At 38.5% G+C, this 72,089-nt stretch overlaps 3 protein-coding genes and 1 pseudogene across 3 annotated transcripts; 3 read left to right on the forward strand and 1 right to left on the reverse strand.

Annotated features, from left to right (window-relative positions):
- The first annotated feature begins 32,856 nt into the window (after positions 1–32,856).
- On the forward strand, positions 32,857–33,306 carry LOC107766507 (uncharacterized). The gene has a single exon (XM_016585304.1). It carries the CDS (start codon positions 32,857–32,859, stop codon positions 33,304–33,306), a length of 450 nt encoding a protein of 149 aa, XP_016440790.1.
- Positions 33,307–34,603: 1,297 nt separating this feature from the next.
- Positions 34,604–41,244, forward strand: LOC107766504 (guanine nucleotide-binding protein subunit gamma 1). The gene is made up of 4 exons (XM_016585303.2): positions 34,604–35,154; positions 40,626–40,678; positions 40,753–40,797; positions 40,879–41,244. The coding sequence occupies exons 1-4, from the start codon at positions 35,038–35,040 to the stop codon at positions 40,961–40,963; spliced, it is 300 nt and encodes a 99-aa protein (XP_016440789.1). The 5' UTR covers positions 34,604–35,037; the 3' UTR covers positions 40,964–41,244.
- Positions 41,245–41,437: 193 nt separating this feature from the next.
- LOC107766505 (uncharacterized) lies at positions 41,438–44,498 on the reverse strand (annotated as a pseudogene).
- Positions 44,499–44,962: 464 nt separating this feature from the next.
- Positions 44,963–45,970, forward strand: LOC142161987 (uncharacterized). The gene has a single exon (XM_075218281.1). It carries the CDS (start codon positions 44,963–44,965, stop codon positions 45,968–45,970), a length of 1,008 nt encoding a protein of 335 aa, XP_075074382.1.
- The last annotated feature ends 26,119 nt before the right edge of the window (positions 45,971–72,089 follow it).

The following is a 72,089-nucleotide window of genomic DNA, read 5'->3' on the forward strand; positions in this document are numbered from 1 at the left end:
TTTGAGGCCCTGAGTAGCTTCACTTCAGGTATTATGACGTTCATGTGTGGTCGGAATTGAATTTCGGGAAGTTCCGAGTTGATTTGGAAAGAAAATTCTCATTTCGGAAGCTTTAAGTTGGAAGAATTGACTAAGTGTATTTTTGAGTAAATGACCTCGGAATCAGGATTTGAAGGTTCCAACGTATGATGATTTTGGACTTAAGCATATGTCTGGATCGCGTATGATGATTTTGGACTTAAGCATATGTCCGGATCGGGTTTTGGATTACTCGGGAGTGTTTCGGAGTCTATTATAGAAGTTGGCATTTTGGAAGAATTCCATAAATTTAGGTTGAGGTGTATTTCAATATTATCGATGTCCGTTTGGGATTCTGAGTCTAGGAATAGCTCTGTATGGTGATTCTGGTATTGGGAGCGCGTCCAGAAGTGGATTTGGAGGTCCATAGGTTATTTCGGGGTCCTTTGGTGAAAGTTATAAATTTGAAGGTTTTTGAGAGGTTTGACAGGGAGTGTACATTTTGATATCAGGGTCGGATTCCAATTCTGGAAGTTAGAGTAGGTCCGTAAAGTCGAATATGACTTGTGTGCAAAATATGATGTCAATTGGACGTGATTTGATAGGTTTTGGCATTGAATGTAGAAATTGGAATTTCTTAGTTTCATTAGACTCGAATTGGGGTGTGATTCATGTTTTTAGCGTTGTTTGATGTGATTTAAGACCTCGACTAAGTATGTGATATGTTTTGAGATTTGTCGGTATGTTCGGACAGGGTCCCGAGGGGCTCGGGTGAGTTTCGGGGTGGTTTCGAACTATTTTTAGGCCATTTTTAGCAGCTGGTTTTTGGCTACAGCAGTGTGCTACGCGATCGCGGGGAATTGGTCGCGATCACGATGAGTAAAATGGAGAAATTGGCCAGTGATTCGCGATCGCGGAAGGCCTTTCGCGATCGCATAGAGGAAAGTTTCTACTGCATTGACCCGATTTAGGAAGCTTATATCTTGCAATCTATAAGGAATTTGGAGATGATCCAAAAATGAAAGTTATAGTCCTTTGTGTCTAGTTTTCCGAAAATCAAAAAATTTGGCATTTGGAGTTGTGTACGAAAAGTTATGTGTGGTACTACAACATATCCGGGAAGAGTTTGGAAATCCTAGAGAAGAAATTTGTATTGCACAGGGATGATTTTGGAAGCTTATATCTCGTAATATATAAGGAACTGGGAGATGAGAAAAGTATAAAAGTTGTATTCCTTGGAGTCTAGTTTTCAAAAAGTTAAACTATTTGCAATTTGGAGTTGTACAAAAAATTATGACCATTATAGTAGAGGCTGCTTGGAAGAGTTGGGCATTTGTTCTTCGCGATCGCGAAAAAATAAAAAATTATGACCATTATAGTAGAGGCTATTTGGAAGAGCTGGGCATTTGTTCTTCGCGATCGCGAAACATTTCCCGCGATCGTGAAGGGCAAATTTTGGGCTGAGAAATGTTGTGCTTCGTGATCGCGAAGCATTTTCCACGATCGCGAAGAGTAAATACCTGGGCAGAAGCTATAATTCGAGGTTTCGGCCATTTTTAACATATTTGGAGCTATGGAGCTCGGATTGAAGAGATTCTTTAGGCGATTTTCATCATATGGATTGGGGTAAGTATTCTATATCCGAAAGTAATTATACTTCATGATTCTATGGTTATATTCATCATTTATTTCGGATTTAAATGGAAGAAATCAAGATTTTTGCAAAACTTTTCAAGAACAAAAATTTAAGATTTGGAGGTCAATTTGTTAACGGAATTTGATAAAATTGGTATGGTTGAACTCATATTGGAATGGGTTGTCGGATCTTGCGAGTTTCATCAGATTTCGAGACGTGGGCCTCACTGCCAACTTTTCGAGCGGAGTGGAGAAGTTTTATAAATTGTTAAATTTCAAGCATCGGAGTATATTTTTAATTTATTTTCATGTTGTTTGACTAGTTTCGGATTGAACAGCACCAAGTTGGGGCTTTAGAGCGATCTTGTGACCGGAAAGTGGGCTTTAAGACGAGGTAAGTCTCCTTTCTAACCTTGTAAGAGGGAATTAACCCCATAGGTGAACTAAATTATTGTGTGCTTCTATTTGTGGGGGGGCTACGTACGCACGAGGTGACGAGAGTCCGTATGTAGCTACTAGCTATGCTTATGTCCGGGTAGTTCTATGCTTACATCATGCCTTGTTGATATTGTTACTGATTTATGTTTATTGTTTGCCTTGAGAAGGAGAAGGATTTAGTTTGCATATTAAATGTTTTTAAAATAGTTGAAATTGAGGAAATATTGGGATCTTAAAAGTTTTCAATTGAACTTCGTATTTTGAAAAGAATGGAAGAATACTATAATAACTTAAGAAATCTATGTGCAACCGCATCGCAAGTATGATCTGCGAGCAGAGTAATTCCTTAAATTTATATTTGACCGCATCGCAAGTATGATCCGCGAGCAGGGAAATTCATTCTACTATTCTCATAGGAGTGGGTCGATCCCCTCGGCAGGTTAATAGATGCATCTACGATTCGCGCCGTTCGACCCTCGGTAGTGAATAGTTTATATTTATGTTGGATTGGGCCGAACGTCCTCGGTGGTATTTGTATGTGATAATAAAACTGGAAGTCCTTTTTTTAATTGGTATAAATTCCTTATTTGGTGTGATCATATATGTTAAAGGAAAGAAGTGGTTTAAACTCTTGAATATGGTAAGACTTGTTCAATTATTTCTTATTCTGAGTCTTATTGTTGTATATCATGCTTAATTGGAATTACGTATTATCATATTGTTGGCCCTTAGTAAGTGTCAAATTCGACCCCTCGTCACTACTTCGAGGTTAGACTGGATACTTACTGGGTACACGTTATTTTCGTACTCATACTACACTTGTTGTACATATTATTGTAGAATCACATGTATGACTAGTGGCCTTGTGGGTGCAGCAGCGTGGTTGATACGGAGACTTAGGTGAGTTGCATCTTATGAGACGATCCGCAGCCAGTAGAGTCTCTTTCAAAGTTCTTGTATTTTTTTCTGTCCAAATTTTGTATTCCGGACAGTTATTGTATTTTGTTTTACTTCATAGTAAATGTTCATGCACTTATGACACCGGTTTCTGGGATGATTAGGGGATATTCAGTATTGAAATTGGAAAACACTATTATTATTTTGTAAAGTTCATCTTCTGCTAGTTAAATTGAAGGAAATTTATAATTTCAAAAATATTAAAAAGAGAATTAAATTAATTGTTTAGTGTTGGCTTGCCTGACAGTGGTGTCCGGTATCATCACGACCTTTAACGAATTTTGGATCATGCCAATATGCTATCAAGGCACTAGGTTCACTTAGGTCTCACTAGTCACGAACAAGTCTAGTCGAGTCTTGCAGATCAGTACGGAGACATCTGTACTTATCTTCGAGAGGCTACAGGGATGTAAGGAGCACTTCCCTTCTTGATTCCTCATCATGCGAATTGATCCTTTGAGGCTTGTACCTTTATTTCTCTCCTATTCAATCTTATACAACGTGAATCGCTTGTTATGGATTGGGAATCAAGGAATTTTCATGGTACTACAGATATGGTGCATGATGTTTCTACCTACGTATTTGATTGGGCTATTACTGTCGTCTTTCGGAAGGTCGTCCTGTCGTTTTAGCTCAGCATCAGTATTACCTAAGATTTTGAGATTTGACACTGATTGTTATGACGACTCGTGTGTTGCTATTGCATAGTGTTTATGTAATGGTAGGATTCTTGTCTAGGTGTCGAGGCAGTGAATGACCTAAAAGGATGTTTTACATAGTGCATGATTCAGAGATTCAGTATTCTATTTTCGGTGGAGGAAAGGCAATCGGACTAGGATTGTTCAGATTTGGGTTGATGGAGAAACGAGGCTTGGTCTTTTCGAGCGTGGTAGAGTTCTCAATTGTGATGTGGTGTCATAGTCCTTGTTGAACGTGTTAAGGTTCGCTGATGTTATGGCCTTCTTCAATTTGCCTTCGGGGCAAGGTATTGTGAAATGGTGCTTGAGATGCAGTTGTAGAGATAACGGAGTGTAGCGATTTCGGAATCGAATTGGTACCTCTAGTATTGATGGCTCGAGAAAGATGATCTTCTAAGAGGTTTAGAGTTGGTAGCGGCTCATTTGTTCGGGTGTTACGGATATGGATTCGGATTTGGAGTAACAATTTGTCGACAAAGGACAAGGAAGGACATGTAGGAGGTGTTTTGCGGTGGTTGAATTGCTAGAAGGTCAAGTGTGAAAAGTATAAGTCGAGGAGTTGCTTAAAGAAGCGGGTTGAACCAATGTGGGAGAGTTTTATTATACAAGCATGTATTTCTGACTTGTCCCCAATCAAAAAGGGTTGTGGTTAAGTGTTATTACTCACTGAGCTAGCGATTCACTCCCTGCTTTTTTTTATACAGAGACAGCAGTTGACGCGAACGAGAATTTTGTTAGTTAGAGTACACGAGTTGATAGTTCCTGGTGAGCCCCGCACTTGTTCACGTGGGCGAAGAGTTTATTTATTGTTACTGGCTTTTCTTTTAAACTCTTAGAGTCTCTCCATAGTCATTTTTATTAGTGTCACGAGTATTCATTTGTTATATTGGACTAGTTACTAGTATTGCACTTTCTTTACGTATTTTTTAGATGGGCTTAGTATTATTTTATTGATGATGTCGGTAGTGTTGGTGAAAAATCATTTTCGGTTATTTCATGAAGATTGTGGTTGATTTAGGTGAATATTGGTTGGTTGTTAATTGTTTATGAGATAGGAAAACTTTTAGATAGTCATAAAATAGGGAAAACTATGTCTGTAAAATATCGATGAGGCTTACTTGGGAGCATTTGCTCCTAAGTGCCGATCATGATCTTAAATTGGGTCGTGACAAAAAATGCTTCTAAAATTAGTAGAGTAATATTACAACTCAAAACACCTAGATTAAGACAATTGAAGCTGGAATGACTCGATTCTTGGAACTTGGTTCTTCAATTATCTAGCTCTAATGATTTTTCTGCCGGCGTGTATGTTCTCTCAAAGCTCTCTATGTAGGTGCACAAATCTACAATAAGTTCAACACTACACATATACAGGACACGATTAGCGGTATGATTATTTAAGAGATAAGAGATAACCGTAGAGAATAAAGGAAATAAAGATCTTCGATATTAAGCTTTCTCATATGGACTTGACGTTCTTATAAACTTGACATATGATTGAGTATTTGTATACGGCGAAAATGGGGGAGCCAATTTCTTGTTGTTAAGGCATTTCGGAAGGTCACCTCAGAGGTTCGAGACCGCAGACCGAGTACTCTCCCTCGAGGGTCGTCGACACTCGAACTCAGGATAACGACGACATCGTAATGGTAGAAATGGGAAGCTCCCTAAGCGCACGGCTAGGACTGACAAGACCTAGTGGGCTACTCTAAGACCCGAATCAGGGTGTCATCTAGTTGTCACATCTCTGTATATTTGTGATTAATGCTTATTGTACTATGATAGGACTCCCCTCCTATATAAAGGGGGTCCATACCATTTTGTAAACCCTGTTTCTTCAGTTGCTCCACACGAAATATACAAGAACATTTTATTTGCTCTCTAACACTCTCTTTCGATATTATTGCTTTTATTTATTATCTTCATATTTGTTCATCATTTATTGATTATCATTGGCCATAAAGAGCCTCCATTGATTTTGTTATAACTATTAGTAACATAGCAACTGCCTTCGATAGCGTAGTCGAGCTCCGGGATCGACCTCGAGGCCACGAATCGACGAGCTCGAGGCCCCGATAATTGGCCTAACAGTTTGATTTTCGCCCTATCCTTAACTCTCATTTTATTCCTAAGTCTCACATACATAGCATCAACTGCTTAACAAACTAGCATAAAAATAGATCACGTATTTTTAGAGTCCCATCAACAAATTTAATTGTTATTACCATTTTTACGGTAAACAGTTTGGCGCCCACTGTGGGGCTAAAAATAATAGTGATTATTTTCTTGTTGGTTTTACTACATAACGCAAGTTAGTTTTCATGCTTTCTCTTGCCCAAGATCTTCGATTTCAGGTCAAAATGTTTAACTCAGTGAATGGAGTTGAAACAACAATTTCGAGGACCACGGAGAAAATAGTGTGGATGTTCCAGGTATTGGTGTGCCACCACAAAACCTTAGGAATGCGCCAGAACTGATCCCCGTGGACGCGGTCTCACGCGATGCCCAAGGGGTCAATATAAGCTCGCATACCAACAGGAGGGTGCACCAAGGAGATCCACAAGAAGCTCAGAAAATCCCAACTAGGGAAGAACGTGAGGTTAGCCTTCATGTTATTTTTGAAATGTTAGGCACAACAGCTAGCTATTGCTCAGCTGCAAAGTCACCAAAAAAACTCCTAGCACGGTAGCGGCGGGGATAGCGACCCCGGCAGAACAGGTACCAGAGAGATCGAGTGATAACGGGTCGATGATCGATCCTGTCATCGTAAAAATGCTCGAGGACCTCACTAGAAGGATCGAATCGGGCAAGAAAATGATAGAAGCCAATGACAAAAGGTCGAAACCTACAACTCAAGGGTCGATCAAATTCTGGGCGCACCCCTAGTCCTGAAAGGTGTGGATTCGAAGAAGTTCATGCAAAGGCCGTTCCCTGAGGAAGCGGCCCCGAAACCCATCCGAAGAAGTTCAGAATGCTGGAACTCCCAAAGTACAACCGGACCTCAGACCCCAATGAACACGTTACTTCCTACACTTGCGCAGTAAAGGGTAACGACATAAATGATGACGAGATCGAGTCCGTCCTATTAAAGAAGTTCGGGGAAACACTCTAGAAGGGGGCCATGATGTGGTATCACAACCTAGCTCCCAACTCCATAGACTCATTTGCCATGCTGGCAAACTCCTTCATATAAGCACACGCCAGTGCCATCAAAGTAGCAACAAGGAAATCTGACGTGTTCAAGATCAAGCAGAGGGAGAATGAAATGCTACAAAAATTCGTATCTCGCTTCCAAACAGAATGAATGGAACTACCACCGGTCTCTGACGATTGGGCGGTGCAAGCCTTCACTCAAGGTTTGAATGACAAAGCTCGGTGGCTTCGAAGCAGCTGAAAGAGAATCTGGTCAAATATCCAGCCGTGACCTGGTCGGATGTCCACAACCGATACCAGTTGAAAATCAAGGTCGAAAATGACCAGTTGGGAGCCCTCTCGGGCTTAGTATACCTAAGCAGGCTCCTAGCAAAGAAGCCAAAACCAAACAAAGAAAGATATCAGCCATACACCAAAGACAAGAGGAACGCCTCAAGGCGCAACCCACCTCGCAATGATCGAAAGATAGACCGAGGACAGGATCCTCGAGGACTCATCAACATAGCCAAATTCGATAGGAATGCAGGGCCAACGGGGGCACCTCACTTATCAGAATACAACTTCAATGTCGATATGTCGTACATTGTATTCGCCATCAGTAAAATCATAGATGCCAGTTGGCCCAGGCCTGTACAATAGGATCCTTCGCAAAGGAATCATAACTTAGTGTGCGAGTTTCACAACACACACGGCCACAGGACCAAGAATTGCCACCAACTCCGAGAGGAGGTAGCTCGACTACTTAACAAAGGTCACCTCCGGGAATTCCTCAGCGATCGAGCCAAAAATCAGTTCCGAGAAAGAGAGGCGGCCAAGAAGAATGAAACAAATGAACCACAACATATTATCCACATGATCTTGGGAGGCGTCAATGCACCGCAAGAACCCGTGATGAGAAGGACAAAATATCCATCACCAGAGAAAAGCGAACCCAGGGATATACACCCGTGGATGCCCTAACATTCAGCAAAGAGGACACCGAGACCTTGTCTCAGCCCCACAATGACGCACTGATAATCTATTTTCTTGTAAATTCTTTTCAAATAAAACGTGTACTCGTGGATCCAGGTAGCTCGGCTAATATTATCAGGTCTAGGGTGATAGAGCAGCTCAGACTGCTTGACCAAATCATGCCCGCCACTCGATTCCTCAATGGATTAAACATGGCAAGTGAAACAACAAAAAGAGAAATCACCCACCCAGTCACCGTGGCTGGCACAACCCAAAATGTTAAATTCCATGTCATCGAAAGAGACATGAGGTACAACGCCTTGTTTGGACGCCCATGGATACATTGCATGAAAGAAGTATCGTCCACTCTACACCAAATGATGAAATTCCCGACAAAGGATGGGATAAAAACCATCTACGGGGAACAGCATGCGGCAAGGGAAATATTCGCGGTACACGATGTGGCACTGGAACCAATACTTCTGGTCGCAAAAGAGCCGAAGGTCAATAAAGCCACACCTTCTATTAAGCCCGATCAAACAAAATAAAGGACCGTATCGCGTCCTCATCTCGAGTAACTAGGACATATCGGTCCTCGAAACAACGCCAGCACACGCCACGCTAAGGTATAACCATCTCCCTTTTCATTTCGTATTTTATACTAACCCTTATGCAGGCGCCCGACCAAAGCAGTCAAAGTGCTAACCCAGCTCGAAGACCTTAAGATTTCAAAGCATCTGTTGCACTCTTTTCCTTCGACCGAGTTTTTATCCCGAAAAGGGTTTTACCAGCAAGGTTTTAACGAGGCAACATCCGCGTGCTACCTAAGGAAGATTCAACAAGTATTCGAGGCTTCTTTTGAAATCAACCTCGAACACTTGGGGGCATCCCCCCTCCCCCCCCCTCCCCCGGAAGGCCATCCGCTCGGAAAAGCCAAGAAATACCAAATGGGGTCTTAATAGGAAAATGATGTATCGGGCCAAATGGTCTAACGAACCGTGTTCGTATAGCCGGGCCCCCGACGGCAAAAACATGTACACTTGTGCCAAACAATTGAAGAATATCTTTTATCAAAGCATCTTGCACTCCAAAAGAAGCTCGGAACCTCCGCAAAAATGACTTCTCCACCAAAAACGTCCCAAACACTCCGGGACTGGCATCAACAATTCAACACCTGAACGACCTTCAGGTGGGGGCTCCAAGATCATAAGCCCTCAATGAGGCAACATGAAAATCACGAAACGTCTCGAAGGCCGAAAGTGCCCCGAATACTCAGGGACTGGCGTCAAAATCTCAAAAAATGCACGACCTCAGGGTCAGGATATCCGAAATTATAAGCCCTCAATGAGGTAATACAAAATTTACAAGTAACGGCTTCCGAGCCAAGGTACCCTGGATGACTCGGGGACTGTCGCCAATCGCCATTCATTAAAAAACCGAGGCCGTAAGATACTGAGCGGGTGTTGATACCCAATTTCTCCCTGTATATTTTTTTAATATGCAAAATACTTTAAAAATAGCATATATAAGCATATATATAAGTATGTCCAAATGTTTTATTATTTTTTTCCTAATTTTTAAAAGATTTTTTAAATCAATTTATTGCCCTATTTTATCCAGGAAAGCTCAATAATTATTCCCAAAATTATTATTTTTGGTGATTCATTTATAGGACTCTCACATTTATACTAAAATATAGCTAAGATAATTTTTGCATATTTTTACAAATTTATTTAGTATTTTTAAGACTAAATTGCATATAATTGCAATACTAGCCTCTCTTAGATTTAATTATGTTTATGTCTATAAATAATTAACTCCAGTATTTTTAATTTGATACTTATATATTATTAATCATTTTAGTACCTTTAATTTATTTCCAGAAATTATTTTACTATTTTTATAAAATAAACAAGGGAAAATGGCTATTTAAATGTTAACCCCATTTATTTCAATTTTAGCCTTATTTGAACCTCCAATTTGAACCCAATCTGAGACCCAATTACCCTGACACAAACCCATTTCAAACTGACCCAGACTCGTTTCCCACCTACCCTATCTAATCTCAACCGTTGATCTCCCAGATCAACGGTCCATATTTCCCTTACCATTTTTAAACCCCGAATTACCCCAAACCCTAATCATTTTTCATCTGTAGCCACCTTTGAATTCCCCCCTTCTCCCAATTCTCTCTCAAGCTCCACTCAAACCCTAGCCGTCTCCCTCAGCTTCCACCATAAAACCACCTAAATCAATGGCTTCCAAGGCCATTGAAGGCCTGTATCAACCTCCTTTGGCTTCCACATGCCCGATTATCATGTTTTCAAGGCTAGATCCTGGAAAGATTTGGTCCAGACCTTGATCGATCCCAGTTCTTATGGCTATCTCCAGTCATCTTTGACCTTGCTCTAGCCAGCCATGGCTATTTGAGCCTGACTCTCGGCTTCTCTGGCTTAGATCGATGGTTTCCAAGCCTTTCTCACCATCTGGGTTTCTTCTGAAACCCTAACCTTCGAGGTTCCTCCGATTTCTTTTAGATCTGTTTTAGATCTATGTTTACTCTAAACTCCTAAACGTTTTCTCAAGGTTTCTTTCCAAACTTTACCTTCAAAACCCCTTTTATCTTTTCCGATTTAGGGTTTTGTTAAGTCATTTCAAAGCTTTCTCTGATTTTAAACATTATCTACTGTGTTTCTTTATGTTGCTCTTCTACTGGAGTGTGCATGTTAAAAGTCTTAGTTTCTTTTGAGGTTTTTGAATCTATTTCGTTAAGTATTTGATCGATTTATTTGCTTTTCATCTCTAGACTCGATTGTGTTGAAAACCCTAAAACTTTGGGGTTCATTCGAGTTCGGAGACTAATTGCTATGTAATTTATTTGTTAGTCATTCTCTGAACTCGATTTGTTTCAAAACCCTAAGTTCTTTGGACTTATTCGAGTTTCTGAAGTTGCTTCATGTGTTGCTTAACTGAATTTCGAAATCTTTTGTTTCAGCCTTTGTTTCTTTATGTGATTTTGACTTCTTGCTACCATTGAAACTCTACTATAAGGTTTTTTCATTTGACCCCTTTGCATGCTATTTGATACTCTCTCTTTTCTCTATTACTGAGTTACTAAGATTGACCTATGTGACTACCATGTTTCGATAGTCCACTACTTACTGACTTTGTGATTGCATGACGCTTCTCTTTGTCCTAAATTCAGCCTTGCACGCCTAATACTTGTGCACTCTTTTATATGCTAAATTTCCCTCTGAAATGACCTGTAATTTTGGACCGATTTCAAACCTCCTTGTGTAATTTTGATTGTATTCATGTGTTAAGTGATTGACTCTTTCCTTGTTTCGCTTTACTGATTTCTCTATTTCTTGGGTTGATTTGAAAACTTTCCTTAGACTTTCAATTCTCCTATTTCTGACTTGGTTTATTCGTTTATTCATGGGAACCCCAGTTATTCTCCCCAAATCAGTAATTTCAAATCCCTGACTCCTTGATTTACTATGCTTTGATTGTCTCCATATTCTGCAACTTTACTTTATTTTCTTACCTTATTTGGTTAACCGAGTATTTCAAAGATTCTTCCCTTTATTAAACCCCTATGTATTTACCCTTAATTGTCTACTTTGCACAAGATGCCTACTTGATTTCTTTCCTTAAATGTTTTCTGTCCATTACCGTTTAAGTTTAACTCCTTAATTAAAGGAAATCCTTGATACTGATTTGATTTTTAATTGATACATAGTTCCATAATTACTGCTAAACTATGATTCTTGCTTTATTTTCTACCTATTTTCAAACTATAAATACCTTGCTCTTTCATTAACACGGAGACACATGAACACTCTTAGCTTCTGAACTCACACTCATACTCAAAATATTCTCTCTTGCTACTTGTACTGTGGCCTGTTTTCAATTCCTGCTACCTACTTTTACTATATTCTGCTTCTCTGGACTGGTATGTTCTGATTAAGATTCCATTATCATAACAATGTGTTTACTTAATACTTTTACCTTCTTGTTTGTCTATTGTTGGTGTTCAGTTCTGTACTTATTTTAGTATACTATAATTTCCTTCTGCCTGTTCTGAATTTATTATGAATCCTAAACCCCCACCCCAATGTGTTCGATGCTATGGTTTGTTTGAGGCATGATAGTACTGAATATTACTTCCCATGACTCAAGCTTGATCTCTGGGATGCTAACCTCTATGTTTCTCTACTATATATGTTCTGGTAGGATTATAGGCATGACAACATCTTCTATTGTTGTGCATGCCCAAAGCTCACCCTGGCCTAAGCATAGGCTCTTTGCAACTTCCCAACCCCCCCCCCCTGAACCCCTTTTGTATGAATTATCAACTTGTTTGTGGTTGTTTCCTTCTCCTTTATTCCCTCAGAACTCTGTTTCTTCACTTGCACTCTCTCTTAGACTTAAGTTCTGCCCCCCCCCCCACCCCCCCTCTTGTGAGCCTTGCCTTGGGACCTATTGAGCTCCATCTGAACTTGGACACTTGAGGGCTGGCCCTTCCATATTGCACTCGTCCCCATTCTGGTGATACAATTTGGGTGTGAGCACTGCCTGGAGTCCCATTGAGGCTCTTAGAGAACTCTAACACACTCAAATTGGAGAAAGGCTCTGGATCAATGGTCTTTGAGTTGGTCTATCTCATAACTCATAGAGGAAGTCAAGAATCAGTCTTTCTTTGGTTGTACTTTTCTTTGTACTTTTTTGATGTAATTTTATTCATTCTGATTTATAATAAGTTGTAATAGACACTTGGGGCTGGCTAGTAAAAAGGGTGGGATATTTATGCATGTCAAGGGTAGAAATCATGCCTATAGGCTGTTCTAATTCTACATATTCAACTACATATAGAAATCATGCCTATAGGACTGTTCTAATTCTACATATTCAACTACATATATAAATCATGCCTATAGGACTGTTCTAAATTCTGCATATTCGACTACATATAGAAATTATGCTATAAGGTTTAAAACAAAGTTTCTGCATTTAGATACTATGTCTCTAAAACTTCCGCATATAGATACCTTGTCTACAAGGTTTTCTACACTTCGATACCACGTCTATAAGAGTTTAAAATCAGCAATGCATAGAAAGCATGCCTATATGAGCTTCTAAATGAATCTGATTCGCTTCACTCAATGTTAGCTGTAAAATCAGTAATATTAGGTGCTATCACCTACAGAACCTGTGACCAATTTATTTAACTTTGTACGCTCTGTATTTTTTTAATAATCTGAGTCCCTCGCTGAATAAGTATACATATAGAATAATTCATTTCGAGTTTTACTATCTTATCACCTTCTGAATTCAGTGGATACCATGCCTATAGGATCCTCGTCTAAACATTTAGGCAAGCCTTGGAGTAATAATTGAGAGTTGAATCCGCTTCTGTTAATTATTACAACCAGCAGGCAGGCCTGATTCGGACTTCTTATCTGAGTTATGAAATAAACTAAAATTGTCCCAACAATCCCCTCCCCCTCATCTTTAATACTTTAAAATTAGACCTAAACAGTATGTGCAAGTCATGCTAATTATATGATTTCTTTGTTTAAGGAGGTATATCGGAGCCTTTGTTTGTTTAATGCTTTTTCCCAAAATGTGCAATATGTGTTTTTGTATGCCGCCTTAGAGTTTTACCTTTGAAACTCCAAATAAGCCCAGCATCCCTCCCTTTAGGATTAGTAGTCCTAAATGCCTCCGAGACTGATAGGAACGGGATGGATAATAGCATGCAATAAGTAATCGAGACCAATCCGCGCTTTAAACACCTTAACGGGATGGGAAGGATAGATATTGATATGACGACCACGCGATAATGTCACGTGTATCCCCTCATTGAGGAGTGATTATCGGACATTGTGTGGGGTGATCCATATTTTTTATAAACCTAGGACCCCCGTCCCTTTATTCTTTATTTCTTTCCTTTTAGCATTTCAACTCCTTCTTTTAAAATCAGCTTTTCTAATCGTTCTTTCAGACTTTGTTTACTTTCAAACCATTATGTGAAACCCCCTCTTATTTGAGCCTTATTTGCCTATATGTTAATTGAACCTCAATTCACAATAATTGTCTGGCCGGGAACCACACTAGTGGATTCTGAGGAGTGCCTAATACCTTCCCCTTGGAATAATTTCAAGCCCTTACCCTATCTCTGGTTGTTCAAATCAAACCCTTTGGTGTCTTAATGCACCCTAATCATTAGGTGGCGACTCTTCAAATTCAAACCCAATTCCCAAAAGGAATGAGTTGTCCTTCCAAATGTCATAAACCCGGACTCCGCGAGGAAAAAGGGGACACGACAGCGGGCAGACTCGGTCTCGTAAGACCCACATAGGGCCGCAACTATATCTGTAAGACCTCAAGCAAGGCATAAACCACACTTGTACCAAGTGACAATATCCGTAAGACCTCAAGCAAGGCATGAACAATACTTGTACCAAGTATCCAAAACTGTAAGACCTAAAAGGCATGAAAAAATTATAAGACCTTACTAAAGGCATAAACCCGATCTCAAAGTTTCGGCTATATATCGAACTTGTAAGACCTCTAAAAAGGCATACCTTCGATATAGATGCCAAAACTGCTTTATTCGGGATTCAAAGGCTCTGACCGAACACAAATAACTCCGGTTATAGGGCTATACAAGCCAAACTAATGCAACTCGGAGACGCCCGTCCGTCGCTACAAAATTATAGGCCTTCGATTACTTCGAATCTACTTCGAAAAGAACCGGTTAAACAGGCAACCCTCGATATAGACAAAAGAGCTTCGACCATGTCAGCTCGTAAACATCAACTTTGAGATACTCATACTCCGAGCCAAACCTCCCGAGGTGCTCGATCATCGCCATATAACGACTCATAATCGAGGTTTTTTATTAAGCCATCGAAGAGTCAGGCAAACGCTATTTATCCTTATCGAGGGAACAATAAAGCCCACATAAATGGTCGTATTGACCAAAGCATAAGATCCATTGTCTCCAATTTAATAAGCCTTAGGGTCACACACATAAAAGTTTGCTTCAACCCAAGGCGTAAGAGCCATTATCGCCAGCCCACACAAATACAAAACTTGAGGGTCGAATGAGTTTGAGTCGTAACCCGATTCGGAGACTGAACACAAAATAGTTAACTAAAAAGCCGCATCAACCCAAGGCGTAAGAGCTATTATCGCCAGCCCACACTAAAAGGCCGCATCTGCCCAAGCTGTAAGAGCCATTATCGCCAGCCCGCATACACTAAAAGGTCGCATCGACCAAAAGTGTAAGAGCCACTATCGCCAGCCTAAATTTCGGCCACTCGAAGGTCAAATAATCCTGAGTCGATGCCCGACTCGGGGACTAAGCCCAAAATGGATGGCCTAAATATGCCTAAGAGCAAAAGTTCATAAGGGCCTACGGGCCAGCCTAATGAGACCCAGGGCCATACCACAATTCTAAGGATTCCTACCAACTCAAAGACCAGTCCACCTAGCCAAATTCAAGACAGAAAAGAGATACAAAAGAAATAAAGCTGCAAGGTTTTCTTTCATACACTTATGCAAAAAAGCGCAATCTCTGTCTACAAACATGCTATGAACATGCTACATACAGATGACAAAATCTATGCTCTCCCCCCCCAGGGGGGGGGGGTTACGGCCTGCCGGCCTCATCCTTACTTTCTTCGGCATCGGGCAAAAGCAACCGGGCATCACGCTCGTCCGCCCTTACTAGAGAGGGCGAAACCCCTAGCACGGATCTCCTCGAGGGTCTTTCTTCGAGACTTGCGACTACCATATTCTTCAACCCTCCTTTCGTGGTCGATTATCCTTCTTAGCTCAGCTTGAGCATCGGCAGCATCCTTTGAATAGATCACCATCTCCTAGTCAGCCTTAGTCCGGCTCATTACAGCTTTTGCCTGGGCATCAAGGATCTCAGCCCTAACTTTCGAACGCTCAGACTCGAGCTTCGCAATCATATCTTCTTGAACCGAAGCGTTATCGCGAACTAAGCGAAGTTGAGCTTCAAAAGCAGGAACTTTAGCCAGAGCGTCCTTCCCCTCTAAAGCCTGAGCCTCTGCCCGAGCTTTTAGCTCATCATGCTCATGCCTGGCCCGGCCAACTTCATCCTGAAGGCGCTCTAGGGCCTTCGCCATTTTCTACAACTGAAATAAACGAAGTGTTAGCTTCGGGAACTAAAAGGTGGCATGCACGCTTATCCGTAATAGAAATTTACCTACTCCTTCAGGTGGTTCTCGTAATTCAAGCTCCGGCCCACTTCATACTGCAAGTGTACAAACTTGACTTCCTTTTCATCACAAAAGAGCCTAAGGGATCTCTCATCATTCAAAGATTTCATTAGTTTGGCTTTACAACGAAGTAGCCTGGACTTAAGTTTGTCGAATGCTTGCAAAAGAAAACCCAATAAATAAGGGAAGGCGCGAAGCTCGAAAAACCTGTGCCAAACTCACCGCAAAGTGAAGCCGTTGGGCTTTCTCGAAGGTCGAGCGCACACTTGCCAATCCAATTCCTTCGCCCTGAAAGATCGACTCTGATCGAAGCACGGTCGCTCGGTGTATGCGACCCTGGGTTTCTAGTATCTCTCGAAGTACTATCGACGAAAAAAAAAGGTGACAGCAACGGAAAAACCCTCTTCCCAGAACCAGGAACCGCGGACACGGTAGGCTCAAACGATGCTTCCGCTCTGAAGCCGCGGTCCCATTCTGCCTTACTTTGAGTGTCATCGCCCTGTAAAAGCATCTCTTGCTTATTGTTGTCGTTCTTTAGCCCGGGGGTTGTCAACCCTTCCCCCTCTCCAGAGGAGCGCGGCCTCACCTCGAAAGGCTCTTCAATGCCTACAACATCAAAATTAATACGCATAAAAGGAAAATGCTTCTCCATATGAAAGAAGGGAAAGGAAAGTATAACACAACACTTACCATGATATTTTGCTTCCCATCTTCCCTGGGACAAAGCTCGCCATTTGCACTCATCACAATTCGAGTGGGTCGCCAACTTTCGAACCCAATCCGGCAAATCAGGAATGTCGCTCGACGCCCGTGAAACCACTGCAGAAAAAGAAAGAAGGGCACGATTACGAAACCAGTTCTCGCCATAGGCAAAACTGAGAAGGCACGGAATACACCACTTACGTGTATAATTAGATTCCTCAGGAATGGCATAAGCTCCACGGGGATAATGTCAACGGTCCGCACTCGGACGAAGCGACTCATCCACCCCCGGTCTCCATTTTCCTCATCATCAACAATGAAGGGCGTGGTCGATCGGCATCGCAAGGTAGCAGACCTCGATGGTGAAAGGACCGGTACAGCCTAATAAGATGACTGAGCATAAATTCGAGCCCCGCTTTCTCCGCAAAAAATCTCACCATCAATATTGTTTTCCAAAACGACGGATGGATCTGCGCCAAGGTAACCCGATACTCTGAGAAAAAGTCGAGCACAACCCTATCAAGGGGGCCCAGTGTGAAAGGATACGTATACACTTTCAGGAATCCATCGGCACGATCCGTGATGCCCTCACCTGGGGAAAATGCCTGTAACACCACTTTCTCCCCCCTATCCGCAGTCTTTTCTCACTAACTCAAGATGTTCTTCTCCTATCAAAGAAGTAGTCTTCAAGGTGTACTCTCGTTGGTCCTGAATGTCGGAGGCGGAGCTCTCCCTCCCTGTAGGACAGACCCCGACATAGTAGCCATGGCTATGACAAAATTGGAGAACTAAAGCGGGAATCTGTGCGAGTGCGTTAGTGCTGAAGTAGAGAAAGGCTAGCGCAGAAAAAGAAGGGTAACTACTTAAAATGGTAGGATCTCCAAAAAAGAGCAGAGACAACCCTATATTTATATATGGAAAAAACGACGACGATCCACCTACCTCAAAGCCGGTTAGGAACACTAACCGATGCTATCATCGCCAGTCCCGAGGTGGTACCCGACCTTGAGGACCTCCATCAGAACAAGTTTAGGCTCCAGGAAGCCAATAACGCCTTCGCCAGTCCCGAGGTGGTACCTGATCTCGAGGACCTCCATCAGAACAAGGTTAGGCTCCAGGAAGCCAATAACGCCTTCGCCAGTCCCGAGGTGGTACCCAACCTCGAGGACCTCCATCAAAAAGAAGTTAGGCTTTAAAAGGCCAATGGCATCATCGCCAATCCTGAGGTGGTACCCGACCTCAAGGATCTCCATCAAACGGAAGTTAGGCTTTAAGAAGCCAATGGCATCATCGTCAACCCCGAGGCGGTATCCGACCTCGAGGATATCCATCTAAAAGAAGTTAGGCCCCAGGGAGTTATTGGCATCATCACAAATCCCGAGATGGTACCCGATATCGAGGACCTCCTTTGAAAAATAAGTTAGGCTCTAATAAGCTTTTAACAGCATTGTAGATATCATCCTATACCGGGCAGTCCCTCATCCGGGACCTATCTACAATACCTTAAGATTACATACATTAAGTTCAAGACAAGTCTCCAAATCCCCCAAGTCAACCCTTACTCAGGGACTGCTCTCGAAGGTCTAAGGGCTAAGTCTCAGTTTAGGGGTTCGAAGCCCTACTTCTATTCGACTCAAAGTAAGGATCCCAACGACCCAAGTTTATCGGATCAATCCAGGTTTGGCCCGACGAACGGCAAAGGATTCCGCAGGAAACCCTTTTTATCAACCGAAATTCAAAAAGAATACTCGCTTCTGGGTTCCATATGGGCACTAACCAACAGAGTCGTGCATTCAGAATCTCCGTAAACCTAAATGAAAGGGAGTATAGCAACATCGAAGACAAAATTAAAGAAATATCTTTGTATTTATGAATATTCAATTACAAAATCCCACGAAGGGTCCTTACATATGATTACAAAAGCCCACGAGGGGTCCTTATACAAAAACAAAGAAGCGAAGGGGTACACATGTAGTAAAAGCCTAGAACCTAGACTGCTCTCGAAGGTTCATCTCTAGTAGCAGCATCTCCGAGCACCACCTCCCCGAACATGCATCCTCGATGGTGATACCTTTGACCGCCACCTCCTCTAGGTTCCCATCTGAATTCCGCAGAGCAATATCTCCGAGGGCGAAGATGAAGAAGAGGAAACTAAGAAAGCAAAGAAGAGGAAAGTGATGCAGAAGAGGCAGAAAAAAGAGACATAGCCCACCGAAGCCAAAGGTTGAATATTCGGCGGGCCTCAACCCTACTCGCATGGCCGCTCCGAATCCACCTTCCGGGACATCGTGCTGTGTGAGCTTAACGGACGGTTGCGCCATTTTATCCCTTGGGAAAAAACCCGAGGGATGAAGTGTCACACCAGGCCAGAGTAGGAGAGTGAGCAGCGGTGTATAGTCCGAACACTCTCCCGAGCAGCGGTGTAGAGTCCAAATGTCCTCCTAAGTCGAAGTAGGCCCCCCTTATCTCGTCACCTCGATCCAACAACGACAGCAGTGATAGCCATAACAATAACAACAACAACAACAAATATACAAGAACATTCTATTTGTTCTCTAACACACTCTCTCGATATTATTGCTTTCATTTATTATCTTCATATTTGTTCATCATTATTGCTTATCATTGGCCATAAAGAGCCTCCATTGATTTTATTATAACTGTTAATCACATACCAACTGCCTTCGATAGCTCGTAGTCGAGCTCCGGGATCGACCTCGAGGCTCCGAATCGACGAGCTCGAGGCCCAGATAATCGGCCTAACGGTTTGATTTCCGCCCTATCCTTAACTCTCATTTTGTTCCTAAGTCTCACATACATAGCATCAACTGCTTAACAAACTAGCATAAAAATAGATCACATATTTTTAGAGTCCCACCAACAAATTTAATTGTTATTACTATTTTTACGGTAAACAGTATTCAAGATCGGCCAAGATTCTCCACAAATGTACAGGGTTGCTAGCTCATTATATTGAAAAATGATCCCATTAGCACGACAGTGAATCCTACCATCACTAAGATTTTATGTTGGACGCAACAAAAACCAACTAGCAGAACCAAGATCTTAGATTCACCATACCTATTACATATTTGTTAATCATCAAAACTCATTTTCCAACAAGTTACATGTTAATTTGTTAACGCACAAGTTATATTTTTATTTTGTATAATATTTTTCCCTTTTGATGTAAATATATTTTTTTTCAAAATGTTTTCTGGTAGCCAAATATCATAAAATTACTTCCTCATAGAAAACATAATAACATGAAAAATAACTTTCTAACATACCAAATCCATCAAAAAATAAGAAGTAGTTGGGAGGGAAGAGGAATGAGGCAAAAGATTTAATTAAGTTTACTAGTATTGAATTTGAATCAGTAATGAATTCGTAGTCAGTAACTGGCTTCTTAAGAATATTATTTAAAGAGTTACTATAGTTTATCATTATGCTAAAAACAGACTAATGAAAATGAAAAGAATTTTTAAAAACATACTGTATAAAAGAAAAATTAATACTCCGAATTTTTAAAATTTATGGAGTTTAGTCCAAAGCAGCTAACAGAGCGTTTTATTATGTGGTTTGGTTAGCGTGACAGTAAAGTAACAATTCTCCTTAGCAATAAATTCCATTGGCTTATAATCTAAGTTATCTTAATTATATTTTCCCAAAAATGAGCTCAACACCAACTCAAATTGAACTGGCATTCATGTATTATTTGACCAATTAAATTCTATATTGGGAATCTTAGTCTGGATCCCACAACTCCCTAAATTCGACTGCTAATTTCAAGGTTGTTGACATTCTGTATAGAAATTCAATTATAAATTCGGAGCAAGCCAGCTAATATTATTATCATTATCTCCTTTCTCTCCCCTTATTATTATTTAACTTTTGCAAACATACATGTTACAATTTTTTTTTTCTAATTCATGTGTAGAAGTACTCTATACGATAGAAAATGTTTGTTAAAAGCATATTTTGAAAGGGAAGTTTCCAAATTTGAAGGTTTTATTTTTATGTTTACTTGTTTAACCACCTTACTTGCCAATAATATAAGTTCATAAATTATTTTTTAGATACTGAGATTTTTTTGTAACGCGTTTGATGCTCAAGAATTAAAAAAAACACACACACACACACACAAAAAAAAGCTTTGTCATTTGTGCAAACTTGGACGAAAAATTGTCTCCAAGCATGAATCATTCAAAAAAAAAATTAAAGTCGTTTGCAGAATTTTCGTCAGGAGAATTTATTAAGAAGAATAAAGGGTTTCCAACTAAATATTTTTTTTTTTCAAAATTTTGAACTCAATACTTTCATTAAAGTCAAGGGATTTCAATCATTCATTAGTATTAGTATCTTTTATCTTCATTAGTTTTATAGTTATTTTTATTCTTTTGTTATTTTGTTTCTTTTTTCCTTTTGTGTTCTCCGAGTCGTTGGGTTAACAAAAGAATTATGAACATAAACCAGCACGTGATAAATAGGAAAGGTGGGCAAGAAAATATTTTCGAGGACGATTCCAAGCTTATACAAAATAAGACTGTAATCAGAGAAAAGGCAGAAAATCATTGTCTTAACTAAGAATGGAAAAAAATCATTTTCTTTAAATGAAAATAAATGCCATGTGCTTCTTTATGCCAGCATCCAAAGCTTCTTTTATCTCCATTAAAAGAAAAACTAAATTCGACCAAGATGAAAAGAAAAAAAAAAGAAGGAAATTTCGGCAACAAAAGGTTATCATACGTCTAGGAAAAAAATTAAAAATTTTAACTTGTAAATTTTGTAAAATAACTTGCGCGCATTATTAAAAATTCAACCTCAAAACTTCTTCGTAAGTATTTGTACTGGGAATATTCAAATGGTCAAGAGTTACAATTTGAAGTGTACTATTATTATTTCTAACATCATTAACCTTACGGGTGAAATTGATCATTTTTACTCTCTAACTTTGTAAAAAAACATGTAATATTGATTCCATACCTTTAAAAAATACTAGAAACCTTAATATCAAAATAAAGTGGAGGGCATAAGAGGGGAGCTCTAGAGGCGCACATTTAGCAAGGTTTAGCTAACGTACGCTTCTGCCATGGCTAGAAAAAGGAAGAAGCTTCCATCACCGACGGTAGTAAAGGAAAATGAAGGAAACATGGAAACACCAGCTCAATCTCAACCTAGGCGTTGGTTAACGGGTATGGGAAATGCACCCACAGTCTTTCACAATCCAGCTCAAGGTGTGAAAATTGATGGAACGACAGTTACGCCGGACACTGGAATTCAACAGAAATTGATACCGCTGACGTTTGGAATTTTTCTACCACAAAAATTCCAACCAATTATGGAGGAAATCGAGTGTGAAGGGGAAGAATCTGCAGAGAAGGAAAATAGGGTGACAATTCATCGACGACTGCAATTTTCAACAGCAGGAAATACTGTACAAATTCCTTTAGCAATGGCACCTTCAGAGAAAATTGGAAATAATAAAGAAGTACCTACAATGCAGAAGAATCGAAGCTCACAAATGGGTAAGACATTGAATTATGTCCCCCCCTCTCGCTATACGTGAAGGTACATTCATTGTGCAAATTGATGCAGAAGATACAAAGGAACATGAAATTTACTGGAGTACAACACTGATTGGGTTATAATGATTGGGTTATAATCCTTATGAAAAATCCATGGATAATTACATTACCAATGTTTGGAATTTTGTTGAAAACCCCAAATACCAAAATACTTTATCATGATGAAGGCTACTATATCTTTAGATTCAAAAACATTGAGGAAAGGGATTTGGTTTTACAAGCAGGACCATATACTTACCATAATAAACCTCTGATTCTGCAACATTGGAGTATGGATTTCAAGTTTGACCCTGGATGTATGAGTGGTATTCCTTTGTGGATCAAATTTTCGGGACTTCCATTAGGGTTTTGGTCCATGGAAGTATTGAGCAAGCTAGCTAGTGTTGTTGGGAAGCCTCTATACACAGATAGAATTACCGCTGAAATGGAGAAGGTATCACATGCAAGAGTGCTTGTTGAAGCTGATGTTTCACATCCTCTCCCCGATAGTTTTGAAATGCAAACACCACGAGGGATAATCAACTAACAAATTGAATATGATTAGAAACCTAAACATTGTTGTGACTGTATCAGATTTGGACATAATTCAAATGAATGTTGGATGAAGGAAAACTGGAAATGGAGAAGGAATTCAAAGAGCAACCAAAACGGAAAAGGAATAAGAACAAAACTAATCTACAATGACTACCAAAGGATCATATGGGAAATGAAGCTGGTCAATTAAGAGGGCAAACAGAATTGGGAAAACAGCATACAGTTGAGACAGAAGGAAAGCAAACAGGAGTGATAAAACAGTTTATGCCAGAAGGCTGTACTCAAATGGCTAATGACAAATCTGAGGAATCAGGGCAGAATGATCAAAATACTAGAACAATTGGTAAGGGAAAGGCTGTCCAACAAGCTCCAGTTGCATCAATTAGCTCTAGTAACAGATTTGGAATACTGCAGATGACTGACACTGACACAATACAAGGGGACGCTGGCCCTTCCAGCTTCACCCAAAAATGAATCTATGTACTTGGAATGTAAGGGGGCTAAATAAGCCCCATAAACAGAAGGAGTTTAGGCACTTTCTGAGGAAGTATAAGGTAGATGTTATTGGGTGCTTGGAAACAAGATTCAAAGAGAGGAAGGATGCTAGAATTATGAATCAAGTGGCAAGGGACTGGAGTGCTTGTTGCAACTATAATGCACATCCAAATGGTAGGATTTGGTTACTATGGAAGAATAATGTAAATGTCCAGATTTTAGTGATTGATGATCAGTTTATACATTGTGAAATTCATGAGAATAATTCCAAATTTAAGGCTATGGTAACTGTAGTCTATGCAAGCATTGACAGTACCCAAAGGAACCAACTCTGGAAAAATCTTATTCAGATAGAGAGTAATATCTAGGTCTGCTGGTTGCTTAATGGGGATTTCAACAATGTACTTCATACTGATGACAGGATAGGAACACCAGTTACACAAGCTGAGACTCAAGGCTTTCAGGATATGATAAATACTTTACAGCTTTCTCAGGTGAAGAGCTTAGGGTGGCACTATACTTGGTGCAACAAATAGGAACCTGATAAAAGAGTGTATAGCAGGATTGATTGGGCCTTTGAAAATTTTGAATGGCTACAATAATACAACCATATTAAAGCAGAATTTTTGAATTCAGAGGTATCTGATCATTCTCCTATATTAATCCAGTGTAATCAAAGTAATCAACAGAGGGGAATACACCCCAAGACTTTCAAGCTATATGGATCAGTTATGGAGCACCTAGAATTCAAAGGGATAGTTGAAAGGGTATGGAAGCAGGATGTAAAGGCTGAGCCTATGCAGAGAATCTGGCTGAAGTTAAAAATGTTGAAGGTGGACCTAAAAGACTTGAATACTTACATGGATTCTTACAAGTACCAGCTGAACCAAGCAAGATACAAGCTAGAAATCATCTAGAATCAACTTATGGCTCATCCTTTGGACCAGAACTTGATTGATCAAGAGAGGTTGGCATTGGCAGAAACTGAGAAATAGAGTAATGTTGAAGAACAAGTTCTTAAGCAAAAAATCTAGAGCAAATTGGATTGCTTGTGGTAATTTAAATTCAAAATATTTCCATGCACAATGGAAATTGAGGACAAACAAGAATTTCATTGCCTCAGTATATAATGACAATGGAGTAAAGCTGACTGATCCTGTACAAGTAGAGAATGAGTTCATCTCTTTCTTTACTAAACTTATGGGGAAAGGTGGAAATGTTCACAAATGTCCAAATGCAGAAGTCATACACCAAGGGCCATGCCTTACACTCCAACAGAAAGAAGAATTGGTTCAAGAAGTTACAAGGGTGGAGATCCTAAATGTAATTAAAGATATGCCACATGAAAAGGCCCCAGGTGTAGATGATTTCCCTATCGAGTTTTTCACTAAGCATTGGCAGGAGGTGGGGAATGACATCTGTGAATCCACAAAACAATTTTTTGCAACTAGGAAAATGCATCGAGGAGATAGTAGCAGTATTGTGACCTTAATTCCTAAAGTGCACCAAGCCATGTCAAAGACTAAAAACCCATAGCATGTTGCACTACTTTGTACAATATAATCATAAAGGTTATAACTGCTTGAATTAAGAAGGTCATTAGAGGGCTAGTAGGGGAGTCACAATCAGCTTTCATTGAGGGTCGTAGTATCACTGACAATATCCTCTTCACACATGAATTGTTCAAAGGCTACAACAGGAAAGGAATCTCCCTAAGATGTGTGCTAAAAGTGGACTTGAGGAAAGCGTATGACACGTTAGAGTGGTGCTTTCTGGAAAGAATTTTGTTAGAGCTGGGCTTTCCTCATAAGTTCACAAACTGGATTATGGAGTGTATTTCATCAGTGTCATACGCTCTTAATATAAATGGTGGTCTAACAAAACCTTTTAAAAGAAGGAGGGGGATAAGGAAAGGGGACCCAATGTCACCCTATCTTTTTGTCCTAGCTATGGAATATTTATAGAGGGAGTTTGCACAACTGATGAAAAATAAAAAATTTAAATTTCATCCCAAGTGTAAAAAGCTTGGAGTGGTGCAAGTCTGTTTTGCAGACGACTTGCTTATGTTCTGTAAGGCTGATATTCAGTCTATTAGGCTGCTAAACCAGACGTTCCTCAAGTTCTCTGAGGCTTCTGGTCTTCAAGCAAATTCAGAGAAGAGTTCTATCTATTTAGCTGGTATTTCAAATGCACAGAGGCAGGATATTTTGCAAGAGTTGGGGTATCCTGAAGGTACCTTGCCTTTCAAGTACTTGGGGGTTCCTTTGGCATCCAAGAAGCTTTCCATTATTCAGTATTGGCCTTTAGTAGAGAAGATCACACAGAAAATTAACTGATGGATAGCAAGACTACTTTCATATGCAGGGCATATACAACTGATCAAATCAGTTTTGTTTGGGATTCAATCATACTGGGCACAGATCTTTCTTCTACCAAAAAAAGTGATGAGATGGTTGAGTCTATATGCAGATCTTTCCTGTGGACAGGTACATCAAGTGTTTCTAAAAAGGCATTGGTCTCATGGGAGAAAGTTTGCCTACCACAGGTTGTAGGAGGTCTAAATGTAATGAACATAGTTTATTAGAATAAAGCTGCAGTAGCAAAGCACTTGTGGGTAGTGGCAAAAAAGAAGGACTATTTATGGATTAGGTGGATTCATACCTTCTACATTAAACAGAACATGTTGGAGCACATGCCAATACCCAAGAATGCAGCTTGGGTGGTTCGAAAAATACTGGAAACAAGGAAGTTCATTGGAGAAGTTCAAGGTCTGCAGGGTGATCTTATGAGCAGACTAGGTCAATTACAGAAGGGTAACTCTTTTAGTATCAAGAAACTTTATAGACTGCAATTCTCTCAGCTCCCAAAAGTTTTTTGGAAAGGTATTGTTTTGCAACCAAATCTATATCCCAGATTCAAGTTTATTCTTTGGTTAGCACTGCAACGGAGACTAGCTACAATTGATAGACTCTTGATGTTTGGTGTTCAGATTCCCCAACAATGCATCTTCTATAAGCGAGCGGACGAAGTCTTTGACCATATCTTTTTTGTATGCACTATGACTAAAGAAGTATGGTCGAGACTACTGAAATGGCTTGGACATAATAGAACTATCCGAGATTGGCAGAGTGAAGTGGCATGGATAAGTCAGTATGCTACAAAGAAGAATGGACATTGGGCAAATGTTACTTGCGTCTTTGGTATGATGATCTATACCATATGGAGCGAAAGGAACAAATTTAGATCCCAGGGTGGGATAACTACTATTAGCAACATCTGCAAGGAAACAACAATCCATATACACACGAGAGATCGATTAATAGAGCATTGGTAAGAAGCACTCGAAAAGTTTAATTGTTATCCTTAGGCGAATGTCTCTCTTACTATGTATAGGAGTCTGTTTTTTTTATTTTAGGTACTTAGTCAAAGTACTTATTTTACTTAGACTACAGGACTGATGTAAACAAGAGTGTGGATGGTCGGCATCTACTTGCTTTGTAAAGTCAATTTTTTGGAATGAATAGAATTGCTATTTACCAAAAATATACTAGAAAAAGAAATTAAGGTAGAGAGAGAATGTAGAGAGAGAAACTCTGGCGATCGTTGAGCAAGGTAGCTAACCTCGCCGATCACGATGACTCACTGTAATGAACCTACTCTTCCTACACAATCACCTCTTCCAATTGATAATAGAAGTAGATTAATTACTCCAGAAAATGGTATTCCCCAGAAATTAGCCCCAATGCAATTGTTACATTGGATTCCAGGCATGGGGAGTGCCCCTACTGTCATGTAAGCCCAGCCGAAAACAGAGAAGGATGAATCGCAAGTAATGGAACCAGGAGTGCTGACAACGGCGGGAAATTAACCTACTATGCTGGGTCTCAAAGTAAAAAAGCAAACCATGGCAGAGGTAGTCAAAGGCAACAGAAATCAAACACAAGGCATACAACTGAAGTTCTATCCTCCAGGTAGTAAAGGATGGAGTGAAAATTGCCAAGTTAAACCCAAAGGAGTTAGAACAGCAATACCAGCGATGGAAAACAGCTTTGGTTGGATACGTTCTAGGGGAAATCCGCCGTTCAAGGAGATGCTCAAATTCGTCTATGGCATATGCAATATAGTCGCGACACCAACAGTACTTCTACATGACGGGTATTTCATTTTCAGATTTAAATCTATAGAGGACAAAAACTTAATTGTGCAAAATGACCCTTATACCTTCAATAGTAGACCTATGGTATTAAAGGATTGGTATCTAAATTTTCAGATTCAAAATGAATCCATGAGGATAGTTCTGTATGGGTTAATTTACCTGGGCTACCTGTTCAGTTTTAGGTTGAGGAAAACTTAAGTAGGATTGCAAGTTTGTTAGGCAACTCTATCTGCACTGATAGACTTACAATAGAATGTGAAAGAATTTCATATGCTAGAATACTTGGTGAAATGGACATCACACAGCCATTACCAGATGAAATTCTCATAGAAAAGCCTGATGGGAGGAGTTGGATACAGAGAGTGGATTTTGAATGGAAACCAAAGTTTTGTTTGGATTGCAACAACTTTGGTCATGATACTAGTAAGTGCTAACAAGCAACACAATAAGGCGAGGAACCAAAACGCATAAAAGAAGAAGAAAGAAGAGAACAAAAAGTGAATGGAAACCTAAAATAATGGATGCATAGAACAATAGCACTATGATTCTACCTTGGGAGAAACCTACACAACAGGAAACAGTAGTAGAGATACATGTGACTAATAGAGGCAAACACGCAGTGGTTACTCAAGTATCAACTGGCAAAACAAAGCATAATGAGATTAATTATGATGAACTTATTAGAAGAAATGCATTTGCTCCCCTGACAATACTGGAAAGGCCATCAAGTGAGAGTCAGCAGGAGCAATCTTCTAGGAATGAAGAGGCTCAAGGGCAAATGAGTGCAATCCCATTAATCATAATCCTCCATGATTGTTGTGTCCTGGAATATAAGAGGACTGAATAAGTCCTACAAGCAACTAGAATTCAAAAAGTTCTTGTTGATGAATAAGGTAGATATGATAGCTTGTCTAGAGACTAGAGTTAAACAACAAAGTTCAAAAGTAATTCAAAGGAAGATGGGTGATGATTGACAGTTCAAAGATAACTATGCTTATGCATCTAATGGTAGAATCTGGATAGGTTGGAAAATAACAAATGTTCAAGTAATAGTACTAGATGGCTCAGATCAACTGATACACTGCCTAGTTAAGAATAAGAATTCATCCTTTACCAACTACATAACCTTTGTATATGGATTACATATTGTTCAACACAAAATGTCACTCTAGAGAAGCTTGAGGAATATGCCTTAATGGACCTTGGCTTATAATAGGAGATTTTAATAGTGTGCTACACGTGGATGATAAAGTGAATGGAACTCCAGTTCATCAAACAGAAATAATTGACTTTCAAAGCTGTCTTGATGATATTAGAGTGGGACAAATCACAAAAAGAGGGTGCAAATTTTCATGGAGCAATAAGAGGGATGTAGAGATCAGAGTGTATAGTCATATAGACTAGGCTTTTGAGAATGCTGATTGGTTCAATGAGTATAATGGGGGTGGAGGCCATATACATACTACCAGGTTGCTCAGATCACACTCTTATAATGATAACTACTGATGTTGTTAAGGTAAAAGTGAAAAAGCCTTTTAGGTTACTATCTATAGTGATTCAACTACAAGAGTATAAAGAAGTAGTTCAGGCTACTTGGAGTCAACAGATTCAAGGTCATATAATGTATTCAATTTGAAGGAAGTTGAAGTTAGTAGAGCTACAAACTAGGGGCCTCCAACAAGAACACTCCTCAGTTGAGCAGAAACTAATTCAACTCAGAGACACATTGAAGGAGGTGCAGGGGAATTGAAGCTAAATGAAGACTATTTCAACAATTTACTGATTGAAGGGGAAAGGAAGACCTTATCACTTATAGAGAAATAGGAAGAAATTCAGGAACAAACAATGAGGCAGAAGTCAGGGGCCACATGGATCAAACTAGGGGACTGCAACACTAAATATTTTCATGCTTACATGAGAGCCAGACAAGCAAGGAACAAGGTTAGCTGTATCTATAATGAATAACATATGAAGAACACTGAGCCTAAGCAGATACATAAGGAATTTATTCAGTTCTTTCAACAGTTACTGGGTAAAACAGTAGATGAATTGCCAGGAATTGATGTCAATATAGCAAGAAATGGTCCTTGTCTGACCCTGAATCAGCAACAGCAACTGTTACAACTTGTAACACCAGAGGAAATAAGGCAAATTGTGCAAAGACTCCCTAGTGACAAAGCACATGGTAGTGATGGATACCCTGCTGAATTATTTAGAGAATTTTGGCTAATCATTGGTAGGGAAGTTACAGAAGCAGTACAAAAATTCTTTGAAACTAGCAGACTACTGAAAGAAATTAACTGCACAACAGTTACTTTGATCCCCAAGGTTCAGAATCCTACCTATATGAAGGAGTTTGGGCTTATTGCTTGTTGTTCTACACTTTACAAGATCATTACTAAGGTACTTACAACTAGGCTTAAACTAGTTGTGGATTTATTGGTAGGGCCTTCACAATCTGCCTTCATAGAAGGGAGAAACATCCTTGACAATGTAATAATGGCTCATGAACTGATTAAAGGTTACACTCAAAAGGCAATTTATCCTAGATGCATGATCAAAGTAGATATTAGAAAAGCATATGACTCAGCTGAATAGAGTTTCTTGAAATTAATACTGCCTGAGTTTGGGATACCATATAAGATGGTAACATTAATCATGGAATGTGCAACTACTATTAGTTATACATTATTATTGAATGGTAGACTAACTGACAGATTTGAAGCAAAGAAGGGGCTAAGACAGGGAGACCCAATGTCTCCATATTTGTTTGTGCTGGCAATGGAGTACCTGAACAGATCTTTGAAGACACTTATTCAAAATCCTAACTTTAACTTCCATCCTAAATATGCAAGATTACAAGTCTTACACATCTGCTTTGTAGATGATCTACTGATGTGTTGTAGAGCAGATGAAGTATCCATGAAGCTAATAATGGGAGCTTTTGATCACTTTTCTATTGTTTCTGGGCTACAAGCAAATCTGGAAAAGAGTTCATTATATATAACAGGAGTGCCTATGGACTTCAAAGATAAAATTCTAGCAGAGTTACACTTAACAATAGGCAAGATGCCATTTAAGTACTTGGGAGCTCCTCTATCCATAGGGAAACTCACTATTCATCAATGCATGCCACTAATTGAGAAGACTGTTGATAGGATCAGAAGCTGGACATCAAAGTTCATGTCCTATGCTGGAAGATTACAACTCATTAAGAGTGTCCGATTTGAAATGCAGACCTAATGGGCACAGGTATTTCTTATTCTAAAGAAAGTCATCAAGTTTGTCAATAGTATATGCAGGAGCTACTTATGGACTGGAAGTTATGATAATGCTCATAGAGCTCCTATTTCTTAGGAAACACTGTGCAAACCAAGAGCTGTTGGGGGTCTGAATATTATCAATTATGAGATATAAAACAAGGCTGCTTTGACTAAACTCCTATGGACTATAATGGCAAAGAAGGATAAGCTATGGATTAGATAGATCCACAGTCATTACATAAAACAGAATGACATTACTACCATGGATGCACCAAACCAGGCTAGCTGGTTAGTAAGGAAATTATTCACTGCTAGAGTGACAAGTGTCTAGCATGTGTATAAATTAAATTCGTACTCTGTCAAATTATAGTATAGAAAGATTTCGAACCCACAGAGATTGGTTTATCTATTCTACAGACGTTTCTTGTTTTAATTACTATTTGAGAAAATCGGAAAGAGTTGAGTTGTAAATTAACTAACTAAAAATGCTTGAATAGAGCAGTAGAAAATATTTTATTTTTCACAAATATAATAAAAGGTGTTGGAATCTTGACTTTACTTAATATTTCTATTATATAGTAGAAATATTATTCTTCGATTTCTATTTCTCAAAAATATATCTATGCCTCTCACGATTACAAATATATATTATCACTCAAGTTGAATAATTAATTGCACTCCTCTCGGTTATACAAATTAATCTTCAAAATAGTAATACTAAAGAATCAGAAATATATGATTGAACTAAAACATGCTCTTGATAGTAAGTCCCTTTCGGTTACCCTACTTGTTATAACTGATTATTACACCATTCGCCTCTCTCGATTACAAATAAGTGTAAAATTAATTATAACATAAAAGAGATAGATGTTACTGAATAAAATATTAACATTTATCAATACTACATTTAACTATATTATTTCTTCCGCCTCTCTCGATTACAGAATTAATAAACAGTTAATATGTAGTACAAGATAGATAGATGTTAATAAATTAAATAATGTCTAACTGTAAAAGCAAATCAAAGTTAAATAAATTCTAGCTCAAGCATGCGAATTTGAGGAATAATATCTAATATTATATAGAAATATTAAGATCTGTCTTTCACCCAATACAAGAAAAGTTACTCCATACTGGAACTAGTACTAACAATGGAAATATTCTTGTCCATTAAATAAGAAAATAGAAAGAAATATTCAAGAAGAATAATTTTCCCTATTTAATTAAAAGCAGGAACTAGAGTAATTTCCTACACTGGAATTTATTTAGAAACAACAACTAAACCACTATTGTGATTTAAAAGAAAAGATAACTCGATACTAGTGAAAGAAGTAAAGTAGAGAAGTTTATTAAGAATTTGGATTTAGACTTCTAGCTCTAAGTTTTCTCTCTACTGCCATCTCCTGATCGACAACATCTTCTTATATAAGAAAATTTCATGATGACTTCTCGATTTGGTGCTAGATTTCTATGGCAAATCTAGATTTTGCATTTGCAGATATGAGAATTCGAATTCTCGATTTGGTGCTAGATTTCAATGGCAAATCTAGATTTTGAATTTGCAGAGATGAGAATTTTGCAATTCTAAGTTTAGATTTCATCGATTTCATCATGACAAATCGAGACTTGGTGCATTGTCACGGCAGTAATGAATCATAGCTCGATCTTACACTTCATTTTTGTATTTTTCTTGAATATTTATTTTTCTTTTTTCATGTTGCGCACGATAATTCTGCTATAATTATTCCTGCAAAATAAAGTTAAGAATATGGAGGAAACATGATAATTTATATATTTTTATGAAAGAAATTATGGGGTTAACATCTGGTAAAATGCACTTATCATAGAGAATGGTGGGCTTATGACTCAATAGTCATAGAGTCCTTTGCATTGAATGGAAAATTCAGTATTAAGAAGGCCTATCTACATGCTCTCCCAAGGTATCCTAAAGCTAAATGGAAATCACTAGTCATGTTGACTGGAATCCTGCCAAAGCATCAATTCATTTTATGGATGGCAATACACAGAAGGCTGGCTACTGTTGACAGATTGGCAAAGTGGGAAATTCAGGTGCCTCAATCATGCGTATTGTGTGAAAGAGATATAGAAGAAACACATGATCACTTGTTTTTTGAATGTCCATACTCACAAAGCTTATGGAAAGGAATGCTAGGATGGCTAAGATATCAAAGAAGTGTTGCAAACTGGGAAGCTGAGGTGAAGTGGTTATCTGCCAATGCTAATAATAGGAACCCAAGGAAGACAATCCTAGGAGTGGTATTTGCAGCAGTAGTGTACCATATCTGGATGGAACGCAATGATAGAAGATTTCAGAATCAGAAAAGAGAGGCCAAAGACAGAGCAAAAGACATTACCATCCAAGTGCACATAACAGGGCAACAAAAATGTAAATGGAAACCTGTATTGACTACACTAAATAGTTATCCTAACTGTAAACCATAACAAGTAGGATAGAGAAAGATCCACGATTGTTAGTAGTGGTCTTGTTAGACAACCTCTTGGTTGTATAGCTTCTTGTTTATTGGTTTGGTCATAAGACCTGCTACTAGAGTCCAAAAGTGCAGGTGATGTAAAATTGAAAATCTGGTTGAAATAAAAAATTTCTTTCGACAAAAAAAAATAGAAAATTTGTAATATCATTTTAATACCAACATAGCATAAATGATGAAAATTAAGAATCTTAGCCTCTTTTTCCATATATTTGAAAGAAAAAACTTAAAGTGTTTGATTTACAATTTTGTTATTCTTTCAACTTTAACTTAAAATAAAAAGAATAAGAAATTTAAAAAATTGGTTTGAGAACTATTCAAGTGAGATAAAAATTTCACTCACAAACTTCAACTTTTTACCCAAGTATGTTTTACCTACTAAACCATGATAGATGCCTATTACAAAGATCAAGAAGATAATATTTGTGTTAGGAAAGTCTCGACTTTTACGTGTTGTAAGTTGGCTGCCTTAGGTAATGACAATGCCCTAAGAGGCATATCCATAGCCCATCAAGGCACTTGTAACGGCGGCAGTTCGCTGCCACCAATACTCTAGCTTATTATAAATAAATATCTTTATGCTAAAAAAAAAAAAATTACCCAAGTAAAATTCATATCCAAACAAATTCAGGTTTATTTTAAACTTCAAATATTTTTTTTTTCCAAACTTACTTTCAATTAATTTCCGAACGCCCTTAATGGTACAGTAAGAAGAGCACATGAAAAAAAAATATCGGTATCTCAAATTGGAAACTGTTTAAAATCTATAATATATTAATAAATTAATTATCCCTTCAATGTATATATAACCAAAAAAAAAAAAAGATAAAAAGAGGTAAAAGGTGGTTAGTGATGATATTGAGATATTGGAGCTGACTGTTGACTGTTTGAAGGTGACAAATCAGTTTTCCAAGTGCTTAGCAACAACTCTGAACTAAACAGTGAGAGACTCCCCCTACCCCTGTCACCCCCTCCCCCCGCAAACCTGGAGACTCCCCCTACCCCTGTCAACCCCACCCCAAACCACAAGCAAGAAGAAAAGAGAGACAAAAAAAGAAAGAATATTGGTGTAAAGTAGTAGGAGAGAAAAAGTAAATAAGTAAAAAAAGATTACCAACTTTTTCATTATTCACAAAAAAACCAATTGAAATACCAAAAAGCCAACTTTCCTTTTTCTTTTCTTTTTGGTTTCATCTTTCTTCTTCATTCTGTTTTGTCTATCCCCTTGGAACATTTCAATTCACTTTTGCAGAACAAAACAACAAAAGTAAACCACCCCACCCACCCCCCATCCCCACCCCACCCTGTACTACCGCCCAAGCACTCTCCTTTTACCTTCTGCATTGTCTCTTCAATTGTCTGCTACCCTTTTTTTCTGTCTATTGAAACAGTCCAAGAATCCCTAGTTTCAGTTACAGAATCTCAAAGTTTCTATTTTTGTTAATAAAAATTGAGTCTTTCGTGATTCTTTATCTAAATGGGATTCTTTTGTTTTTAGTTCTTGGACAGTTTTGTTAGTTTGTTAACACGATTTTGATTCTTTTAGGGATTTGGTCTTTTCATTTTTTATGTAATAAATGGGGTTCTGTTCTTATAGTGTTTGAACAGTTTTGTTAGTTGTGTATACATGAATCTGATTCTTTAGGTAATTTGGAGCTTTTGAGAAGTGCGTGTGAGAAAAAGGATGCAATCAGAGAGCTCAGAACAGTTGAGATCGGTTGTGGCAGCAACTGATACAAGAGGGAAACATAGGATATCTGCTGAATTGAAGAGACTTGAGCAAGAAACTCGTTTCTTAGAGGTTTGTTTGATGTCTCTTTTGACTTTTTTTGGCTTTGCTTTTACTTTTATTTTGTATAATATTGGCCTGAGATGGTCAGTGAAAATACATATAGTCGACTCCAACTTGTTTGGGACTGAGGCTTAGTTGTTGTTTCTTGTTCCTTAGAAGTTGAAAATTTGATTGTTGTTTCTGGTTAGCTGAATATGGTTGTTGTTAATTGCTCTATTTGAGGATACAGTTTGAATTTTTTTCCCTTCAGGGGGTTCTTCTGTTGTATTGGTATAATGTACAGGTGGAAGTAATGAATTGTGTTTAAATCTATTGTTCTATGTGCCTGCTAATTTGGGTGAAAAGGGTTGACCATCAACTAACAAACAGTAGAGCTTTCTTTACTTTAATTCTGAAAGGAGGGGGTTTTCGATGTTTTTGGTTTATTTGATGTGTTCATGTGACATGAGCTGTTTGATATCTCATATAGTAGTAAGTTCTTGATTTGTGGAAGCCTGAAGCGTGTGTCCCCTTTTGCATTCTAGGTGTAGAAGGAGGAAATTCTTTATGTTTTGAAGTGAAATCTTAATGTCTTTGAGAGTTGAATATGAGCTGTTTGAGTATGTATTAGACTTGACATTGAGTTTTGAAGTGAATTCTTAATGTTTTTGAGAGTTGAGTGCTAATTGTTTTGAGTATATTTGGGACTTGGCCTGGAGTTGTAGCGAGACCTTTTGAAACTTGTTTGAGAAATGGGACATATAGGGAGAAAATTTGTTGAGTTTTGAAGTGAATTCTTAATGTTTTTGAGAGTTGAGTGCTAATTGTTTTGAGTATATTTGGGACTTGGCCTGGAGTTGTAGCGAGACCTTTTGAAACTTGTTTGAGAAATGGGACATATAGGAAGAAAACTTGTTGAGTTTTGAAGTGAATTCTTAATGTTTTTGAGAGTTGACTATTAATTGTTTTGAGTATATTTGGGACTTGGCCTGGAGTTGTAGTGAGACCTATTAAAACTTGTTGGTCAAAATGGTACATATAGGGCTCACTTATGTCTCATTGGAGCCCTGTATTGAATTTCAACCATGAATTCTAGCCGTCTTTAAGCTTTAGTTCTTCGTTCTTTGTTTAGATGGTTGAATCCATGACTCAGCTGTTTTAGTTTCTGACTGCTGGTTCAGAGTTTGCTTATAAAGCTGCCGCATTGCAAGCGAAATACTTCGGATACTGTTTGAGCTGCCTTCACTTTTGTGCTGCTGAATAGATTTTGAAGGTTGATTTAAAAAAAAGATTGTGCTGGTAGAATATGATCAGGCATGGACAGATATCCCCTTTCTGTAGACATCTGAAGTCAGAAAGTAACATAGTGAACTTAGTTTCTCTCATTAAGGAACTGATTCATTCAACATAGAATGTCAGTGGAGGGAGTGTCTGGTTATTTAGGACCAGGAGCGCTACTTAATTGATGTTGGAGTTGGAGAAAGAAAGAAACGACAGAGAAGAGACGGAAATCTAAAATGTGTAGAAGAGTAGGAAAAGCATAACTGGATCACAAACCAATCGGAGTAATTGAACTAGAGTTCCTTCACCGCCTGCTAATAAAAGAAGTTGCTTTCCTGTTGTTTTGGCTTTTCCTGACCGTGAATTTTGTTGGTCATTATGAGGAGTAGATCGTAAAATGTGAACTTTTGAAGAGTTTTATGGTGGTCAGGGGTTTCTTGCTGTGAGGATTTTTGGAGATGACAAATTATCGTAGTTTTATTTGAAAGGAGACAAATGCAAGGATATTCTCTGACTACGCAATGAGTCTTCGGCAACTTTCCATTAGTTCTTAGCTTCAGGCCTTTTGTCATTTCATAATGGCTGAGAAAAGGGCTGGAATGTTATACTCATTTCCATCCTTTTTATATGGCGGTGTTTGACTGAACATTGCGTTCAAGATGTTAATTTGACTTTTATGTACATTAGTGCTTGTGGAGAAAATATTAAATAACAGTGGAAAAGCTAGTTTAATAGAACAAATATTACATCAAAGTTTAAACCTTGGATCGTTTGATGAATTTGAATTCTTGAAATTTGTGAAATCTGTATAGAAGTGAAATGGTGTCAAACATGTTTAGACATTCCAAAATGGAGTGTGTCTTAAGATTAGGACGTAGGGAGTAATAATTTGAAATTTAAATGCTTTTATTGTTCTGTGGCTAATGTACTACATAGCCTCTTCTCTCTTTTCTTACAAACTTTTTCTTGTTAATGAACAGCGAAAATGTCAAAACTACTTAATAAAAAAAAAAGAAAAACAAAAAAAGGAAAGATTATCCACTTTCCTTCTCTCATGCAAGACACATTTAACTCAGGTATTAGCCTTGGAATTATACTAAAAGCGAACCTATTAAGAAAGAAATAAGAGAGACAAGAAAGCATCAGTTCAATCACAAAGATCCACACTTTTGGTACCTACTTTGAGTTGGAAGGCCTCTTCAATGCTAGAATTAACTTGATTCTACTAGATCAGTTGTCACTCCTAACTCACATTTTAATGTGCCGAATTGATCGAAAGTTATCAAATTGTTGCGTGATTGATTATTCATGGATCCCATGAAAAGCAACTTGACTTGTGATATCATGGGGTGAAATTAGTCATCCACTATCAAGGAAAAGGTATTCAGTTAAACAGATAAAAATATACAATCTACTGTAATAATGTCAGAGAGGCAAAAAGTCAGGCAATTTCTTCCGTTCTACCTAAGTATTATCGGACGGGATTATCCAATACATGTAATGGTGAAGGGATGCATAAGGGGATGCATGCAGGTAATTGGTGGAACAGTTAAGGTGTGCAATGTGGTACCGATACCACCATTATCAAAATTAAAAAGAGAATATAATGTATTGAGGTGATTTCTTTCCACTACATTATATTGACAGTAGTATATTCTCAGTAGTAGCAGTAGAAAAAAAGGAGAAAAGATTGGCACAGTGATAGCGGTCGTTATATGGTGGGACTGGAGAGAGTTGTGGTGAAAGGTCATCTCTGTAGGATTCTTTGAGTGGATAATGCCTTGATCTTATTGAGGCTTAGTAAAAGATCTGAATGAACTAAATCTTTCTAGAGCAAATTGGTGGTCGTGAAAAGAAAAACAATACAAATTTACTTAGTGGGTTGAGATTTGAACAATTCAATTTCTGATCCCTTATAAGTAGAATTCAAAACTAGGCCTTAGCGTTAGTCGCAACTGATTGGTTTGTCTGACTGAGTTCCAAATTTTAATTACAAATATAATGTGAACCTCTTAACAGACGCCAGAAATCATTGAAAATTTTTCAAAACGTGATTTATGAATGAACAAACTGACGTTGGGATGGATCTTCATTTTACTGCTTGTGCTGATGTTTTTCTTATTTTCAGCTTGTGCTGATATTTTTGCTTTTTTCAAAAGGTGTTCCCTTTATATGATGACCTAGTCCTGGTGGATTGTTGCTGAACTTACCTTTGCATCTCTATGATCTTACACGTCAAACTTGGGAAATAGAACTTGTCAAACTTGGTGGATTGTTGCTGAACTTACCTTTGCATCTCTATGATCTTACATGTCAAACTTGGGAAATAGAACTTGTCAAGAGAAACACAGAGCATCTGCTGCTCGTTCTTCTGAATTAAAATGTTTTATCCTCAGAGCAAGAAGAACATATTTGGTAGAGTTACTTCAAAGGACTTCGAAAAGTAAGCTTTTAGGTTTATGTACCTGGGAACGGAGTTCTTAGAGAAGGATGTTTCGTCCTTGTTGCAAAAGTTCAGATAACTCTTAGTAAGTGAAGCCACAAAATAATGGCAATCGAAAGTCTTTGCCTAAATGAATTATGACAACCTCTTGATAAAATGCATTGTAGTATTAAATGTATCAGTTAAGAAGTACATATAAAGACCAAGTAGTAGTATTTGTAGTTTCAGATGTGTAAGGTGAGATGCTAGTTGGTTTTTTGCAGATTGGGAGAATTCCATATGCAGATTTTAATCTTGTACTGATTTACTATTGGTAATAGAAAAATTATTTACCAAAATGAAAAAGGCACATATATGCAATATTTACAATTTCTCTGTATATGTGTGTGATTCTTCAAAAATTGTTCTTTCCCATATTTTTCTGCCGACTCGTATATCTGTGAGATGAAGGTCATTTACAGTGATCAATCATATATTCAGCTAAAGTATCACATATTGATAGAGAACTAGAAACGGCATGACCTTTTGGGCATCATATCTTATATAATTTCTTTGTTAATGGGAGAATCAAATCTTTCTCTATTCATATTGTGTACTCGTATCCACTAAATATGTGATATCCCATCACACATCGCAACACAGAGTTTTAGATGATCTGTGAGATGAATGTTTAGGATACGAGCTGATTCGAATTGTTAATTAATGGTCTTTCAGCGAGTAATTCTCAATTCCGTGTAACCTGGTTAGATCCAGAACTAATCATTCACGGAATTAGGGAAGAATGTGTTGCAGTGCTGAACATCAGTCACAGAATTTCTCACTATATAAGATTTGAATTTTTTAAACCATGTTTGATCAGTTGAAAGCTACCAATCATTCAGTAACCTTACATATTACATATGCGACTAGCAGTGCTGGTACGAAATAACAAGTATCTTTCTGTTATTTAGATATGTATTACGTGGAACTCGATGCGCTTAGCTTTTTCTCTCTCTACTTCTTTGATATTCTGATCATTGTGTTTGCACCAATCCAGAATGGGATTCGTGCAACCACTAGGCTGTGCTTGAGCATCTCCAATGTGGTTGACAAATATATCTAATACTTTTAACCGTCTAGTATTGGCAGAATACTTAATTGAGTTAATACTTGGTGACATGTCCAGCTTGTACAGATGCTAAGCTAAGACTTAGGAGGCTTAACGTGGGTTGTATTATATATGTCTATTGAGACCAACATAGTGTAACTTTAATAATACTCTTGATTTATTCAAAAAAAAAAAAAAAAAAGGAAAGTTATATGCTACTGATGCGATCAGGAGTTAGAATTTGACTGTCCTCGTTATAACTTTTTTGTTCTTCTATATTCGAGCAAAGTTCTTATGGTCAAAATCCTGGAACATATTTTATAGATACCTTGCCAACTATTTGGTCGCATAAAGTCCAACAGAATTTTGTGAATATGGACCTGTAATCGGACTTTGTTGTCTGTATGTTCAGTGTGATGCACAATTAAATTTTAGTTTGACAGCTGCAGTGACTTTTTGTTATTTCCAAAGCTATCTTCTGCATGTCGTGTAGTTTCTGGCGGCGTTGTCCAAATGTTCTTTGAAAAGGCTTAAAACTAGATGTGGTTGATCACCGTTGCTTTTCATGTGTCAACATCAGAAAAGATGCTCATATTTCTTATTGATTATTACTTGTCTATTGAAGTCTTCTTTTGTTGTCTGTCTATCGACAAATTTATTTACTATTTGCCGATGATGTAATATGTGCAGGAAGAACTTGAACTGCTCGACAAAATGGAAAAGGCATCAACTGCTTGCAAGGAGTAAGTACTAATTATCTGTTTGTGTTCAGTGCGCGTTATGGTTATCTAACTTAATTCTGTTAAATGGACTTTAGGATGCTAAGTAATGTGGAAACAAGGCCAGATCCATTACTGCCAGTGTAAGAATTATTACTCTTGCTTTAGCGCGGCGTATCATGAGTTTTGTATTTTGTTAATTTATTAAATATTTTCTATATCAGAACACATGGTCCAACAAATCCTTACTGGGATCGATGGTTTGAAGGTCCACAAGATACATCAGGTTGCAGATGCTGGATATTGTAATCACTCTTTGGCCGACTTTGGAGATTTTCCTTGATTGGAGACGAAGTTGAAGTTGGTACGCACAGCGTGTTGCCTAACACAGAGATGTCTTATCAAATGTGTAATGAAATGTTTCAATGTGCAGAAAATGACATTTTTTATATCCCTTAAGAGTTGAAATTCAAGATTCTCATCTTTACTGATAGGTCACTGGTAGCATTGTGCAGATGACAATTTTCTATTATAACATCATATTGACAAGTATTTGCTTGTGGTTAGAAATGATTTATATTACTGACTGAGTTGCTATCCTTTTGATCAGGAATGACTGTTATTTGTTTTATATCTCTTCGATAAATACAAAAGGCATGTTTTTTATCCGACTTATCTCCACAAGGTAGGGGTAAGGTCTGTGTACACGCTACCCTCCTCAAACCCCACTATGTGGGATTATATTGGGTATGTCATTGTTGTATGTTTTTTATCCGACAAGCTCTAGCTTGTTGCTTTTCCAGTAACTCGCTGTGCAATCCACCCTAAACCATCATATAAACCTTCGCCGGTGAGGGCACAGCAAGCTTGAATATGCCAATCATGGTTCTTGATACTATGAAGTGAAAGTGCATCAGTTATTTCTGCAGATGTCATGGCATCTTTAAGGTCTTGTTTGTTTGCAAATAGTAGTACAACGGCATTCTGCAGATCCTCATGTGGCAGCAGTCTAACGAGTTCGTCCGTCGTAATGAAAATCCTGGCTCTGTCTGTGCTGTCAATGCCAATGATATACAGTACTCTAAACTCGGTAAATGGAGAAAACACCAGGAGAAAATGGCAAAGATGATTGGATGTGGAATGAGTTGAATTCATGACATTGTAATCTGCAGAAATACGATGCAAATAAAAGCTCCTAATGTTCTCATGCAAAGTTGACAGACACACACAGAGAGGGAGGGAATAAACAAGTACATACTAAAATTATTGATCCTTGTTAAGCTCAGGTTAAACCACTTCTCCAATTTATCAACGCAGACACATGATGGTGATAAGATCACAGTGCAAGAAACTTTCCTTATCCTTTTTTTTATGATGGTGGTGTCTAGGTCAGCTTGTGCACACCTCGACTATTCCACTGGGTAACTGTTATTTATCTATCTATATATATACATACACATACATACATATCATCCCAAAAGAAGTGACCTCTACTTAAAGCTCATCAAATACTATTCTCTTATTCCAGCGAGCAGGCTGCCCCAGAAAGGGCATTTTCATATAACTAGCCACCTACAGCTCCACCTTAGACCTAATATAATTTGATGCATATTGACATGACAAAAAAAAGTATAAACGTGAGAGTAATAACTCAAAAATACAGTAGAAAAACATAAGGTACTAGTGAATGTACCTCGAATCGAATGTTCTTGTAAACAAGTTCCTCAACGTTGCTACTGTAGATAATAAATTTGCGTCGAGAAAATAAAATCAGGATCGAAAAATATTGCAACAATTGTAGTATTTTATTTCGAATATCTGAGTGTACAATCTCTATGAATCCTTTGATTCTTCTTTTCAATAGTAAATAAATTCAAAGGTCTTTGAGCTTGATCTTGAATCTATATTTGTTTCCACGAACGATGATCTTGTTCTTGAGCTTGAGCTTGATTGCTTGAACTTGACCTTGATTTGTTCTTCGTTCTTGAGCTTGAACTTGATTTCTTGAAGCTTGAAACTTGTGGAGGAACTTGCAGCGTTTGATTCACGAGCTCTTTCTTGTTTCTTGTTATAACTTCTGGTATCATTTCGGAGTTATCTTTTCTGAGTTATGAAGACCCCTCTTTATAGTTGTGGGAGAGAAGAGTTGTGATAAGAACAAATTATCCGGCCAATCAAATTGGAGTGCGACATAGCCGCATTTGATTGGCCAGAACATGTCACTTGCACACATGGCGCGATTTCATGGGCCTTTTAGTGTGACTTGGCATGCCTTGTCATTTTGACACGTGGCACAATCCTATTGGCTCTTCCGCTTGACTTGGCGCGCCACGTCATTTGACACATGGCACCAGACTGGGTCTCTAGAAAAATAACATCTTGGGGTTAATAAAGTGGGCTCATCACTCTAGCCCAATTAAATGGGCTAGCCCAATGGATTAAGTCTTATTTATTTAATCCATATATATTGGACTAATATAATTAATCTAATCATATTAGCCCATAATATTAATTTGGACCAAATATATTTAATTGAAATCAAATCCAAATTTCATATGGATTTAAATTCAATACAATTTTAATTGCTTACAGCTACCAACAGTAGGATTACTAGTAACGACCTCTCCTAAATGCAACTTGTAAAGTATCGTCGTTTTTGCCAGTGTTATCTAATCCAACTACCACAATCATATAGTTCTTTGCTGGGAATAACATGAACCAGAATCTCGATACGAGAAAGCTCCCATATTTTATTTTAACGTTCAAATTATAAAACAATACGTACTCAATATAAATACTAAAACATTAAATCACATGTTTATATATCTGAATCAAAATAACTAATAACCTTAGCAGAAAAAAACTGAACCTTGTGATTCAGAGTTTTAAAGGGATCATCTTAATAAATATAAGGATTTAGTGAATGCGATTCATAATTCGTAATTATTGAATGTGTTTATATGTCGCAATTGGTGAATGCGACTTATAAGTTAGCATTTACTAAGGCCCTTTTAGAAGGCCCATCCTGCTATTTTGCGACTTATAAGTCGCATTTATTGAATGCAATTTATAAGTCGCTTTATACTTCCTTATTAGTTACATATATACTTTTTTTAAAATTTTACTTTTTGCTTATTCTATATAGAGAATTAGAAGAGGTTTCTCCTATATTGATTATAAAATTCTTCGACAATTAGTTACTAAAAGTTTAAAATATTTCAACTGATAAAACACTACTAAGTGTCAAAGTCTCATATGCATCAATGAATTTGCACGTGGGAAACGAACAGTATTTGGTTGAGATTTAAAAAAGATTAGTATTTGAAGTTGTGTTTGCAAATAAAAATACAGTTGAAGTTTTGTGAGTAAAATTTTTATAAACTTCTAAAGGCTATTTTTCAAACTTAAAAATTCTATATTTCAAGTTAGAAATTGAAATAATGGCCAATTTGATAAACAAATGCATAGCTATTTAAAATTCTCCAAATATTATTTTAATTTTTGAGCCAAAATCTATAACCAAACAAGTCATACATTTGTCCAAGAAATTGATAATTATTGCTTAAATATAGTTTACCATCATAGGAGTCTCAGAAAGGATAGCGATCTCCCCCTGAAAAGTATTACGACTATAAAGAGAAGTCTAGATTGGAAGATTTAAAATTTTGAAAGTAAGTTTAGATATAAGTAACGCTGTTAGAGTATTAGATAAAGGTTGATTTTGTATTTGAGCCATTTTTGTAATTAGAATTGGCCCATGTTGTATTATTTTGTAATTAGATTACCGGGTCAAGACTCACTATTTATAAGTGACCTTCTCACTATTGTAAAGATGGATTTCCATTTTGCTCAATAGAAAAATATCTGCTTCTCTTAGCTCATGAACCCTATCTTCGATTTTTTTATTTCTTCTCTAAATCTTTGTACTTAACATGGTATCAGAGCATAGATTCTAGTAGATCATCTCACTTGCTTCCGATCGATGTTAACCCTTACAATTTTTATCGAGTTTTGGTTTTGATTGCATTTACATTGGATTAGGGTTTTGGTTGGATTTTCGTCGGATGATTTCATTGTATTCTTGCTTGTTTCTACTGGATTTCAATTTTCTATGGATGTTTTGTCAGGACCTGGTTGATCTATTCATCTATTTTCAGCTAGGGTTTCCTCGTCGGTATTTTGCTGCGCCGTCGGAAATTTTGTTCACAAGGCTGTTCTCTTTTCGGTTACAAAAGAGGGGGTAAATCATTTTTCTTTCATATCTCATAAGTTTGTTGATTGTTTTGTTATTGTAATATTTTTCTCTCAATGACGAACGATAATCCTGTTATTACACCTTCATCTTCCTCTGCTGCATCTTGTACTATATTTCATGAGGATGACTTTGCACATTCGTGTCATCCACTATATGTGCATCCTTCAGATGTGCTAGGAAGCTCCTTGGTTTCTAGTCCATTTGATGGAACCTGCTATGACAGCTGGAGGAGAAACATCTTAGTTGCTCTCTCCATTCGTAATAAACTTAATTTTATCAGTGGTACCTCTACAAAGTCACTTCCTGGGTCTCCTCTGGCACGACAGTGGCAAAGATGTAATGATCTTGTGGTGTCATGGTTGGTTAATTCTATGTCAAAAGAAATATCTCGTAGCGTAGAGTATTCTGAATATGCTAAGGATATTTGGTGTGAATTAGAGGAGAGATATGGTAAGACTGATGGGGCCAGAGTCTTTGAGCTAAAGAAAGAGTTAATACATATCTCTCAAGGGTCTTTAGACATAACTTCTTATTTTAACAAAATCAAACAACTCTGGAATGAGATAGCAGTTTATAAGGTCAGAGTTTGTACTTGTGGGGGTAAAGCTGTTGTGGATGAAGAGCAGAAGGTTTATCAGTTCCTTATGGGTCTGAATGATACCTACATGCAAACTTGCAGCAACATTCTAATGATGAAACCACTTCTATCTGTTAGAAATGTGTACAACATCTTATTATCTTATGAGAAGCAGAGACAGGTGTCTTCTGCCTCCCAATTCTCCACACAATCGGGTTCTTTCAATGTTGGGACTTCTAAGCCATCATTTCCCTCCAAGGTTTCTTTTGAGGCTCCCAGGACTTCTCTTATTTGTCAATATTGCAAGAAGCCTAGACATTCTATAGACAAATATTATAAGTTGTATGGATATCCTCCCAATTTCAAGTTCAACAAAGGATCTCCTCCTCGCAGAATTGCTGCACATGTTGAGCTTGAATCCTCTTGTGGTTCCTCTGTGCCCGGTGGTTCTGATGGTCCAGTTGAGGATAGGAGTCCTCTGTGATACCTGGCCCTACCAAGGATCAATACTCCTAGCTGATGATCTTATTACAACAATCACAAATCTCTGCTTCCCCACATTCTCCACCTCTCTTGGCTTCTGCTAACTTTGCTAGTAAGCTCATGTCTTATGAGGGTATTTCTTATGGAGCTTGTATGTTGTCTAGTGTGAATGGCATTGTTTGGATAATAGACTCTGGAGCTACTGATCATATGACTTCCATTAGGAGTTTGCTTTTTGATATAATCACTCTTCATGTTCCCTACCTTGTCTCTTTTCCAAATGGGTACAAAGTAAAGGTTACCAAATGTTGGTTTTTTAGCTTTATTCCCTGACTTAATCCTTCATAATGTTCTTTATATCCCTAGTTTCAAACATAATTTTATATCTGTCCAGAAGTTTTTGTCTCATTGTGATATTGTTGTACAGTTTACCAAGTTTGCTTGTACTTTTCAGGGCCCTTCAGTGAGGAAGCCGGTGGTGCTTAGTAGACTGGACAATGGACTCTACAAGTTGTTTCAGCATATGACTTCTCCTGTTGAGTCTGTTAATGTCAATTCTTGTTCTTCTGTTGTTTCTTCTTTACCTCTAGTGTCTAATAATGTTGTTGCTGACAATTCATTTATAAATACCATGGTTGATTCAAATAAAGTGAATAATTCTGATGTTGTTTGGCATTATAGACTTGGACACATTCCCTTTTCCAAGATGAAACTTATTTCTGGTCTTGATAATGGATTATCTTCCAAACAGTCTTTCACAGGTCCCATTTGACCCTTAGCAAGACAAACTAGGCTCTCTTTTCCTGATAGTTCTATTCAGTCCACTCATTCTTTTCAGCTTATTCATATAAATACCTGGGGTCCTTACTCCACTCCTACTCACTCTGGTTCTAAGTACGCTTCCTTACTATAGTAGATGACTATACTAGGGCTACCTAGACACATCTGATGGGGGCAAAGAGTAATGCTTTTGATTTGTTAAAGGCTTTTATTTCTATGGTTGAAACACAGTTTCAAACTATAGTTAAGACTGTGAGAAGTGATAATGTTTTAGAGCTAGGATCCTCTTCCTATGGTTCTCTTTTCTTTTCTGAAAAATGGATCATTCATTAAACCTCTTGTCCTCACACTCCACAACAAAATGGTGTAGTTGAAAGAAAATATAGGCATTTGCTAGAGACTGCCAGGACTCTTTTGTTTCAATCTCATCTTCCTATAAAATTCTGGGGTGATTATCTCCTTACTGCCACTTATCTGATAAATAGATTTCCTTTACCTCTCCTCAAGAACAAGAGTCCTTATGAGTTACTCTTTGGCAAGGCTCCTATATACTCTCACCTTAGATCCTTTGGGTGTCTTTGCTACTCAACTGTGCCCAAACCCCATAGAGATAAGTTTGATCCTAGGTCTGTCCCATGTGTATTCCTTGGATACCCTTTTGCCAAAAAAAGTTATATACTTTACAATTTGTCTACTAAATCTTGTTTTATCTCCAGAGATGTGAATTTCCATGAACACATTTCCCCTTTTTCCAAATCTTCTACTCCATCATCCCCTATCTTGCCCTCTCCTCTCATCCTTGGCCATTTCTTTGATGATTAAACTTCTCCTTTATCTCCTTCTGTTCCTGTTTCTCATTTTTTGGAAATTGAGGTTGTCTATTGTGATTCTGGGGTACTTCTTCATCAAAAGAAGTTTATTCATGACTTATTAGAGTCATTTACTTCTTTTGTTGTTGTTTGTTCCCTTGTTATCAATGAGAATTAAAGGCTTTTATTGGTGATCCCTTGCCCAAGCCTGAAGAGTATAGATGCTTGGTAGGCAAGTTGAATTCTTAACACATAAGGCCTGCTATCAGTTTTGCAGTTCAACATCTTAGCCAATTCTTGCAAACTCCTTGTGTTCCTCATATGCAGGTTGCTTTACATCTTTTGAGGTATTTGAAAGGGACTTCTGATTTTGGGTTGTTCTTCAGTAACTCTCCTGACCTTTCTTAAAAAGTATATTGTTATAGTGATTGGGCTTCTTATGCTGATAGTAGAAGATCCGTAACTGGTTTTTGTGTTTTTCTTGGTGATTGTTTGGTGAGCAGGAAATCCAAGAAGCAGTTTGTGGTCTCTTTTTTTGCTGTTGAAGTTGAATACAGGGCCATGAATAAAACTGCAGTTCAGGTTACTTGGCTTTCAAGATTGTTATATGATTTTGGTCTTCCTTCTTCCTCTCCAATTCCTTTGTATTGTGACAACCAGGCTGCTTTGCACATTGCCCGTAATCCAGTCTTTCATGAGAGGACTACGCATATAGAGCTGGACTATCATTTCTTCAGAGGCAAGATTGGTGATGGGCTGATTAGCTTGGGTCATGTGTCCATCGATGCTCAAGTTGCTGATATTCTTACCAAGGCCCTTCCTGGCCCTGCTCATCATTTTCATCTTCGCAAGTTGGGGGTTCTATCACCCTCCAACTTGAGAGGGGGTGTTAGAGTATTACATAAAGGCTGATTTTGTATTTGGGCCATTTTTGTAATTAAAATTGGCCCGTGTTGTATTATTTTGTAATTGGGTCATCGGGTCAAGGCGCATTATTTATAAGTGACCTTCTCACTATTGTAAAGACGGATTTTCATTTTGCTTAATAGAAAAATATCTACTTCTCTCGAAGCTTCTCTCAACTCATGAACCCTATCTTAGATTTTGTCATTTCTTCTTTAAATCTCTGTATTTAACAAACGCGTAAATCCAAAATAGAAATTGAGAATGATAAAAAACTTAGGAGTGTATGTATTAGCGATCATAAATCGAATTCGACAAATGCAACTTATAAGTAGCATATAAGTTGTATTCACCATATGCGACTTATGGCCTGTATTATTACTGATATCCATCTGTTCTTTTTATTATGTTTTATCCTTAAGTCACAAATGAATTTTTGTATAGATTTAATAGTATAAAATTTTAATTATACTATTAGTGTGTATTGTAGACAATAAATTTGCATCGAGAAAATAAAATCAAGATCGAAAAATATTGCAATGATCGTAGTATTTTATTTCAAGAAATATGAGTGTACAATCTCTATGATTCCTCTGATTCTACTTTTCCAATATAAATTCAAGGGCCTTGAGCTTGATCTTGAATTTTAATTTGATTTATCCGTCGCGAACACTTTGATTGTTGCCACTAATTGTATCACAAACAAGTAGCCTTGATCTTGAACGCCTTGTATTTAATTTGACTTCGTTCTTGATCTTGAATTGTTCTTCGTTCTTGATCTTGAACTTGATTTGTTCTTCGTTTCTTGAGTTTGAACTTGATTTCTTGAACTTGAATTTAATTGCTTGAAGCTTGAAACTTGTAGAGAAATTTGTGGCGTTTGATCCACGAGCTCTCTTTTGCTTCTTGTTATAACTTCTGGTGTCTTTTCTGGGTTATGAAGACCCCTATTTATAGTTGTGGGAGAGAAGAGTTGTGATAAGAACAAATTATTTCCGGCCAATCAAATTGAAGTGCGACATAGCCGCATTTGATTGGCCAGAACATGTCACTTGCACATGTGGCGCGATTTCATTGGCCTTTTAGTGTGACTTGGCATGCCTTGTCATTTTGACACGTGGCATGATCCTATTGGCTCTTCCGCTTGACTTGGCGTGCCACGTCATTTGATAAGTGACACCAAACTAGGCCTCTAGGATGATGACATCTTGGGCTTAATGAAGTGGGCTAGTCACTTTAGCCCAATTAAATGGGCTAGCCCAATGGATTAAGACTTATTTATTTAATCTATTTATACTAAAATTATACAATTAATTCAATTATATTCGCCCATATATTTATTCGGACCAATAAAATCCAAATTATTTTATGAATTTAATTTTAATAAAATCTGTATACCTACCAATGCCCCCTATTTCAAGACTTGTCAAAATATCAACTTATCAATTTTAAAAGACGAGGCTCGAAGTATTAATGAATTGATGAATATCTTAATTCGGGAAATAAGTTTATTTGAAGAGTATTCATCTACGTGACCAGGAATTTCAATTTTTTTTTTTTAGGAATTTCAAATTGATGAATTGATTGTTGCGTTTACAACTGCCTATATATATATATATATATATATATATATATATATATATATATATATATATATATATATATATATATATATATATATATATATATATATATATATATATATATATATATATATATATATATATATATATATATATATATATATATATATATATATATATATATATATATATATATATATATATATATATATATATATATATATATATATATATATATATATATATATAAAAGATAATTTTGAATTTATAGATAAAGTTCTAAAATTCGAATTTAAATTAAAAATAAAATTTATCTTTTTTTATCATTATCATACTTAATTCGGTTAATGATCATATGCAATCATGTTAGGAACTTTTGTTATTTTTTATAATTATTTAAATACTACTTTGCCTCTAGCAAAAAAAAAACTACTCCATATAACTATTAAACTCTTTCACATTTAAAATCTTATAAGTATAGTTCTTTGAAACACTGTAGCTAGATTTGAATAAAACGAAGTTCTTTTAAAATAAATATAATATATAGGGTACACGTCTATGTTTATCTAAATAACAAAAAAGAGTTTACAAAATCAAATAAAAGTTTACTTACATATATAATAAAGTAAACATACATGCTGGAGAAAGAAACATCACAAAATCAGTCAATATTAATGTAACGACCCGGCCAGCCGTCTCATGAGTTATCGCTCCATTTTTCTCATTACAGCTTCTTTATGCTTCATTATCCATGTTTTGTGGTATCGGGTTGGTCGGATCGAGTCCGGAATGAGTTTAGTAAAGTTTGAGACAATTAGTCTCTTTTAAGAAGGCTTAAGTTGAAAAAATCAACCGGATGTTGACTTATGTATTATAAGGCTCGGAAGTGAGTTCCGATGCTTCGGTTAGCTTCGGGAGGTGATTTGTGACTTAGGAGCGTGATCGGAATGGGTTTTGGAGGTTCAGAGTAGAATTAGGCTTGAATTGACGAAGTTGATATTTTGGCGATTTTCGGTTGTTAGGAGAGATTTTGATATAGGGGTCGAAATAGAATTTTGAGAGTTGCAGTAGCTTCGTCGTGTCATTTGGGATGTGTGTGAAAAATATCAGGTCATTCGGACGTGGTTTGGTTGGGTTTTTGATCAAAAGCGTATTTCAGAAGATTTTTGAAACTTAGACTTGAATCCGATGTGATTTGGTAGATTTGATGTTGTTTGAGGTGTTTTGATGATTGTGACAAGTTTGAATAAGGTATTGGTTTATGTGTGTGCTTTTGGTTGAGGTCCCGGGGTGGGCCTCGGAGTGATTTCCGATGGTTAGTGGGAAGATTTGAAACTGGGGAGATTGCAGAAAATATTGTTGCTTCTGATATTTTTCGCACCTGCGGTTTGGGGACCGCAGGTGCGGCGCCGCATAAGCGGAGAGTTGGCCGCAGAAGAGAAAATTTGGACAGGTGTGCAGATACCGCAGAAGCGGTCAAGTAGCCGCATCTGCGAAGCCGCAAATTCGAAAGTCCTATCGCAGATGCGATTTTGGGTTTTAAGTGAAGGACCGCAGAAGCAGTAGTTTGGCCGTATATACGGTAATGCAGAAGCGGGCATCGTACCGCAGATGCGTAAAGGCCTGGGCAGATGAATTAAAAGAGCCCTTCGCGAATTTTGGGTTATTTCACCATTTTTAACTTCGGCTTGAGAGCTTTTGGACGATTTGGAAGAGAGATTTCAAGGGAACTTCGTTAAGGTAAGGATTTTGGACCTTAAACACATTTCTATCATAGAATTTCATGGATTAAGGCTGTAATTAAAGGAATTAAAAGGTTAAAATTGGGGAAACTAGGGCTTGAGAACTTAGGCCTTTAATTGTGGATTTGAAGGACCATTTGGAGTCGGATTTGAAAATTTTTGATATGTATGAACTTGTAGAGAGATAAGGAATCTATTGATGGAAAATTTCTGATTTTCGAAAAGTGGGCCCGGGGTCGGGTTTTGGTAATTTCGGGATTTGTGCCCTTTGTTGATTGTTTTTGCTTGGGCATTGTTCCCTTAGCATATGCTGACGTACTTGTTCTGATTTTGGATAGATTCAACGCGCGTGAAGGCCGATTCGAGGGGCAAAGGCATCGCGAGCTAGGGATTTAGCCGGTTCGAGTTGAGTAATGATTGTAAATGATGTTCTGAGGGTTGAAACCCCGGATTTACACATCGTAGTGCTATATTGAGGTGAGACACATGCTCGATGACGAGCTTGGGGTCGTGCACTATTGGGGATTGTAACTTGGTCTGTCTCGATTGATGATTTTACCGCGTATTTGACTAAAACTTATTTGCTATCATCATGATTTGGGTTGATTGCCATATTTGGGCTTTGTGCCAACTATTTGAACCCTTCGGAGATTTTTTATTATTATTTCTCACTGTTTTGACTTATTACATGAACTCAGTCATATTATTTTCCACTGTTTTACTACTCAATAATTTTTACTCAGTTTTAAGACTTAAATGATATTTTTAAATAATGCTTTGGGCTGAGAAATACTGTTTTACTATTGCTTGAGGGGCTTGTGATGATTTTTGGACTGAGTAAGGTCGAGGGCCTAGTTGTGAGGATACATTGATACTGATATGAGGCCGAGGGCCTGAGATACATAAATATGTCACGAGGTGGCTTGATTGATATGAGGTCGAGGGCCTGAATTTGATGCAACGAGATGGGTTGATATTGCGCTTGGGCCGTAAGGGGCCCTTCCCATAGTTTGTACACCCCCAGTGAGCGCGGGTACCCATTGCGATATGAGATTGAGCCCGAGGGGCTGATATTGTTCTGAGATTGAGCCCGAGGGGCTGGTACTGTTCTGAGATATTGCCCGAGGGGCAGATTCGTTGATATTGTGCCCGAGGGGCGAACTTCTATTTTTTTGACTTACCTGTCAATTACTTGTTTTACTTGAGGAAAAGGGATTTTACTTGACTCTTCATTGTTTTACTGTTTAAAGTAATTTTTTTACTGCTTCAGTATAGAATGCCTTGTGTTTTACATGTTTTCTTACTTTCAGTCGTTATTTGCATTTGTTACTTACTAAGTTGGAGTACTCACTTTACTCTCTGCACCATGTGTTCAGATTCAGGCGTAGCTAGTACCACTCCTGAGTGTTGATTCCTCCAGTTCCATGCGGTTTTCGGAGACTACGAGGTAGTTGTTGACGTCCGCAGCCCCGTGTCTCTACTTCTCTATCATTTCTGTTCCCTTTCAAACACTTGTAGTAGTTTATGATTTTAGCAGACTAGTATTATGGTTTAGATATGCTCGTGACTTGTGACACCCCGGTTAGGGCTGTGTCGGGTTGGACTTTTCGCACTGTTATCGATATTTCCGCTAATTAGTATTGTTTAAATCTTGTTTAGACTATTTTTATGTTGATTAACTACTTTAAAAATTGAGTTAGATTGAACTGGCTGGCCTTATTTTCACGAGAGGCGCCATTACGACCGGGTTCGGGGTTAGGGTCGTGACAAGTTGGTATCAGAGCCTAGGATACATAGGTCTCATGAATCATGAGCAGGTTTAGTAGAGTCTCGCGGATCGGTACAGAGACGTCTGTATTTATCCTCGAGAGGCTGCAGAACCTTTAGGAAAACTTCACATTCTTGAAATTCTTATCGTGCGAACTTGTTGATCCGAGTACTAAACTTCTGTTATTCCATTCTCTCACGCTACCGGCCGGGGTGGACGACCACTAGTGCCACCAGCTGAGACCACCAGAGGATGAGGACGCAGTCGTGGTCGTAGCAGAGGCAAAGCAGCGAGGACAGACTTTGTTGATCCACCAGCTGCCTCAGATCAGGATCAGGCTCCAGCTATGGATGCTCCAGAAGCACCAGTTCAGGCACCAGCTATGCTAATCGTAATTCCGGGTCTTCAAGAGGCCTTGGAACAGATCTTATCAGTTTGCACTAGCCTGGCTCAGGCGGTTTCAGCCACTACAGCCGCAGCTACTTCACAGGCCGGGGGAGGCAATCAGACTCCCGTCGCTCGCACACCTGAGCAGGTAGTGCAAGGACTTCAGGTGCCGGGGGCACATCCAGCCCAGCCGATCGCAGCTGCTCAGGACTATATGGTTCCTGTCATGCCGGAGGATGAGCAACATAGATTGGAGAGGTTTGGTAGATTACAGCCTCCGACCTTTAGTGGCGCAGAGGGCGAGGATGCCCAGGGCTTTTTGGATAAGTGTTAGAGGATGCTTCGTACTGCCGGTATTCTGGAGACCAGCGGGAATGCTTTTACCACCTATCAATTTTTAGGAGCTGATTTTACTTGGTGGGAGGATTTTGAGAGGCGTAGGCCTGTTGGTGTAGTGCCCCTTACTTGGCAGCAGTTCTTCGTTCTCTTCTTGGAGAAGTATGTGCCGCAGTCCCGCAGAGAGGAGCTGCGTAGACAGTTTGAGTGATTACGACAGGGGGATATGACTGTGTCACAATATGAGTTGAGGTTTTCTGAGTTGGCTCGTCATGCCATCTGGATGGTTCTGATAGATCGAGAGAGGATCAGGAGATTTGTTGATGGTCTTACTTACCACCTCCGTATTCTTATAACCAGAGAGACGGTGATTGGTGCTACATTGGAGGAGGTTGTTTATATTGCCCATGAGATTGAGACTGTTCGCTGTCAGGAGTGAGAGGAGAGGGAGGCCAAGAGGCCTCGAGGATCTGACAACTATAGTGGTGCTCCTTCGAGGGGCCAGTTCCAGCACAGTAGAGGTCGTTCATTCAGTCCTGCTCAGTCAGCTCGCCCAGGTTATCATGGGGCATCTTCAGGTCATGGTTATCATGGATCTCAGCAGGGCCAGTCCTCACTCAGCGCCCTTCCAGCTCATATTTCATCTCGTGCCCCATCGATTCAGGGTTCTTCTATGCCGAGTGCATCAGCTAGTCACTCCGTTGCGAGGGGTTACCTTCAGTCCCCTTCTCCAGCACCTGGGAGTTGTTATGAGTATGGCGAGATGGGCCACATATGGAGGTAGTGTCCTCGTCGTGTTGCTAGTTCGTCCCAGCAGAGGGGTCAGTCTTCGGCTTTAGCGCTAGTTTCTTCACCACCACTCGTTCAGCTAGCTAAGGGTGGAGGTCAGTCGGCCAGGTGTCGTCACAGAGGGAGAGGTCGATCAGGGGGTGGTCAGGCCCGTTTCTATGCCGTCCCAGGCAGACCAGATGCTATTGCTTCAGATGTTGTCATTACAGGTATTGTTTCAGTCTGTCACAGAGATGCCTCTATACTATTTGATCCCGGTTCCACCTTTTCTTATGTGTCATCATACTTTGCTCGTTATTTGGGTACACGCCGTAAGCTTCTTGCCTTACTTGTTCATGTATCTACCCCGGTGGGTGATATTGTTGTTGTAGACCGTGTGTACCGGTCATGTGTGGTGACTATTGGGGGTCTGGAAACCCGAGTGGATCTATTACTATTGAGCATGGTGGATTTTGATATCATTTTGGGCATGGATTGGTTATCTCCGTGTCGTGCTATTCTGGACTGTCATGCTAAGATAGTCACATTGGCTATACCGGGTGTGCCACGGATCAAGTGGCGAGGTGTGACTGATTATGTTCCTAGTAGAGTGATCTCTTTCTTGAGAGCCTAGCGTATGGTTGGGAAGGGTTGTCTTTCATACCTAGCATTTGTGAGGGATGTCGGAGCTGAGACTCCCAATATTGATTTTGTTCCAGTTGTGAGGGATTTTCCTGATGTGTTTCCTGCAGACCTATCGGGCATGCCACCGGACAGGAATATTGATTTTGGTATTGAACTGGTGCCAGGCACTCAGCCCATTTCTATTCCACCGTATTGTATGGCACCAGCGGAGTTGAAGGAATTGAAGGAGCAACTTCAGGAGCTCCTAGATAAGGGGTCCATTCGGCCTAGTGTGTCACCTTGGGGTGCGCCGGTTCTGTTTGTGAAGAAGAAGGATGGCACAATGAGAATGTGCATTGATTATAGGCAATTGAACAAGGTAACAATTAAGAACAAGTATCCTTTGCCTCACATTGATGATTTATTTGACCAGCTTCAGGGAGCGAGGGTGTTCTCCAAGATTGATCTCCGTTCAGGTTATCACCAGTTGAAGATCAGGGACTCGGATATTCTTAAGACGACTTTCAGGGCCCGATATGATCATTATGAGTTCTTGGTGATGTCTTTTGGGCTGACCAATGCCCTAGCAGCGTTCATGCATTTGATGAACAACGTGTTCTGTCCTTATCTCGATTCATTCGTCATAGTCTTTATTGATGATATTCTAGTGTATTCGCGTAGTCAGGAGGAGAACGCGGAGCATTTGAGAGTTGTATTGCAGAGATTGAGGGAGGAGAAGCTTTATGCAAAGTTCTCTAAGTGTGAGTTTTGGCTTGGTTCAGTGGCTTTCTTGGGGCATGTGGTGTCCAGTGAGGGTATTCAGGTTGATACGAAGAAGATAGAGGCGGTTCAGAGTTGGCCCAGACCGTCCTCAGCCACAAAGACTCGTAGTTTTCTTGGTTTGGCAGGCTATTATCGTCGGTTTGTTCATGGATTCTCATCTATCGCATCGCCCTTAACCAAGTTGACTCAAAAGGGTGTCCATTTGTATGCTCGGACGAGTGTGAGAAGAGCTTTCAGAAGCTCAAGACAGCCTTGACCACAGCTCTAGTGTTGGTTTTGCCATCAGTTTCAGGTTCATATACTGTGTATTGTGATGCTTCGAGAGCTAGGATTGGTTGTGTGTTGATGCAGGAGGGTAGAGTTATTGCTTATGCTTCTCGTCAGTTGAAGCCCCATGAGAAGAACTACCCCGTTCATGATTTGGAGTTGGCTACCATATTTCATGCATTGAATATTTGGAGGCACTACTTGTATGGCATATCTTGTGAGGTGTTCACTGATCATCGCAGTCTTCAGCATTTGTTCAAGCAAAAGGATCTTAATTTAAGGCAGCGGAGATGGTTGGAGTTGCTTAAGGATTATGATATTACTATATTATACCATCCGGGAAAGGCCAATATGGTGGCCTATGCTTTAAGCCGAAAGGCAGTGAGTATGGGGAATTTGGTAGGATCGAGTCCGGAATGAGTTTGGTGAAGTTTGAGACACTTAGTCTCTTTTAACAAGGCTTAAGTTGGAAAAGTCAACTGGATGCTAACTTATGAGTAGAAGGCTCGGAAGTGAGTTTCGATGATTCGATTAGCTTCGGGAGGTGATTTGTGACTTAGGAGCGTGATCGGAATGGGTTTTGGAGGTTCGGAGTAGAATTAGGCTTGAATTGGCGAAGTTGATATTTTGACGATTTTCGATTGTTAGGCGAGATTTTGATATAGGGGTCGAAATAGAATTCAAAGAGTTGCAGTAGCTTCGTCGTGTCATTTGGGATGTGTGTGAAAAATTTCAGGCCATTCGGACGTAGTTTGGTTGGGTTTTTGATCAAAAGCGTATTTCGGAAGATTTTTGAAACTTATGCTTGAATCCGATGTGATTTGGTAGATTTGATGTTGTTTGAGGTGTTTTGATGATTGGGACAAGTTTGAATAAGGTATTGGGTTATGTGTGTGCTCTTAGTTGAAGTCCCGGGGGGCCTCAGGCTGATTTCGGATGGTTAGCGGAAAGATTTGAAACTTGGGAGATTGCAGAAAATATTGTTGCTTCTGGTATTTTCGCACCTGCGGTTTGGGGACCGCAGGTGCGGTGATGCATAAGCGAAGTGTTGGCCGCAGAAGCAAAAATTTGGACAGGTGTGCAGATACCGCAGAAGCGGTCAAGTAGCCACATCTGCGAAGCCGCAGATGCGGAAGTCCTATCGCATATGCGATTTTGGGTTTTAAGTGAAGGACCGCAAAAGCAGTGGTTTGGCCACATATGCGGTATCGCAGAAGCGGGCATTGTACCGCAGATGCGGAAAGGCCTGGGCAGATGAATTAAAAGAGCCCTTCGCGAATTTTGGGTTATTTCACCATTTTTGACTTCGGCTTGAGAGCTTTTGGACGATTTGGAAGAGGGATTTCAAGGGAACTTCGTTAAGGTAAGGATTTTGGACCTAAAACACATTTCTATGATAGAATTTCATGAATTAATCTGTAATTAAAGGAATTAAAAGGTTAAAATTGGGGAACTAGGGCTTGAGAACTTAGGCCTTTAATTGTGGATTTGAAGGACCATTTGAGGTCGGATTTGAGAACTTTTGATATGTATGAACTCGTGGGGAGATAAGGAATCTATTGATGTGAATATTTCTGATTTTCGAGAAGTGGGCCCGGGGGTCAGGTTTTGGTAATTTCGGGATTTGTGCCCTTTGTTGATTGTTTTCGCTTGGGCTTTGTTCCTTTAGCATATGCTGACGTACTTGTTCTGATTTTGGATAGATTTGACGTGCGTGGAGGCCGATTCGAGGGGCAAAGGCGTCGCGAGCTAGGGATTTAGCCGGTTCGAGGTGAGTAATGATTGTAAATAATGCTCTGAGGGTTTGAAACCCCGGATTTGCACATCATAGAGCTATATTGAGGTGAGACACACGCTCGATGACGAGCGTGGAGTTGTGCACTATTGGAGATTGTGACTTGGTCCATCCCGATTGATGATTTTACCGCGTATTTGACTGAAACGTATTTGCTATCATCATGATTTGGGCTGATTGCCATATTTGGGCTTTGTGCCAACTATATGAACCCTTCGGAGATTTTTTATTACTATTTTCTCACTGTTTTGACTTATTACTTGAACTCAGTCATGTTATTTTCCACTGTTTTACTACTCAGCCATTTTTACTCAGTTTTGGGACTTAAATGATATTTTTTAAATGATGTTTTGGGCTGAAAAATGCTATTTTACTATTGCCCGAGGGGCTTGTGATGATTTTTGGACTGAGTAAGGCCGAGGGCCTAATTGTGAGGATACATTGATACTGATATGAGACCAAGGGCCTGAGATACATAAATATGCTACGAGGTGGCTTGATTGATATGAGGCCGAGGGTCTGGATTTGATGTCACGAGATGGCTTGATATTGCGCTTGGGCCGTAAAGGGCCCCTCTAGGAGTCTGCACACCCCCTGTGAGCGCGGGTACCCATTGTGATGTGAGATTGAGCCCGAGGGGCTGGTACTGTTCTGAGATGTTACCCGAGGGGCGGATTCGTTGATATTTTGCCCGAGGGGCGAACTTCTATTTGTTTACTTACCTGTCAATTACTTGTTTTACTTGAGGAAAAGGGATTTTACTTGACTTTTCACTGTTTTACTGTTTTACTGTTTTAAGTAATTTTTTTACTGCTTCAGTATAGAATGCCTTGTGTTTTACGTGTTTTCTTACTTTCAGTCGTTATTTGCATTTGTTACTCACTGAGTTGGAGTACTCACTTTACTTTCTGCACCATGTGTGCAGATTCAGGCATAGCTGATACCGCTCCTGAGTGTTGATTCCTCCAGTTCCAGGCAATTTTCAGAGACTACGAGGTAGTTGTTGACGTCCGCAGCCCCGTGTCTCTACTTCTCTATCATTTCTGTTTCCTTTCAAACACTTGTAGTAGTTTATGATTTTAGCAGACTAGTATTATGGTTTAGAGATGCTCATGACTTGTGACACCCCAGTTAGGGCTGTGTCGGGTTGGACTTTCCGCATTGTTATCGATATTTCCGCTATTTAGTATTGTTTAAATCTTGTTTAGACTATTTTTATGTTGATTAACTGCTTTAAAAGTTGAGTTGGGTTGAACTGGCTGGCCTTATCTTCACGAGAGGCTCCATCACGACCGGGTTCGGGGTTAGGATTGTGACAATTAAAAAAATAAAGTTGTTTCTTTTTTCTTCTTGAAGAATATTTGTTTGAAGAGTCAATTTGCATAAATGGACATCAAACAAATAATAAAACTTTGCCTATACAATTGCTATCATTAATTTTAATTTAGCACATTCAAGGAATTGAAGGGTATAAGCTGAAACCCTTCATTTAGTTGTAGTCAAGCCAATATTGCAAGAGTATAATATTTTTTTCATTGAAGAATATTAGTTTTGAATCACTAGACTATGTGAAAGATTTTTTTTCAAACACGAGATAAATTGGTTTCTAATTGATAGTTTCTATAGCGACTTTTAAGTGTAACAAAGAGTATATATAAAGAAAAAATTGGTATAACGAGATATATTTTTTTTTTAAATGTAAATAAATTATTTCAATCTTTTTTGCTTTTTTTAATTCAAAGATAATAAAAAGATAAGATATTTTTGAACATTAGTAGGGAGTTTTAAAATCTATATATATATTAAATCAAGAAAGTTACCATATATAATTGACATTATGGTTAAGCTCAAGTGGCAAGCTAATAAATATCAATAGTTTATGGTAACTTTATTCTATATTTGACTATATATATATATATATATATATATATATATATATATATATATATATATATATATATATATACGGAATTTGAATTAAAAGATAATTTTGAATTTATAGATAAAGTTCAAAAATTCGAATTTAAATTAAAAATAAAATTTATCTTTTTTTATCATACTATCATACTTAATTCAGTTGGTTAATGATCATATGCAATCATGTTAGGAACTTTTTTTTATTTTTTATAATTATTTAATACTACTTTGCCTCTAGCAAAAAAAAAACTACTCCATATAACTATAAAATTCTTTCACATTTAAAATCTTATAAGTATAGTTCTTTGAAACACTGTAGCTAGATTTGAATAAAATGAAATTCTTTTAAAATAAATATAATATATAGGGTACACGTCTATGTTTATCTAAATAACAAAAAAGAGTTTACAAAACTAAATAAAAGTTTGCTTACATATATAATAAAGTAAACATACATGCTGGAGAAAGAAACATCACAAAATTAGTCAATATTAAAAAAATAAAGTTGTTTCTTTTTTCTTCTTGAAGAATATTTGTTTGAAGAGTCAATTTGCATAAATGGACATCAAACAAATAACAAAACTTTGGTTATACAATTGCTATCATTAATTTTAATTTAGCACATTCAAGGAATTGAAGGGTATAAGCTGAAACCCCATCATTTGGCTGTAGTCAAGCCAATATTGCAAGGGTATAATATTTTTTTCGTTGAAGAATATTAGTTTTGAATCATTAGATTATGTGAAAGGTTTTTTTTTCAAACTAAATAAGAGATAAATTGGTTTCTAATTGATAGTTTCTATAACGACTTTTAAGTATAACAAAGAGTATATATAAAGAAAAAATTGGTATAACGTGATATATTTTTTTAAATGTAAATAAATTATTTCGATTTTTTTTGCTTTTTTTAATTCAAAGATAATAAAAAGACAAGATATTTTTGAACATTAGTAGGGAGTTTTAAAATTATTATAATAGAAGTTATATCATGGATAAACTCAAAAACCTTACCATATATAATTGACATTATGGTTAAGCCAAGTGGCAAACTAATAAATGTCAATAGTATATGGTAACTTTATTCTATATTTGACTATTTTAGTTAAATACAAATATATATAGTTAAATACAAATATATATATATATACGGAATTTGAATTAAAATATAATTTTGAATTTATAGATAAAGTTCTAAAATTTGAATTTAAATTAAAAATAAAATTTATCTTTTTTTATCATGTTATCATACTTAATTCGGTTAATGATCATATACTGTTAGGAACTTTTGTTATTTTTTATAATTATTTAAATACTACTTTGCCTCTAGCAAAAAAAAAAAATTACTCCATATAACTATAAAACTCTTTCACATTTAAAATCTTATAAGTATAGTTCTTTGAAACACTATAGCTAGATTTGAATAAAACAAAATTCTTTTAAAATAAATATAATATATAGGGTACACATCTATGTTTATTTTAATAACAAAAAAGAGTTTGCAAAACCAAATAAAAGTTTACTTACATATATAATAAAGTAAACATACATGTTGGAGAAAGAAACATCACAAAATCAGTCAATATTAAAAAAATAAAGTTGTTTCTTTTTTCTTCTTGAAGAATATTTGTTTGAAGAGTCAATTTGCATAAATGGACATCAAATAAATAACAAAACTTTGGCTATACAATTGCTATCATTAATTTTAATTTAGCACATTCAAGGAATTGAAGGGTATAAGCTGAAACCCCTTCATTTAGCTGTAATCAAGCCAATATTGCAAGAGTATAATATTTTTTTCGTTGAAGAATATTAGTTTTGAATCATTAGATTATGTGAAAGGTTTTTTTTTCAAACTAAATAAGAGATAAATTGGTTTCTAATTTATAGTTTCTATAGCGACTTTTAAGTGTAACAAAGCGTATATATAAAGAAAAAATTGGTATAACGTGATATATATTTTTTTAAAATGTAAATAAATTATTTAGATTTTTTTTTTGCTTTTTTAATTCAAAGATAATAAAAAGACAAGATATTTTTGAACATTAGTAAGGAGTTTTAAAATCTATACATATATTAAAGCATGAAAGTTACCATATATAATTGACTTTATAGTTAAGCCAAGTGGCAAGCTAATAAATATCAATAGTTTATATACCCAATCAATATTGATATTTATTAGCTTGCCACTTGGCTATATATGAACTACTAGGGATTTCTGATCACTCACCTATTGTGATAAACACTGAAGTGGTAAATAACCATTTACAAAAGCCTTTTAGGCTTTACAATGTTCTGCTATATCAAAGGGAGTTTAAAGATAATGTGAATGAGATCTGGAACTAATGAATTGAGGGGTATGCTATGTACCCTGTGTGGACTAAGCTGCAAAGACTACAGAATAGAACCGAGCAGATGAACAAGGAGATGAACTCATTGGAGAAGAAGATTGGGAACTTAAGAATGAATCTGCAGAATATTCAAAGGAAGCTAGATGATGACCCTTTCAACCAGTAGTGGATTGAGCAGGAAAGAGAGTTGATTATGCAGAATGAAAAATGGGAAGGGGTGAATGAACAGGTACTCAGACAAAAGTCCAGAGTAGTGTGGATAAAAGCAGGATATAGAAATTCTAAATTCTTTCATGCTCAACTAAAAAATAGGCAGGCAAGGAACATAATTTCATCTATCTATAATGAACAAGGGAGGAGAGTATCAGAACCAAAGCAGATTGAACAAGAGTTCAAAAGCTTCTTCCAAAGCTTATTGGGCACTTCAGCAAGGGAGATCCCCTGTATTGATATTGTAACAGCTAGAGATGGACACTGCCTTACAAAAGAGCAACAACAATTGCTTATTGCCCCAGTAACTACAGAAGATATTGATATGGCAATAAAGGAGCTACCAAATGAAAAAGCACCAGGGATAGATGGCTTTCCAGCAGAGTTTTTCAAAGAATACTAGCACATAATTGGAGGAGAAGTCAAGCAAGTTGTACAGGAATTCTTCAACTCTGGGAAGCTTCTTAAGAGTGTTAACTAAACAAAAATTACACTAATACCTAAGGTTGCTAGCCCAAACTCTGTCAAAGAGTTTCGACCTATTGCCTGTTGCACTACAGTGTACAAGATCATATCCAAGATTCTCACAGCAAAATTGAAGCTGGTAGTGGACTCAATTGTGGGACCTTCTCAGTCAGCTTTTATAGAAGGGAGAAATATACTTGATAATGTTATTATTGCACATGAGTTGGTTAAGGGATATACTCAAAAGGGAGTCTTACCAAGATGTTGTATAAAGGTAGACATAAGGAAAGCATACGACTCAGTATAATGGCCTTTTCTAAGAATGATTTTGATGGAGTATGGTATGCTTGCCAAGTTTGTGGAGCTGATAATGAATTGTATTTCTACTGTCAGCTACTCATTGATACTAAATAGAGGGTTAACAGCTAAATTTCAAGGGAAAAGGGGCTAAGACAAGTCTTCTTACCTTTTTGTATTGGTGATGGAATATCTGAATAGGGCATTGAAGAAGCTGAAGGATAACCCTGGCTTTAATTATCATCCGAAGTGTTCCAGAAATAACATTACTCACATATGCTTTGCAGATGATCTGATCATGTGTTGTAGAGCAGATAGGTATCCATCAAATTGCTGATAGACAGATTCAATCATTTCTCAGAAGTATCAGGACTGAAAGCTAACATGGAGAAGAGTGCTTTATACATTGCAGGTGTTACAAAGGAATTCAAAGAGATGATTCTGGAAGCGATGCAATTTACACTAGGGGAACTACCATTCAAATATCTTGGAGTACCATTATCCTCTAAGAAGCTGACAGTTCAACAGTGTATGCCATTGATTGAGAAGATCACCGCTAGGATTAATTGCTGGACTACTAAGCTACTATCATACAGTGGAAGGCTCCAATTGCTGAAAAGTGTAATCTTTAAAATGTAGACTTACTGGGCACAGGCATTTTTACTGCCAAAGAAAATTCTTAAGCTAATAATTTTAGCTTGTAGAACCTTTCTATGGACAGGAAGGGGTGAGCCATCAAGAAGAGTTTTAATTGCATGGGATACAGTGTGTATGCCTTTCTCAGCAGGTGGATTAAATGTATTGGACATTCATATATGGAACAAAGCTACACTCTGTAAATTACTATGGGATGTTAGTGCAAAGAAGGATTCCCTTTGGATACAATGGATACATAGCTACTATATCAAAGGGCAAGATAGCATGAGTATGGATACTCCTAAACAAGCATGTTGGCTTGTTAGTAAGATTTTTGATATCAGATATTGGTTTCTGGAAAAGTATACAAGTGCTGACTTACACAGGTACTATAGAAATGGCAAATTTAGCATTAAAAAGCTATATATTGCTATGAGACCTCAATTTTAGAAAAGCTTGTGGAAAAAAGTATTAACTGGATCTAAGGCAATACCAAAACACAGATTCATACTATGGTTAGCAATACACAGAAAACTAGCTACAATTGATCGACTTGAGAGATAGGGAGTAACAGTAGCAAAGGAATGTGTACTATGCACAACAAAGGAAAAGGAGTCAATGGAGCACATATGGTTTGGATGCGATTATTGTAAAGCCCCAGAAAATTTTGCTAAGTAATCTAAGATTTTGTGGTGCCAAAATAGGCTAATTATTTTATCTTATGTGCAAGTGAGGGTTCATGATATAATGGATATCAATTAGATAAGTTAATAAGTGTATAAGTCATATTATAAGTAGTTTGGGGTCTAAGGAGAGGCCTAAGTCTAAGCCAAGTCGGAAAAATTTCATAATAGGCTAAAGTTGTAAGTGAATGCACACAAGACCTCATTTTGGACAAGCATATCTCTAGTTATATAAAGTGTTGAGTGATGAGCAACCTATAAAATTAAATTTCTTTGAGTCTAGTTCCCAAAGCAACAAACCGTTCATCATTTGGAAGTGCATACAGAAAGTTATGACCATTTTACCGGACATGCGTCACCAGTACGCCCAGGAGCACGGCCGTGGCGAACCACGGCAAACCAAGGTTTTTCTGCCTGTAAACCGCGAAAGACCGCGGTGGAATGCGGCGGAACACGGTGGAACATGTAAAATATCTAAAATACCCCTGGTCAGTGTAAAAACCGAAGGGGTATTACATTTCCTTCATTTTTTGATCATTCAAGCTCGAATTTTAGGGTTTTTCTTCACCCTCTCAAGACCTCCAACCCCTCCCATCTTCAAGGTAAGCAATCTTCATTAACTTGATGTAAAAATCCATTATTCTTACACTAGTATTGATGAAATCTACTCATAAAACACATAGATCTTCAAGAAATTCCTTCAAGAACTCAAAGGAGGTTTTTGCAAGATTTCTTCCAAAAGGTAATCCTACCCCCCCCCCCTTAGACTTACATGTATGAATTTATTATGGGTATATGAGTGTGAATTAAGTATTGGGACTCTTGGTGTCGTGATTAGAAGCCATAAGTTCTTAACATAAATACATAGTCATTGTAGAGATTGGAAGGTGATTATTTGATGGAATTTTGTTGGTTGGGTGAAGATGGGTTGTCACACATATGTTGTTGGAAGTTATAAATTGGTTAGAAATGATGGTGGAATGAATTATTGGTTAATGGTGATAGTTGGGTGAACCAATACTATAGTTATGGGGTGTAAAGATCTATACCTACATGGTGTTTGATGATATGCCTAAATGGCATAAGTTACGAAATTTATTACTAATATTGGTCCTATTGAATGTTGTATTGTAGATTGCGGTTGCTTAAGTGTATTGGATCATTGTAGTATCACTAAGGGAGAATTTGAGGTATGTATGGCTAACTTTAACCTTTGTAAAGTCACCTTGTTTGGTGTACGAGTAATTGGTATATGTTATTTATGTGGACCATTTATGAATTTTTGTGATTAATATGCCTTGAACGTTGTTGGCTAACTTTAACCTTTGTAAAGTCACCTTGATTGGTGTACGAGTAATTGATATGTGTTATTTATGTGGACCATTTGTGAATTCTTGTGATTAATATGGCTTGAACGTTGTTGGCTAAGTTTCCTGATATAATGGTGTAAGTAAATGGCAACAAGCCAAGCGTGTGTGTGTGAAGGTGCTTATGTGGTAAGAGTTGTATAACAAATGATGAAAAGAAATCGTAATTGATGCAATTGAAACAACTGTGGTAATATCATACGTGACTTGTCGCGGCAATTATCGTTGTGACTTAAATTGTATACGGACTGTTGCATATAATGGAAATGGTATTGATGTCTATGAAAACTCTTTGTGAATTGTTGTGTTGTCGTGTGACATGTATTTGTCCGGTGGGATCGGGTTGCGCACCGCAACATGAAGTTATAAGGTGTGGGTTGTGGTGATAAGGGTGGCAGAGGTAATAAGGGTGGAAAAATGATCGAAATCACTATTGAAATGAAAATATGTGAAAGTTGTGAAACCATTGATGTGATGAAATAATGCTGAAAGGGGAAAAGGAGAGATTGTGGAACTTGTTTGTCTTTGGTTGTTCCTTTCGTGTGCATTGTGTTGTTGATTCTATTATTGTTTGTTACCTGTGTATTTCTTGATTTTACTTGGGGTAAAGTTTGTTCATACATGCCAGTACAATGCAAATGTATTGACGTTCCTTTTGCCGGGGGCGCTACATTCGTGTTATGATTGTAGGTGGTTCTTTAGTAGGTACTCCAGTCCACCGACAGTAGCACTCCTTCATTTTCCGTCAGCTGTATTGGTGAACCCCTTTTTCCTCTTGGGGCCCTATGTGGCTCATGTCGTTTTTTCTCCCAGAAATCTTATTTTGGTATTTGCGTAAGGTATAGCTGGAGCCTTGTTACCGGCAAGTATTGCAACACTCTTTTGTATCCTTAGAGGCTCCGTAGACGTTTGTGTGGGTTATGTATGGGTATGGATAGGTCAATGGACCGTGTTGTAACCTTGTACTCTTGCTTTCTTCTACACTATAACTTGTATGGAACCTTGGAAGTTTAACCACGTTTTAAATGTTGTGATATAAAATAAACTAAGATGTTGAATGTACTATCTTTCCTAGTTTAAATAAAGGTAAGCATGGCTTCCTTATTCCTATCGAGTTGGGTAGATAGCGGTTGATAAGGCTTGCTCAGTTGGGTTCACTCGGTTGAGCACCGATCGCGCCTCCCGAAGTTGGGGCGTGACAAACTTGGTATCAAAGCATTAGGGTTTTAAAAGGGTCCTAGGATGTCTCGGAGTCGTGCCTAGTAGAGCCTTTCTTATTGGTGTGTTGTCGACCACATCTATAAGTAGGGGGCTACATGGGCATTTAGGAAATTACCCTCTTCTTTGTTATTCTATATCGTGCGGTGAAGTGAAAAGTGGAAGTATTCACGTCTAACTCGTGCTCTGTTTCGAATTTTTCAGCAATGGCACCTAAGAAGAGGGCTAGACTCGGCCTTAGGGCCAATGCCACCCCAAGTGTGGCTATGAATCATGTACTTGATGTCGTGGGTGAGAGTGACTCCCTGGTCTTGAATCTGCCTGGCCCATTTATTCCAGATCCAAGTATTCCTATTCCAGCTGCGGCAGAGGGTGCTACCATTCCTCCCGGTGATATTCCTGATCTTGATGCAATTCCAGCTTCCGATCCCGGGGTTTCTGATGGGGACCTTAGAGGAGCCATCCATATGTTGACCCAGTTAGTGGCCGCTCAGGCCCAGAGATCTCATGATGCCCCTGCGCCCCCCAGCGGATAGGGAGATTCCGCCAGCTCCAGAGTTAACTAGTTTCTGCGGTTGGCCCCTCCAGAGTTCACGGGAACAGACCCAGAGGCCGATCCATAGGATTTCCTTGATGAAATCTATAAGACCCTTTGAGTGATGAAGGCTACAGAGATGGAGGGGTTTGAGTTGGCTTCATACAGGTTGAGGGGAGCAACGTATTCGTGGTTCGAGATGTGGGAGGATTCCCGTGGGGAGGGAAGACCTCCGGCTAGATGGGATGAGTTTGTAGATGCATTCATGGACCACTTCTTGCCTGCTGAGACAATGGCGGCCCATACCACTGAGTTTGAGGTCCTCAAGCAGGGCAGTATGTGTGTTTAGGAGTACCACATGGAGTTTGTGAGGTTGTCCAAGTATGTTCCTCAGTTAGTGTCAACCATGGATGCTCAAGTTCGAAGATTTGTTCAGGGTCTTAGTCTTTTGGTGGTGAATGAGGCTGCTACAACGGTCTTACACTCAGATATGAATTATGGGAAGATTGTGGGATTCGCTCAGGCCACAGAGGCTAGGAAGTTAAAAATACGGGCAGAAAGGGAGAGTAACAGCAGGGCCCGATCAGTGGGTCACTCGGGGAGGCCAGTTCAGAGAAGGGGGCCATCAGGGTCATCCCAGTCATATGCCCAGTCCACAGCGAGCGCACCACCATCTGTGCACAGTTATCAGCAGAGCAGTCACTTGATACTAGGTTCAGATTGTAGGAGACACCATCAGTCCGGTCGTCTAGGAGGGAGATCACAGCAGCAGGGGAGGGCTTCATGCCCCAAGTGTGGGAGGTTCCATTCTAAGACATGTTATTTGGATATCCCGGTGTGTTATAGATGCAGGGTGAGAGGTCATATCCAGCGGGACCGTCGTGCACCCAGTTAGGGCACGGGTAGGGGATTTGCTCAGCTATCCGGTCAGCCATTCGGTTCTTCAGCCGCCACATCATCCATGTGCCCTCCAGCTCCAGCAGGGCGTGGTGCAATTAAGGGTGGAGCTCGTGGCAGGGGTGGACCTAGCCGGTTTTATACTTTGAGTGGTCGCCAGAGTGCAGAGACTTCTCCAGATGTTGTCACAGGTATCTTATCTGTTCAGGCCATTGATTGTTATGCTCTTATTGATTTGGGGTCCTCTTTGTCTTATGTCACCACATTCATTGCTTCAAGTTTTGGGGTAGAACCCGAACATCTTCATGAGTCGTTCTCTGTATCGACTCCGGTTGGTGATTTTATCACAGCCGCGCAAGTTTATAGGAATTGTGTTGTCACGGTATGTGGTCGTGCTACCACGGACGATCTTATTGAGCTTGGAATGGTGGATTTTGATGTGATTATGGGAATGGACTAGCTTTATTCGTGCTTTGCTAAACTTGACTGTCGAACGAGAGTCATGAGGCTTGAGTTCCCTAATGAGCCAATTATTGAGTGGAAGGGAAATGGTGTGGTGCCGAAGGTAGGTTTGTTTCTTACCTTAAGGCTTCAAAGATGATTAAGAAGGGGTGTATCTTCCATTTGGTCCGGGTGGCGGACACCACTTCTGAAGTGTCTATCCCCGAGTCCGTGCCAGTCGTGAATAAGTTTATTGAAGTATTTCCGGACGAGCTTCCAGGGATCCCGCCAGATAGGGAGATTGATTTCGAGATTGATGTATTGCTAGATACGCAGCCAATATCTATTCCACCATATAGAATGGCGCCAGCGGAGTTAAGGGAGTTAAAGGAGTAGCTGAAGGATTTATTAGAAAAGGGGTTCATACGGCCAAGTGTGTCGCCATGGGGTGCTCTGGTTCTTTTTGTCAGAAAGAAGGATGGGTCGCTCCGGATGTGTATTGATTATCGGCATCTTAACAAGGTCACCATCAAGAATAAATATCATTTGCCTCGTATAGATGATTTGTTCGACCAATTGCAAGGTCCAAGGTTCTTCTCCAAAATTGAGCTGCGGTCCGGGTATCACCAATTGAAGATCAAAGAGCAAGATATTCCTAAGACCGCTTTAAGAACTCGCTATGGTCACTTTGAATTCTTGGTCATGCCTTTGGGCTAACCAACACCTCGACAGCTTTCATGGATCTTATGAATCGGGTCTTCAAGTCGTTTCTAGACTCCTTTGTGATTGTTTTCATTGATGACATCCTTGTTTATTTGCGGAGCCGGGAGGATCATGCCGATCACCTCAGGGCAGTTCTGCAGACTCTTCATCAGCACCAATTGTATGCTAAATTTTCAAAATGTGAATTTTGGTTGGAGTCCATTACCTTTCTGGGTCATGTTGTTTCCAGTGAAGGGATTCAGGTGGATCCTCAAAAGATTGCAGCAGTGAAAGATTGGCCTAGACCCACAACCCCGACGGAGATTCGTAGCTTCTTGGGTTTAGCGGGGTATTATCAGAGGTATGTGGAGGGATTATCTACCCTTGCCTCCCCATTGACTAAGTTGACGCAGAAAGTAGTTAAGTTCCAATGGTCCGACGGTTGTGAGAAAGGTTTTCAGGAATTGAAGTCGAGATTGACCTCTGCGCCAATATTGACCTTACCGGAGGGCACGGAAGGATTTGTGGTTTATTTCGATGCCTCCAGGGTCGGCTTGGGGTGTGTGTTGATGCAACATGGGAAGGTTATAGTGTATGCTTCAAGGCAACTCAAGAATCACGAGAAGATTTATCCGACGTATGATTTGGAGCTTGCGGCAGTTGTATTTGCCTTGAAAATATGGCGGCATTATCTTTATGAGGTCCACGTGGATGTGTTCTCAGACCACAAGATTCTCCAATATTTGTTCAAGTAGAAAGAGCTAAATTTAAGGCAGCAGCGGTGGTTAGAATTGATCAAGGATTATGATATGGACATTTTATACCATCCAGGGAAGGCGAATGTGGTGGCCGACACTCTCAGTCGGAAGTCCATGGGTAGTTTGGCTCATTTGGGAGCAGATCAGAGGCCATTGGCTCGGGAGCTTTATCAATTAGCCAGTCTTGGGGGTTTGTATTTCGACCTCAGACAAAGGGAAGGTTATGGTGCGTAATGGGGCAGAATCGTCACTTATAGCGGAAGTCAAAGAAAAGCAGTTCATTGATCCAGCATTGGCACAGATGAAAGAGGCAGTTTTGAATAACAAGACTTCGACCTTTTCACTCGGTGGCGGGGATGGCGTATTACAATATCAAGGTAGGCTATGTGGCCCAGATGTGGATAATCTTCGGGAGAGGGTAATGGCGGAGGCTCATAATTCCAGGTATTCTGTGCACCTAGGTTCTACAAAAATGTATCATGATCTCAAGGATATTTATTGGTGGAACAACATGAAGAGGGATGTGGCAGAGTTTGTAGCAAAATGTCCAAATTGTCAACAAGTGAAGGCCGAACATCAAAGGCCCGGTGGATTTACTCAAAGCATAGAAATTCCAATGTGGAAATGGGAGATGATCAATATGGATTTTATAGTAGGGCTATCGCGCACTCCGCACAGGTTCGACTCAATTTGGGTGATCGTTGATCAACTCACAAAATCAGCGCACTTCTTGCCAATTAAATCTACCGACATAGTGTAACAGTATGCTCAGTTATATATCAAAGAAATAGTCAGGTTGCATGGCACTCCAGTCTCAATCATTTCAGATTGAGGGGCTCAGTTCACGACCAACTTTTGGAAGAAATTTCAGCAAGGTTTGGGTATGCAGGTAAACCTTAGCACAACTTTTCATCCACAAACCGATGGGCAAGCAGAGCGGACTATTCAGACGCCTGAAGACATGTTGTGTGCTTGTACTATTGATTTCAAGGGTAGTTGGGATGACCATTTGCCACTCATAGAATTTGCTTACAACAACAGCTTCCATGCTAGTATTCAGATGGCACCATTCGAGGCACTATATGGTAGGAGATGCAGGTC

The sequence above is a fragment of the Nicotiana tabacum genome, chromosome 7 (genome assembly GCF_000715075.1).
Source record: "Nicotiana tabacum cultivar K326 chromosome 7, ASM71507v2, whole genome shotgun sequence".
NCBI lineage: Eukaryota > Viridiplantae > Streptophyta > Magnoliopsida > Solanales > Solanaceae > Nicotiana > Nicotiana tabacum.

Coding starts and splice junctions, on each gene's coding strand:
- LOC107766507 (XM_016585304.1), top strand. CDS start 32,857: ATGGCAATACACAGAAGGCTGGCTACTGTTGACAGATTGGCAAAGTGG.
- LOC142161987 (XM_075218281.1), top strand. CDS start 44,963: ATGACGAACGATAATCCTGTTATTACACCTTCATCTTCCTCTGCTGCA.
- LOC107766504 (XM_016585303.2), top strand. CDS start 35,038: ATGCAATCAGAGAGCTCAGAACAGTTGAGATCGGTTGTGGCAGCAACT. Junction 35,155..40,625: donor AAGAAACTCGTTTCTTAGAG/GTTTGTTTGATG, acceptor TAATATGTGCAG/GAAGAACTTGAACTGCTCGA. Junction 40,679..40,752: donor GCATCAACTGCTTGCAAGGA/GTAAGTACTAAT, acceptor AATGGACTTTAG/GATGCTAAGTAATGTGGAAA.